The sequence below is a fragment of the Trichoplax adhaerens genome, genomic scaffold (genome assembly GCF_000150275.1).
Source record: "Trichoplax adhaerens TRIADscaffold_3 genomic scaffold, whole genome shotgun sequence".
In the NCBI taxonomy this organism is placed as follows: Eukaryota; Metazoa; Placozoa; class Uniplacotomia; order Trichoplacea; family Trichoplacidae; genus Trichoplax; species Trichoplax adhaerens.
The window spans coordinates 3,683,955-3,756,043 of NW_002060945.1; the positions used below are offsets into that span (position 1 = coordinate 3,683,955).

The following is a 72,089-nucleotide window of genomic DNA, read 5'->3' on the forward strand; positions in this document are numbered from 1 at the left end:
TACAGAAGTACATTTGTTGGTCGTTTGACTGTACTGTGTGCCGATCAACTTTCCAATTTGTAGCACAAGAGAACGATAGTTTCACATCTCTCTCTCTCTTCCTTTTAAGTTGTGCTCTGCATTTTTACTACTCATTTGGATGGCAACATAACTATCTGTATATGTTATTTATATTTATATACAGTATATATACAATATATTGTATCATCGCATATAACATAACGTATAAAGTCATGACCAATTTAAGCCAATCAAGAGTGTTTTTTCGTGAACCCTGTTAAGTGACCCAGTGACCCCGCAGCCGAAATGAGACTGTACAGTGTAGACTGTATACTAGTGTTCTGTACCAGTTCCGTAGAGTACTACAGTATATTTTACAGTATGTTTACTGTAGTGCCATTGTGTACATACTGTGGAGTGACGGAGGCGTAGAGAGTGAAGAGTATATAGCGTGTCACGTCCGAGCAGTTTTACTGACTCAAGGCTAAAGCCTCGCAGTAGCAAAGTGGTAGGTTGAGAATCCCAACAAGCTCTTGGAAAAGTCTGTCCAATTTCGATCAGCTGCTCACCTAACTGTAAAATCGAAAAAGATGTCCAACAACGATACAACGCCTGTGCGCTCACAGCACCGCTTCGAAGAAGCAAGACTGCGTAACTTCATGATGCAACATGTAGATGATTTTCCTCAGCAATCGAACGACTTTACTGTGCGACAATACAGGTTGTCCTCCTATACAATGTTTATTTTCCAGTAATGGACATGCAATAACATAGATAGAATACGGACACAAACGTATCCATAAAGAACCAATTATAATAATATTGCATTTTTGATGCATGCATAAAACGACAGAAAAAGTATCCCATACTATTTATAAGGTTTATATTTATAGAGATATACGGTACAGTGTTTAGTCACTTCAGTGCACGCCTACTGGATGCCTGCATACAGTACGTTGATCTTTATAAATTACGTGAGGGAGGGTATGCAGCATGTTATGTCTATTTAACCAGTATTTTTGAACCACTCTTGAATCCTAAACTTAGAATTTTGAATTCTGTGCTATTGCAATGTAGCATTAACGCAGTGAATTGATTTGTTAATGTACTGTATTATACGTATAGATTATGCTCAACACTGCCTTTTATGACAGATATACTATACCATGTATTGGTCGAACATAAGCGTCATATACGGAGTATTTTCAAGACCAATAGCGTGATTGACTATGATCAGTGATATGTAGTTACTAGGTAGTCCATGATACTTTGGATTAATTAAACTAGCTTTGTTCGGCACGCTTCGCCGTGCTGATGAAGTACATGTATGTGAGGGTAAATATTTTGAAGATATCTCTAAGCTCAGTAAGCAGTGTCTGTAGTGCTGATTCTAATTGTCTGATGCCAACGTTTTTCTTAAACCTATAGCTGGATATAATCATCTTTAAAAATGATACACTACCAGCAGTGAATAGTCCTTTACTGCCACATCGTACTTAGAATCTGTGACGCTGCTACATTTACAGTATATTATAAACCTCAGTACGAATATATAGTAATTTATAAGAGTATAGCTTTGCTAAGTGAGATTTGGTTTGTGAGATGCAACCGAGATTAATTATACATTATTGAAATACAATTAATGCAACGCCATATTTACTGTTACTGTAGTGACTACAGCAGTTGAATCCGTAACATATACAATACACCTGTTTTGGTTGGGCTGCAACTACAGTATATTCTAATACTCTGTACTAGATACAGCACCACATACTGCACGTATCCTCCCTCCCAGGTGGCAAGGAAGATGGTAGTCAATGCGTTAATTAATGATTAATTCTTCATCTTCTAAATAGTAAACTAAGTTACCTTGCATGGTTATTGAGATTAATCAATAAAGGTTGAACTAGTTAGTATACATGAATAGAGCAATTAATACTCCAATAGTTAACCTTTGTATTCTGATATATGTATTGCCCATTGGATATTTGATACAGTTCTGGCCAGTCAAATCCTACATTTTACATCGCTGCTGGAGGAAAAGAGTTTGTTATGCGAAAAAAACCTCCTGGAAAATTATTGCCAAAAGCTCACATGGTATGGAAGGAATCATTTATTCTACATTTACGCCTCTTAGAGATTTTAGCTACGTTATATGTATTCTCTCGCATGAATTGAATTGAATTGAAGCAGATATCAAGAGTTCCATGTAACGCTATAATAAACATATCTCAGTATACAATAATCAACAAAAGTAAACAAGTTTTAGAAATATTAACAATTGAGATATTAAATATGCATGTAATACACTATGAATGTACGTATATACCTCCTTATTGGATTATATCATTGAATAGTAGTGTAGATAATATCTTGACCGTTATTAAAAGTCTTTATTCTGGCACTGTAATGAATTAACAATAATACAGTTGTGATTCAACATAATTTTTTATGTTGATAGGTAAACCGTGAATATCGTATTCTGTCAGCACTATATTCAATTGGATATCCTGTCCCGAAGCCGTTCGCATATTGCCAGGATCCTTCTGTGATTGGGACTGAATTTTATATTATGCAGCATGTCAGGGTAAGACACTTTTATGTTATCACGATTAATTAACTACTTCCTGTAGCAGATATCTTGCATACAGTAATTGATACTCATAGAATCAACTACTGTTATACTTCCAATCGTAAATTTAGGGACGAATATTTCGTGACCCGGAATTACCTGGAATGACCCCAGGTCAACGTCAAGCCATCTATGCTGCTATGATGGGTGCACTCGCTAAATTGCATAGTATTGATTGGAGTAAGATTGGCTTGGGAGACTTCGGGCCAACAACGAATTACTCCAAGCGTCAGGTGAGCAATAATGCGTAACTCCTGTACGTTACAGCCTATCATAACGTGCGTGAATTAAACGATAACGCTTTCACTTTTATTAATGAATAGAATTTAGCAAGCTAAGGAAAATAAATTTTATCTTTTATTCTAAGGTATCTACCTGGAATAAGCAATATATCGCATCAAAGACGAGTGAGGTATCGGAGATGGATTATTTATTCAAATGGTTAAGCAATAATATCCCTGAAAATGAAGGAAAAACTAGTAAGCCATTATGAAATTATTACAGTGATACTGGACTGATATAAAACGTTATTTCGTATATTCTTTTTCTAACAAATTTCTAGCTGCTATTAATTTATATTTTATTAATTATAGCAATCGTACATGGTGATTTTCGGGTGGATAATATGATTTTTCATCCTACTGAGGTATTACTCGTCTATTGTACCAACACTAATTCCATGTTATATACGACTAATGTGATACTGGGTGTTTTATGTAGTGACTGTGACAATAGCCACTCCATATCCAGATGCGGTAACTAACAAATTTGTGTTAAATCTCTATTTATAGCCTCGCGTTATTGCTGTTCTTGACTGGGAATTGTCTACTCTTGGTAATCCTCTAAGTGATGTAGCGTATTGCTGTACTCCCTATCACATGATCGTTGAAGAATTGAAAGGATTGACTCCTTCTTTTGGTAGACTTCTATATTACCATGCGATTTCTTATATAAACGCGAGACTAATTTTTTGTTTGAATTATTTTATAGCTTTCAGCAAAATACCAGGAATTCCAACAGAGAAGGAACTCACTGATACCTATTGCTATTATCGTGGTTTAAAACCGCCTCTGCCAAATTGGAACTTCTACTGTGCACTGTCCATATTCCGTATGGTCGGAATTACTCAGGTGATTTCAATTTTAATTTATGGCAAACTACATATATAACTAGCTTTAAATGGGTTCTTACGAGTTTGTTGTTAATTTAAGGATATAATTTGTTGCAAGCAATTTTATTACTATTACTATTACTATAATCATAATTATAATTGCTGTCAGGGAGTTTACGCAAGATCCATTCAAGGTAATGCTAGCTCTGAAACTGCCCAAACGTATGGTAGAATTGTACCTCTTGCAGCTAAGGCTGGAGTAATTGCTGCGCTTTCAAAATCAAGGTAATTACTATTTCCAGCTTTAAATATATCCTCCTTGCTACAACAGACTATGTAATAATTTTATCTATCGCACTGAAATATTATAACTTGTTACTGTTTAGCGAATTTACAGCTTTCGATGATAATAATGGTTCCTTTGGAATACTGAAGCTATCGTCTAGAACGCGAGAATTACAAAAGCAAATGAAAGAATTTATGAAGAAATATGTTTTCCCAGCCGAGCAAGTATGTCACAAATAAACATCTTCCTGATTTAGCGACTTCTTTTGAATCATTTCATCTAAGATCTGTCATCAATATCTCCTGTTTAGGTAATCCATGAACACTTGCAAAATGCCTCAAATCGATGGACAGTCCTTCCTATGGTTGAAGAACTCAAGGTAACCTTAACTTTACTTTGTGTAATAGTGATTGCCACGACTAAGTATAAAATCTTCTATTAATAGACGAAAGCAAAGCAGGAAGGCCTTTGGAATTTGTTTTTGCCTGGAGCATCAGGACTGTCACAAGTGGAATATGCTACATTAGCAGAAATAACGGGTTGGTCAGATTTCGCTCCTGAAATTTTCAATTGCAACGCTCCAGGTATAGAGTTAGCTCAAGCCCATTCATAATGTGATATTTCCAAAATTTTTAGTAAATATACTAAGATTTGATATAATTTAAATTTCTTGAAAGATACTGGAAATATGGAAGTTTTGCATTTATACGGCTCGGATGAACAAAAACGAGAATGGCTAGAGCCTTTACTTGAAGGAAAAATTAGATCTTGTTACTGTATGACCGGTTGGTATCTGTTCAAATTCGTGATATTCTTGCTTAGATCTGGGATTCAGCACAAATTTAATGCTACATTTTAATAGAACCCTATGTCGCATCATCTGATGCTACTAATATGGCGCTGACAATAACTCGTGACGGCGATTACTATATCGTTAATGGTCGCAAGTGGTGGAGCAGTGGTAAGTTTATTTCGTTAAAGTATTACAGTTTATGCACATGTTAAATATTTAATAATGGATAACTGATAGATTATTCACTTGACACTACATCAGTAGCAAAAAAGAAAACGAATTTAATCGCGTAAAATGATTGCTATGATTTATAATCTTGTAGGTGCTGGAGATCCTAGATGTAAGATTGCTATAGTAATGGGCCGTACAGGTGGAAAAGAAGTTCAAAAGTATGCGTTCTCTTTTAAAATTTTAAACGATGTTATATCAGCATACATTAGCTTCTAACTGATATAATCATTATAGAACGTATCGGATAAATCTGGGCATACGTACTATAGTAAGAGTAGAAAGTTTCGTTTAAATCTCTAAAATTAAGATACGGTAATTTAGGCACAGAAGTCATTCTATGATATTGGTTCCTATGCAAACTCCTGGAGTCAAGAAATTAAGGGCTCTTACAGTTTTTGGCTATGATGGTAAGATCTTTACTTAATCGTCAAAATCTAAAAATCTGTAGTCTGCGAAATATAATTCGCATTCTTACTTGATTATATATCTACAACAACTTTTTAGATGCCCCTCATGGTCATCTAGAAATTGAATTTGACAACGTTCGCGTTCCGGCGTCGAATATTATATTGGGCGAAGGTCGTGGCTTTGAAATTTCCCAAGGGCGTTTAGGTCCCGGTAGAATTCACCACTGCATGCGTCTCATAGGCAGAGCGGAACGTGCTTTGTCATTAATGTGTGACCGTGTTCAGAATCGTGTAGCTTTTAACAAGAAATTAGCGGAAATGGTATTTTTATTACCCTATTGAAAGGTTTTAATGAAAATATTGTACTGATAATGCCCTAATTGATACAGAATACCATTCAACATCACATCGCACGGTCCAGGCAAGAAATTGAACAAGCGAGACTGTTAACACTTAAGGCTGCTCGCCTGATTGACCTCAAAGGAACTAAAGCTGCACGCAAAGAAGTACTGCATTATTGAGTTATAAATTTATTATTATAAAATTATTTATATATCAGATCGGCTTGCATTATGACAAAATCAGATTGTAATCCATTGAATAATCTCTTTTTTAGATTGCTATGATTAAAGTTGTCGCTCCCAACATGTGTAGTGAAGTAGTTGATCGAGCAATCCAAGCATTTGGTGGTGCCGGGGTATGTCAAGATACTATCCTACCATACTACTATGTAGCCGGTCGTACGCTTCGAATCGCTGATGGTCCTGATGAGGTTCACCTCACTTCAGTTGCAAAATTAGAATTACGAGAGCAAACAAAAGCAAAATTATAAACGCCTTATGCAGCATCCCTTTAACTGCGTAAGGATGATATAGCCATCAGTCAATGGTAGTGCAGATTTTTAAATATTCTAGATCTGATACAAATTTTTTGTAATGCCATGCATATTAAAACTAATTATAAGTTTTAAAATTAATTTAAAAATAATGAAAAGCAGCTGTAACGTAAGATTAGAATATTTTCGCTTAAATATTAACTATTTTAGGATTAAATGAATAAAAAGGTAACTTTGACCTTAGTCTGAAAATTTGATGATTGATGGTGAAAATTACAAATGAAGTATCACGCTTTAACTATATATACCCCCGTAGTTATACAGTATGCACGATTCTATCTAGAAGCGTCAACCGAATCTTCTCACTAAGATATTACTACGAGAATAGTTAGTTAAAATCTATATAAAAGTATACGACCAAGGCAGTAATCACGTCCACATTAAAGTATATATGCAATGATTGAAATTTATTAATTTTGATCAAATTGAATACAACTCAAAAATTAAGTAGTTTCCTAATTTTCATAAGGAAAATCCACAATAATAAAAGTATTTACAGTCGATGAAATTTTACATGTCAACGCCATAGCACCGTACATTGTCCAGTACGATTGGATTGTGGAATAGAATATACACTAAAGAAAGCTAACATAGTACTTATAGCATTAAAGTAAAGGCAACAGAATTAAGATTAATTCTCTAAGTAAGTAACATAGTCCGTCAACTTCTTTAATTGTTCATTGGTAATATTCTTAATTTGTGTATCATCGACTACAATAATAAGAAAAGAATGACGAATTGATTACTCGAAAGCTAATTTGTAAACACTGTTATCTTACTGTTAGTAGCAATAAATCCCATACCTATCTTCGTTGGCATTATCATTTGGGAATCTACATCTACCGTCCAGCTTCTTTCTGTTGCAGCTACGATTATAAGTAATCAGAATAAACGTGTAACTACTGTATGCAATCACCGGTGAATTTTAAATAAGTGTATATCTCTACGATAACTATTTTACTAGATAACATTCCACGAGAATTAAATTCACCTTGGATGGCATCTTCAACCGATAAACCAACAATAGCCGCTAAATCTTTCCAACTAATACTGTCATAAGCCCTACTCACCAGCTGAAAAGCCCTATTTCTACAGTTAGCTATATCAACAAACAAAGTCAGCGATCAGTTCAATAATCTATTTCATGAATTGCAGTAAAGATATATAACATAAAATATTGTACGGAAACAACTAATTTCGGAAGTTGTTTTCCTTGAATTTTGATACAAAATTGCATCACGAAAATACATAATAGCATATACAGTGCGTCATTGAAATTTATCGACATGAGATCACTTTTACTTGCACTAAAATGTTTAATGGTTGATGATGTTTGTAAAATTTATTATGATTAAATACCTTTCAATGCGATAATGATTGGCTTGATGGAATCCGACCACCCATAATCAAAGCTTGCATACATCTGAGGATAGTTCCTTTGCCACATACTTTTACCTATTTCCCATACAGCTCTTATTTCTTTACACTCCTAAAGAAAGACAAGACACTATGAAATCATTGCCATCCATCATGTACAAAAACAACACAACATAACGTAACACCACGAACTGCATGGAGTAAATATTTAATTTGAGTAATACTGTAGGTGCATAAACAGACGGTAGCTAATCGCAATTTGTAAACCTTTCAAGGTAGCAAAGACACACTTGTTTACGTATAGTATCATCGTATCATTAAATAGAACATCACCTTGAGGGTATCCTCGGGTATTCGCTTCCATAAAAACTTTGCACTAATTCTATAGTTGTATTTCATTTAGTTTAAGAAATTAATGAATAATACATTTATAGCTGGCTATATTTTAAGTTCACGACGACACATCAATGCAGATAAAAATTTCGCGAGTTAAAAATGTTTATCTACTATACGGAGCACAGCCAGAATCATAACATTCCAAATTTGATAGTAAATATGTTAATTATTGGTATCAAAATTCTTTTGCTTATTGATGGAGCTTCCTATAGGCTATAGGTATATGTATGTAATCGTAGATGTATAGTTTATTGCTGTTGCTTTTATTTCCTTCATGTATTACTGTAGTTTTCCTAGTGAATATTGTACAGAACTATTTCATGAAATACTCGATTGCTAGTAGCAAAGGTGCGATTTTTTTAGGCCAATGCATTTGTATGAGTGCAACTACTACTGTAGAATAAGTGCAGCCTGTAAGGATTATTTCGAATAGTCCATGCATGCTACGACATCACTGATTTAGTGCAGGTTATCATGTATTCCTGTAAAAGTAATATTAGTGTTGGTTAGCACGTATCTAATAGCCCTACATACGTACAAATCGTTCTGTAGAAGATATATGGCTAATAATTTGGCATAAATATCGGCATCTATAATTCCGTTTTCAGCCTGTAAAAATAGATTTAAATTCGTCATCATTAAAGTATATCTGAAAGGTATCATTGACAATCAATCCGTTTGAAATTAATATGCGTCTTTTTATACTATGTCGTAGTATAACAATAAATCAACTGTTCTACAATGTACTACGATATTACATAATACTCTTTAATATTTCAACAAACTATCGCTTTCTAGTCCTATACTCTGCATCTATGATTACTACGACATTATTAAAAGAAGGTTTCAAATGAACGTAAAAGCTGCACCTAGACATAATATCAAGGCAGTATGGCTAGATGTCAAGTACCTGAAGTTCCAGCTCTTCATATTCGAGTGCCATTTGATTAAAAGTATCCATCATCAATGGTCTATTTCACACAGCGATATTTTATCGAATAAGTAATTTTAAGCTGAATAACTTGTAGTCCAGCTTGCAATTCGTACACAGAAGTACAATATAGGCTTCTACTTGAATAAATTGAACAAGCAATTGCTTCCAATTGCCTCTCTGCAGGCGTAGGCTATCTTGCCTTTTCTTGATGCTGAATCCCTTTACGCTTGCTAGCGTTCTCTTTCAGACGGTTTGTATCGATATGCAGTATAGCGACTAGAGTATACTATACAAGTCTAGCATATTACTGTAGTCTAGGGGAGTATTCACCGAGAAGTAGTCTTGACGGCCTATAGTAAGTACTCCTTTGTGCGCTATGGTTCACGTATCGAGTGACGATACGGTCAGAGTTGGATACTAGGCTGCTTTATTGTGCACCTTACACGGTACAATGTACTGTGGGTACAGTCTGTTATACAGTATGAAAAGTACTGTGCACTGTACACCTTGGTCAATTTAATAGTGTCACTCTAGTCCGGTTTGTACGGTGGCCCATAACGGCCACTGATTCTGAGCAAGCGTAGGTTTGCTGTGTGGGTACGATTTTGTATCTACGGTTCCACAAACTTGCAGTTATATTGCGTTACAAGTGTGAACAGCGCACCTATATAAGCCGCCGCTTTTCAATACAATAAAGAATGAGTAAGAGTTAGTAGTTAGTTTTACAATAACTTCAAACTAACGTGTTCCATTTCTTGTCTCCATGCTAATTGAGAGTAGTACCAGCCTTCAATACAGTTGTTAGTTGTTGGTATGAACTGTAAATAGCAATACTGTACACAACAGTAACACAGTAGTGTACTAGCTAGAATTGTTGCATTTTACTTTGTTGTACTGTACTGTGTCGGTATGAGTCATCAAGAAACATCACTGTTGTCAAAATGCTTTCAAACATACTTACAGTTACTTGTATACTCTATTGGGTCGAATAATAAGAAGAAGAATAAATCAATTCTGCAAGTCCTATCCATACATGTTAAAACGTAGTATTTTCCATCAATTGAAAATGGCACTATGGAATGAATACAGTACATCATCCAAGAGTAGGGTAAAAGAAAAAACTTTTCTTGAAAATATTAATAGTACAGTCCAGTCCAGTATAAGCCAGTATAGGCCGTCATACTTACCGTGAAACCACCGGTGGGTGAGTCATCCATTGGTATGGAGGACTTGCTCCTAGGCTGAAACTGCACGTGGTACCATATTAAGCATGCTCACACTGGATTTCTTAATCCTGAATGCGATAGCGCATAGCAAGCCAGCGTCGTCCGATTGTAGCGTTCCATGACAGTCACTGTCGGTAGTAAGACTGTATTGAGATGAGTAATGTGTAAAAATAGTGGTATGACTTGACAAGTTGATTGAAGTACTACCGCTTCAACCAATCATCATGAAGCGTTAACAGTCACTTCACTTCCTTCAATGTCAGTGGTAGAGTACTTCACCTCGCCCATGCATTCAATAGCGGTGAGTGACGTTGACGCCTACCTTCAAGCCTATACTAAAGCCTCTATTTTTCACGAGACTTCAGACGTAACGATCGAACGTACAACACCAGTGACGCTCAACACGGGTGGTAAAATTGACAACCACTTCCAACACTGTAGTTGGTATAGAAACCCATTTGCAGCCATGTTTGCTATGTTGAGGAAGATTTAAAGAGGTGGAAAATCTTGTAGAATCCGATACCAATAACCAAGAAAAAGGCAAATTGTCGAATGTAATACTTGCTTATAGCGTAAGTGATGGGATAATTGAATTCAAATTGGTGAATAACGTATTCTGTTGATATTTTGTGGTAGTAGTAGGCTTGAATGTAGGTTCAATGTAGGGAAAGAAGCATGACAATAATAATGATTATTACGCTAACGAATGAGTAGCCTGTATCCAAGCAGTTAAATAAATAAATCAAATGGACTTAGCCTACAGCAGATTGTTGACTGTAATTATCGATACCTTCAATATTGAGTGTAAAGATATTACTAGCAACCTGGGATAGACTAAAGGAATTGATCAGACTTTTCAGAACGTACGAGTAGACGAGTAGTAATTGAAATGAGTTTACGCCTATTATTGATACTAGCATCCGCGACGATTCTAAACACTATATCGCTCGTTTTCTTTTTTACCAATCGCACTGCCTCATCTTGATACAAGTGTTGCCTGCAATCACTATAGAGGGATACTGTCAAGACTGTTTAGTTTTGAATAAACTTGGACTATACTGTACTGTAATGAACATCATTAACGGAGCAATCTATTATGACTTCAAGTCATTCAAATAAAATGGATATAAATCATTCTTTAATCCAACAACGATCAAAATTTCTTTCATGTTATTGCAATCGATCCAATCTTGACACCAATAAAGGGATTGCACTAGACTATACAAGTGGATATTCAAAATCTCTTTTATGTAAGTAATGAACTTTAAATTGTCATTAGGAGGACATCGTAATACATGCATTTCCTTGAACAACATTGCAATAAACAGTAGAAGTCGCTGTTGATAAACAGCAACACCGTAAATAGACTGAAAATGGACAGCAGTAGTACAGGTTAAAATTTAACCGTTAAATCGACGAATGCTGTAATATCTAGAAAGGGCTGGTGCCATCAACTGCAAAGTACTCATCCGTTCATGCTAAATTGCTGTATTATACGTACTATCTTGAATTTAGCAAAAGATCAATTTTCTTCCTTAATCGTGTTAATAACTATGTGATACTGTACATCGTTGCATGTTACTTTCCTATTACAACGTGATGATAGATCTAGATAAATCGATCATGATTGCAGTAACATCGTCATTTAATCCATCAACACTGGCATGCTTTCTATCCTTAATAAGGGCTGTAGTAATTGAACTGGAAAGAGTCCATCTAATTCATGTTAATTGGATGTTCTTATCAGACTTAAAATGAGCAAAAATTAAAATCATACGTCTTCACCATTGCCAATAACTCTTCCTTGAGATTAAACTACTCGAAGTAAAGCTCTTGACTACCCTCATTTTTTCACTATATACGAGTATTACATGCGGTCTTATACTATATACTGTATACTATAATTTACTAATGAAACAGATACAGACAAAAATTAATAATCAATTTCGATACTCTACGTCATATAGATCACTACTAAACACAAAACAAATCAACATAACTGTCATTCATAAAACAGACAGACTATATAATTTTACCCATACGAGAATATTAGATGGCAAGCTACGTTGCAGGAAGTGCTAGCACTGTTTGTTGTTATTTTTGCTATCACTATTGTACAAGTTTACTTCTGCAATCGACTTCTAAGAAATCCTGAATAAGCTAGATCAGAATAAAATTTGTTTGAGAACACCGCTATAAATCATTTTCAAGAATTTCTTAAACCTAGAGCCTGAAATATTCCATCTACTACTGATTAATTTCTAATCAAGTGAATATTTGAAACCAATTAAATTACATTTCTATAACTTAGTGTGTAGTACATCAGTATGACTAAAACATGGTGAAGGTAGTCGTGAGAAGAAAATATAAAAACTCTATTTTATCTGTTGTACATATAATTTATGCCTTTATGCTTCTGTGGTAAAACATAATTGCGTGCTTAGATACTGTTAATATATACTTACTTATACGTATTGTATACATAACTAACTAATTTTTCTAATGCAGAATTCAGACTTATATACGAAGCGTTGTCACCGAAAGTAAAGAAAATAATCATGCCGAGCGTACAACAACAGCAAAGTAATTATTCATTCAACGTACTAAGACTATGAAGTAGATAAATTATTTCAGCTAGTTAATGCTACACATATAGTTAGATAGTATACTTAGTAACAACAATAGAAATTTAAATTATGCAGTAGTAAGTTAGTTGGAGGATGAGTAATATTGGCTAGCCACTTCATGTCAGAATACTATAATTACTTCATCTTATGGGCTGTAAATTGTATTTCTATGCGTACTACTATCAATAACTGAGTATTAAACTATATTTATTTAGGTATTAATAAGCTGTTAACTATATTGGAGAAATTTCAAGCTAAAGCACCTGGAAGAACTGATGATATAAAACATCTAAAACAATTCTTTTCAAGTCCCGAATTTTTTGGATTAGCTAAGGTTTCATTATGCACATTATATATCACGTTAATTAATTCAACTACATGACTAGTTGATATTATGTTTAGTCAGTAAAACGAGTAGTAATGTTAGCCATTTTATACGTATCACTAACTTACAGATAAATTTATGTAATGAGTGATTATATTTGAAAAATAGAATTCTGTTTACTCCTACTCCTAGCTAAAATTTATTCTAATACGTTTTCATTGATTGCCATTCCGTAGATCAAGCAATCGTTATTAAAATATGATGATAAGTGTCTAAGACCGGTTAACCAGAATGCAAGCGATATATTTCACAAGGTTAGGGAAATAGATTTTATGCAGTTACAGCCTTAGTTACTCTATTCTACTCCTTCGCTATTATGTCAATAACTGTCGTAGGTCTAATTGCACATTACGAAATCTGTTAACTAGGTCAATGATCAACTGACTGCACAATCTAGCCCAATCATAGACGAACTCTTCAAAATCCTTAATGATCCGCACGTAGAGGTACTTACAATAGTTTTAATAAATTAAATGATTAACTTTCTTGTTGTAACCAACTTTTAATGTACTTAAGCCATTGCAGAAACCTGTTCAAAAATACCGCCATAAATTAAGTAACTTATGTTTGTGGACTTCTTTATAACGGTTCTCTAATAATTTTATTTTTAGAATATGCTTTCTGCTCATGATATGATTGCAGCTAAAGAATACTCTCCGGCGAGGGCACCGCCGGTCGTTGTAGATAATACTTCGCCTGGAAGTTCTATGAAGAATATTGAAGTCGCGAAAGGAGATGAACCGCTGGTAATTTATGCTCCATAGATGACATGGAAAAATTTTTATATTTGCTGAATGTGATACGTACAGTGCAGCAGAATGAACAGTTCTTTCATTTCTAAATTTTTAAGGGTGCAACAATTAAAGTCGATGAGAAGAATAGCTCCATCATTGTTGGTAGAGTGATTAGAGGCAGTATTGTGGACTCTTCTGGTAAACTGTTAATTTTATGACATAAGCCGTTGAGAATTTTCTTTTAATAATTAATTATTATGCAATGAACAATGAAACTTTCAGGTTTAGTAAAAGTAGGAGATGAATTACACGAAATTAATGGTCGGTGTGTTGATGGACTGACGCTAGATGAGGTCGCTGACATGGTCGGCAGTCTTCGTGGTAATGTGAAAATTAAATTATACCCAAGTAGTAACCCGAATCCCGAAAAAGTCGAGGTAAAACCGAATTATATTTTATCAAAAACTATAGTTTTTTTATGTAAATTCGTTTGAGACATGTATATCATTCACAACTGTCGTATAATCATTGCGTTTTCTTTATTATGGAAATTGTAGATACACTTAAAAGCCAACTTTTCATATGACTATAGAGATGATAAAGAAATGCCTTGTTCAGATCTTAGAATGAGCTTTCTTAAAGGCGATATTTTACGCATCTTCAGCAAGGACGATGATTGGTGGCAGGTAGATTTTAGACGCACGCACTTCTAAATATTAAATTTAAGTAAATTATATACTAGAGTATAATTCTAAGAACTCGTATTTGCTACATCTAACGTAAACTTGTCAATTATATTAATAAAATTTGATTTTTATAATATCTACTCTATTTACAAAGCTATAAAATTTTTGCAGGCTAGCAAAATCGGCCGCAATAACAATGCCAGCCCAGTAGGATTAATACCCGGAGAAGATTTGCAAAAACGGTATTCGATCTTAATTACATCCCACAAAATACTGTTAATTATTTCTTACTCTCGTTTATTCAATTTGTATCTAGGCGCAAAGTTAAAGAAATAACAATAGCAGGAAATGGTAAAGCAAATAAAAAGAATAAAAGGAATAAAAAGAAAAAAGATAATGTTAGAGTTTTTGAAGCAAATCAAGATCCAGGTATTGCTCTTTATTAATTTTCGGAAATGATAAACAATTATTGGACGTTATCGTTTATGCTTGTAATTGTCCTATAATGGTTGCTCATAACATAATTCAATCACTAATTTATTAGGCCAAAGCATAGATGATATCATTACTTACGAAGAAGTTAAATTGATAGCTCCAATAAGAGATGTATTAAGACCACTGGTTGTAGTAGGTCGGTAATTTTATCAAAAGTAGCTACTGCATCCTATATTTTTTGGCTTCATGTTATGTTAAATTATTTTACAATTGATAAATTAATATAGGACCACCTAAAGTTGGACGTAATGAATTGAAACGTGTTCTGATTGCCGTCGATCCTGCGCTTTTCTGTACTGCAATTCCACGTAAGGCTAAGCAGAATGATATATTCATATTTGTTAATTCTTAAATTCTGTTCGATCGTTGTATAAATTGTGCCCTTATTTGGCATTAATATTAACCTACTAACATTTATAGATACTACAAGACCTAAAGAACCTTCAGAAGTTGACGGAAAAGACTATTATTTTGTGGAAAGGAGGGTTATGGAAACGCAAGTTAGACGTAATAAATTTGTTGAATATGGTGAATTTAATGGCCATTTATATGGAGTAAGCATAGATTCAATAAAAAAGGAAGCTGCATCTGGAAGAGTTTGCATAGTTGACTTAAGAGGAGAGGTAACCATTGTATTTTTTTGGAAGTTTCAGCCTAAATACGGTACAGCATTTTACATTACTAAATCTGACAACTATAGTGATGGATTGATGATAATTGTCCTTATTAAACAATTGTTAGATTTATGATATCAATTTTGTATGTAAACAGAGTTAAGGATATCTTACTGCTTTTTAGTCTTTAAAAGCTGCAAGGATCCCTGAAATTAAACCATTTGTCGCCTACATCAAGCCGCCCCCGATTGAGAAACTTCGTGATACTCGCGCTACTGATAAATCAAAAGTCGATGCGAACACTCAAGTATTCACGGTAAAATCTGAATTAGTTATTATGCGAGTATAATGCAGATTACTTTAAGTCAGTACTAATAATGTCCATCAACTCACTCAATTGATTACTATACATTTCTGGCTTAATAGGAAGCAGACTTTAGGGAAATGTTAGAAATTGGTCAAGAATATGAAACACTGTATGGCCATATGTTCGATGTTGTCATAGTAAACGATAAATTGCAAGATGCCGTTAGCATGCTACAAGAAGCAGTTAACAATATGATAAATAGGCCACAATGGGTTCCAGCTAGCTGGGTTTCATCTTAATTGTTAACTTGTTTCTATCTTCTATTTACATCAAATTAGCGTTAACAGAACATTTTCAGCAGTGCTTAAATCTAGGGATATCATCATGTGTATGTGTACAAGTTTGTCAGATCGTTGGTAATTAAAAATAGCTGTAGAATTTGTTACCTCTTAAAATACAGCTTTCCAGTATAATGTACATTGATGTTAAAGTTACCCTTGTTAATTTTTGTAAACTAGCGATATGTACCAACCACTACCGTACTTCTCTAATGTACGGACGATATTTTAAACTATGGGTGTAAAGTATCCTACTGTAACCGAAAGACTGTCGTATCTCTCTATCATGCGATCCAATGATAGATGCCAATACGACAATAATTAAATTCAAAAATGGCGATCTAATGTTTAATATTAACAACATTAGTATATCTAGCGAACTATTAACCAAAAAATGGGTATATTAATTATGAGCTATTTTATTACCTCAGTAACAGATTACAATATTAGTTAGGATTCGATTTCTAAAATTTAATTTAATCTTTTTGAAAAAAATTCATATTCAATAAAATTTCGATATTTAGGAAATTTATTGTCATTACTTCGATAGGTACGATAGGTATACCCTATTAGCTGATAAATAATATAACCAAAGACTACGAAGTTTCCAATTTGAAGCTCTGTACTATAGTAGTCATTCAAATACATAAAGTAGATAAAAGGACAAATGCAGTACGCAGTTAGTGTTTATTAAATAGATTTTGTAAAATACATGTAAAGTTAGCTGACAACTGTCACCAAATTTTGCAAAATAGCGGGATTCTGAGATGGTAGCTTACTGCGGGGTAATCCATTAAGCTAGTCTAAAGGAAAAATTCGTTTTATAACAAAGCCCCTTTAACACTAGTTGACGCGCACTTTCAATAGCTATGTTATTCGGTATCGTGCATTATAGATAAAATGGCTTTGTGATTTCTTCATTCCTAAAATTCTCTGTAGAAAGATCCACAAATTAAAATAAAATAAACTACTTTATTATTTGGCATAAGGCATTGCTTGATAGCGATTTAAATTTCTCTCATTCAAGTTTCATCTTGCAGTTCATAAAACGAAAAGATATTACTTACTATTTCTATATACTCGTACAGTACCATAACAGCTATAAATAAATTTCCATTTATAATTTCAGGAACTTAATGAACTCTTTAATTATTATATTAAACCGTACCTTCAAGAAAGGATTACAACTTCGAATCAAGTGAATAATATAAATTTTTCAACACTGATAACACATTAATGAGGAATGTGTAGAAGATTGACTATTGGTCGAAGAGCTGAGGAACAAGGTTCGAGGCGATATAAACAAGACGCGGATCATGTTAAAGGGCTCCTATACTGTAGCTGTTACGATATACTATTTTGTATAGGGAAAATTGTGAGTCGATTGTAGTTAATATAGGGAAGTAGTATTACAACCTTATATCAAGAGATATAACCGCAGATAGAAAGTATAAATCTATAATACATCCTACCAGCATTAGAATTAAGGGAAATTAGCGTCATATCGTTTCATGCCATGTAACACATGAATTACAGAACACGTACAGTACACATAGTTGACAAAGTTTCACTTCAATCTATGTATAATTTGCCAATGTTAAACTATTTTAATAACTAAGCACGCTGAATAGAGATTTCTTTTCGAAAATTCGTTAAGTCAGTTCTTGACGGATAAACTACTTTAAGGCTACCTTCTTGATTTCCGACTCGAACTTGTTCCAATAAAATCGATTTTGGTTCGGATTCCAGAACCTTGTCCGAGTTTATAACTAATTCTGCGATATTTTCAATCAACGTATTCATAACTTTCTTACAAGCTGCTAGGCTCTTTGAGGAGGTAACTTCTAATAATATTTCTTTAGAGGCAGGAGAAATCTGAAAGAGATTTCAAAAGAAGTTTGCCAAATGAAGTAGTTGTATAAATTATTATATGAGAGACAATAACATGTATCAGGTAGTTAATTTGCGTAACTTATAAACAGACTTGATATTATTATTACATACATCAATACACGGCATAATCAATAATAAATAAACTTTCTAACATACAAATTCTTGAATTACATTATTTATGACAGGTTTACTTAATCAAACTTTTTAACAACTTAACAGCTTCTATGCAATTATATACTTCTTTACGATTACATTTATTGAAAGTTGGCCGGTATCGAAATTAGTTCTACAACTCGAGAGAGTAAATAGGTAAACTTAAAATAATGTATATAGGGACTTTTATACGTCTCACCTTGGTTTTTTCTGAATTGACTAGAGGTGGTAATGATATAACGTTACTTTTACAATCTATCAGGCAAGCAAGTATTTTACTCTCTTTTACCAGTGTTAGGTACCTATCAACAAGAGCAATTTATGTGAAAATATAGCTACAACAATAACATTACATTAAATGCATCTTTAAAGAAATTACAGTTTACAATGTATTAGACTCGCTCATTTTTTATGCTTTAAATTTGATACAGTCTTATAGTCTATTATACTAAAATACTATAATCTGATGAATTATCTATATATATATATACATATAACATATACATAAATGCAAATCGCATTTGTTAACTGTGGACAAACTTAATAATACGAGTATTATTAACAAGATTACAAATAGCAATCAGAATGATCAAGCTGTAGATATTTACTTTTGCAACCCAGAATTTTTATTCTTTCTCTTTGCTTGCCCTGTGACGTTACTATCCTTTACTAGCTGATCTATAAATTGTTTGGCTGTAACCGCACATTCTTTATCCAATGGTATGATGGAAATTTTTTCCGGTGCTTCAGCTTGGTATGATAAAGGAAATTCAACCTTGCTATAGTCATGAGTAGCTATAGTGGCCAGCATTCTCTTGTCACAGATAGTATCGTGTAGTTTGGTCTAAATTAGAAATTAGAAATTGACTATTTTAAGAATGGATAAAATTCTTGAGTTCTTCTCCTCAATTGTGCAATCTACACAATCATGGCGTAAAGTCGAGTAAATATCAGCAATTAATATAGCATTATCTAAGATTAATAATACCTGCAAGGCAATAAATTTCTTAAATACGTCCTCACGACTAAAATCCACTCCTTTCAATATACAGCAAACTATATATGGTCGAACGTCTAATACATTACCAGCGGAATATATTTTTATATCTGGTGTTGGTAGTATACGTACTTCCAACGCAATCAACTGATCTTCCGAATTTGCAGAAGTATCATTGTCAGCTTGGTCCGGCGATTTACCAGCTGTTAGAAATACAATCAGTTTTTGTTTTGAGATTTTTGTAGTATAACAATATTCCATTTATCCCTACATGCATGAGTGTAAGTATGTTTAAATTTAAACTAATAGCTAGCGAAAAAGTGCGATATCTTCTAACTTATCATACAATTTACCTCCCTTTTTACTGATTTGGCTATCAGCAGTTGCTTTCTTATTACAGTTACGAAGGTATTCAATCAGTAGCTTGCTATTGTTTTGCTTGGTTAATTTAATACACTTCCTATCCTTGATAGGATTATCCATTAAAGTTAACTCTTTCAATTTGCTACATAGCGCAATTTGATGAGGAACTAACTCTATTTTATTACCCGTAAAATCTAAGGTCTTTAATTGATTTAAGGACGCAATAGCATCGGTTACACCATGAATCGTATTATTAGCAGCTCTAAATTCACAAAGATTACTTGCATGATAGAATTGATTGGGCAACTGACTCAACTTATTATTGCTGACATTGATTCTAGTTAAAGCTGCTAATTGACCCATGGATGCTGGTAGATCCATTAATTGATTACAAACTAAATTAAGATCAGTAAGCTGCTCCAGTTGGCCAATTTCATGGGGTAATTTTTCCAAATTATTGTAGGATAAATCCAATAATTTCAACTTGGTAAATTGACCAATACTGCTTGGAATGGACGTCAACTTGTTATGATCCAAGATTAAATTTTTTAAATTGATCAAGTTGCCAATATCCTCAGGTAACTGTGACAAGCAAGTATGGCTAATTCTAAGGAAATTGAGATTGGTTAATTTGCAGATATTCGCATGTAGACCGCCGTGTTTTTCGATTCTTGCATTGATATTGCTACCATGGAGTACAAGTTCATAGCGACGTTCTTGAACAACAGTATCGATTTCCGGCCAATTTTGATCGTCCATTTTAGGTCTCTAGGCTGCAGCACAGTTCTATATGGCCAAGAAGAAACATTGCTACAACGGTATTAACGGCCACTCACTGAATCCTATCGTAGTTCTTAGTGGTTTCGTATAGGACAATCAGGCTCATTCCAACTATCGCCTGTTCTTATACTGTACTATATGCTAGTATGTAGCCCTTGATACCGTAAGCTCAGTATACAGTACATACACAGTAGGTTATTTTCATGATACCTTTAGTTTTGTGCTTGATTGAAATTATTCAACAGTACTATATACAGAAGAATACATGCAAATTACAACGTAAAAAGTCCAAGAATAGTAGCTGTTCAACACAACATTGTCAATATTTTATTCTATTTCCTTCACTCCGTTCACATGAACGGGTATTTTTTATTAGTAAATAGTAATAAGACGATCGCATTAGCAGTAAGTTCTATAACTTAGAACCGTTCCATTGCAAGCCTTCCTTTATTATAGGACAGTGCATATATATACATATGTGCACCGATATTGTGCAACGAATAGTGGCGTACTGAATGGTAGTTCCGCTTACTCACCTAGCTTTAGTTGCAAAGCCTTTCTTAAATACTAATTACAATTGTCGAAACATCTAATCTATATGATGATATGGCTTCGAGTTGATCATGACGTCAATTTTTAATTATATACGAGTATAATGTTCAAAATTGTATATCATTTTGTTTGCATTTTCCATCACGTCAATTGAATTGTCCATCTTTAAACTACCCATCGACACAAAATCCACATTTAGATCATGACGTCATGAAAACTATTCCTACGGCTTAAGCTGCAATTGCCAGCAAATCGATCCATTGATCATATTGTACTAAGTGATCGTGCAGTATTAGAAGGGGAAATCAATGATTTGAGTCCCTATCTGGTTTCTTATTGAATGCCATCATTCTGCAATGAATTTCTCAAGTTCAATTCAAGCGATTTGAACACCTTCTAAAAGAAAAGGATTAGATGGTACAGCACTGACTCTGCGGTCTTTATTATTCCATAGTACTGTATACGCGTATATACAGGGTGTACTGCATAAGACCGGTGTTACGACGTGACTTGTAAAATGGTTGGAGCAACCATATATGTTAGTTACGATGTAACAGCAACTGATAGTTTGTATTAAAAACCTGACAGAAATAGAATTATTTAATACTGCGATAAAAAGTAATTAAAATATCAAGAGCCAATTGCTCAAGGTTGTATTGATCTGTTTGTATAGAATTGGAAGCAAATTGAAAGTAAGACTGCAATAAAAAGTAATCAAAATATCAAGAGCCAATTAAACCTGACAGAAATAGAATTATTTAATACTGTGATAAAAAGTAATCAAAATATCAAGAGCCAATTGCTCAAGGTTGCATTGATCTGTCTGTATAGAATTGGAAGCAAATTGAAAGTAATACTGCAATAAAAAGTAATCAAAATATCAAGAGCCAATTGCTCCAGGCAGTACTAATCTGTCGGTACAGAATTGGAGGCAAATTGAAAGTAATACTGCTATAAAAAGTAATCAAAATATCAAGAGCCAATTACTCAAGGTTGTACTGATCTATCTGCGTGGAATTGGAGCCAAATTGAAGCATATTTCTTCATAATTTAAAGTAGTTTAATGGCAACACTATAGCTGAACAATTAAGTGAGCATCTTTCAACCATTTTAGGGGGCTCGCCACGTCCCTGTAATAATAGTGGTCTTACGGTACGCTACAGTACAGTGTACAGTATACTAAATGTCGTTGACTATGAGTACAGTACAGTACTCTCTAAAACGGATTTGTACTGTACAGTACTGTCGTGTACGGTGCCTACTGTACAGTGTACAGTGTACAGTAGCGTACACTGTACACTGTATCGATAGCGAGAGGAGTACTGTACTAGTAGCACTTAGCACTGACGTCATACTAGTAACGAGTACGAGTTCACGACATTTGTATAACAGTACCGTTGTTCCACGGAAAGTCACAGCTAGTCCAAGACTTTCACTTACCAGTCATTGACTAGGAAAAGCACAAAACATTTTTTTCAACAGCCTCTTTCCAATCCAAGATCAAGATGAGTAAAGTAAGTTTAGTACAGGATTGAATAGTCTTGACTTTGAGACTAGAAATAGGTCTAAGCAATTGTTGAAGCTTTTACAGTATTGACTGCGTGATTATTATGATAATATTGTAATATGCTGAGACAATTAATGTACAAGTGAAGTCAAGATGTAGACGAGACAACAAGTCAATTTCTCTCTTGCTTGTTTCTTAAGAGAGTTTCATTTCTGCTTTTAAAATAATCTTTAGGCAATGCGACGGAAAGCGACGAAAAGTCCTAGTGAAGAATTATCATTGAGCAATTGTGTTATCATACGTCCAGAGGATTTATCGTCAGATAAAACTCCGTAAGTCAAAGGAATAGTCAATGTGAAAAGTCTATCTGACATAGACGACTTTACTCTAGACTAGCCACTTCCAGGATGATAATTATTACCTCTAAGGTATATTATACGGTCTTGACAGTATCAACAAACGTTGCTTAGGTTTCATCATTTTCGCAATGACATTGTATACTACTACATTGCAAGACTTGAACAAAAATCAAAACAAAATATACAACGACTATAGTTTACAATTAAAACAAACTGCCACAGGCATAGCACTACTTTGTAGTTTATATCATTGATGTATTCGAAATGAGAAGTTGATAGACCACTCCCTGATAGACTACATACTTAATTTTGATAAGCTAACAGTGTAAACGAACTTTGTATAACTCTTAATCAACATACAGCCTGAGAAATAACACATGTACCAAATATGAGTTTAGAAGAAAGAGACTTGATATACTCCAGTGATCATGCATACGCGTATACAGCCTATAGGTTGTGTCGACTATTTGCATCATACTCTTACACTATTGTGCACTCTTTGTAACAATAGGTATATCCAATTTTCAAGTGCACCTGGCAACGAATTTATTGTTGCTATAAGAAATTCTACTGCAATTCCTACGGGTACGATTGGTTTTAACTATGCACAGGTACAAAAATAATTAATTTGTAAGATACTACAAATGCTTAACATAATAATATCGACCCTGAACATTTTATAGACATACATAGTACAGTAGAAGATATACGAGAGGTCGATTACTAGGTAATCATACTGTACTTCATACTGTCTCATCGCTTGATAATTAACACTACTTACAGTAGTCCTACTGTACTTAATATGATCATATATTGTTTACTAGGACAAAAATAGATAGATTGAAACTATCACGACCTATGCAATCAACTAATTAATAGACACCTCAAAAATAAATAATTCAATTAAAAGTAATTGCAACCATCTCCAAATCGTTATAAATCATCGGTGCTGTAGAACAGCAAATTTAACTTACTGTACTGCTATATTTATCCCACAATTTTTATAAATGTACAATTGATAAGATGAACGTCCAAGGCCTTTGATACCATTTCTACATATCAAGTTTATAATCACCTTGCATAAACAACTAGTCCTTATGCATACTTTTACCATTATAGTAATAAACTACTCTGTCTATATACACTACAACAAAGCACAGTACTGTACTCATGATGAATTAAACAAGTTTCTGACCTGTATCTAAAAGCTACTTTAGTAATCTTATTTATTTGAATTTGACACCAAGTTGTGGTTTTTAACATGGATTTTTAACTTAATCATATCCTTCCTCCTTAATGTAGAGAGAATGGAGTAGAATATCATTAAATCAAGATATTGAACGTAAGTGTTTATACTTATCGAGCATAGTATGTATGTAGCCCTAGGCTTATTAGTAGCAATCATATCGAATGATAACGGTATTCCTACATTTGACGTATGCTGTCAATGCAATATCATACCACAATTTAGACTCTTACTTTAGTTAGAGCCTTGATATATGGTACATTGGTACAATGTAATTATAGAAGATGTTTTTAAAATTATTCAGTACAACCATATCGATTTAGCAAATCATCCCTATTAGCACAAGTCACCTTTGAGGTCGATTTCTTTATTAAGAAAAAGTAAGTAACGCGACAAACGTTATCCTTTAAAATTTCTTTGAATACTATTCAACGACCTGAAATAACGTTTACATTCTATCGGCCTAATTAGAGCAACTCCTGAATCGTTAAATACTGATGAAATAGCGAAGGAATTTTCTATCAATTATCCTTCTTTCCCTTTGACGAAAAATCAAGTGGTATAACAACAGTAATATTACAAACGCATTTATTTCCTGCTATTAATGTGCAACGGTAATATAATTTACTTTACAGCTCAATATCAGTTTTAAGAAGAAGCTTCTTTCATTAAGAGTCAAGAAACTAATAGGTGCATTCAAAAAACTTAAAATGTTACAGTTTTATCGGTGAAAAAATTTCACTGTAAATTCTTATAATATATTGCAGTCATAATGACTCTATTCACTAAAATAACTTTTAAAATTCCTTAGTTGCTGACGTCTCGGCCTTGAAATCAGACGGAGATCGAAAAAAAAATCCTTCAAGTCTAGAGGTCGTACGATCGAAATATGAAACAGTACTTATTATATACTTAAAATTTACAATCTTAATCTTCGAATTATAGGCCAATATTGGACTTACAATGGCAAATACAGAATTTTCATTTGAAAAAGTTCAGGTACATTAGCAGTAAATATTGTCACATAACAATGGATTGTATATTAAAATCGAACTTTTATCTAATGTTTTGTTACAATCTTATCATCTTGATAAAAGGAATCGGTAATAAATTTGGTTGGTTCTAAGAAAAGGTATACATTTGAATATTCAATAATACTTCAACTTTATTATTGCCTACTGTGATGCTTGATTGCTAGAGTTATCTTTGTTTACAACCATATTCACCTATGCTACATAATAATTATAGTGGAGCAGGCTCGCAGGTCTCTATCATAAATCCTGATTGGAATTTTAAGGAAATGGGCATCGGTGGTTTAAATAAGGTAACTCGTATTACTTTCTGCATCTAGCGAATTAAAATTGTATCTTTTTTCGGCGGCGATAATTGGATTACACACAATATAAATTTACACTACTATACCATAACGAGCTCCTTTAACTTTTGTAGGAATTCTCCAATATTTTCAGGAGAGCATTTGCGTCACGTGTGTTCCCTCCTGATATTGTGGATCAGTTAGGTAAGTTTAGGTTTATATAAAATTTTCGTGCTTAAAAAAAAATCAGATTTCTTATTAAAAACTACGCTTATGATCTCAGGTATTAAACACGTAAGAGGAATTCTGTTATATGGCCCTCCGGGTACGTAATAATATCGGCGTCATGCCGAATTATTGTTTACTATACTTAAACTAGACCAGAATGCCAATATTCTATACTATGATTTAAGGCACCGGTAAAACCTTAATGGCACGACAAATTGGCAAGATGTTAAACGCTCGAGAGCCACAAATTGTTAACGGACCTGGTAAATATTAAAATACGTACATTTTAGTATATAAATACATTATGTATATACATCACTATAATTGTAAGTGTATAGCGGCCTTTCATCTTTACTCTATTAAGCAACTATGCCTAATATATGCTGATTATTATAGAAATATTGAATAAATACGTTGGAGAATCGGAAGCTAACATAAGGTCAAAATTTAAAGTTAGAATATACGTATGTAAAGTCGAGCTTTTATTAATTTGAACAATGACCATTTTATATTCCCTCTGAAACTATTAGAAAACTCTTTGCTGCTGCAGAAGAAGAACAAAAACGAGTAATGTTAAACATTCAGTAATATCATTCAATAAACCTAAATGTTAATTCTACTGTTATTTTGATCTACTCATTATAGCTTGGACTGAATAGCGGTCTACATATAATCATTTTCGATGAAATTGACGCTATTTGCAAACAAAGAGGAACCGCTGTAAGTTTAGAATCGTTATTGTTTCATTTCCATGGGATACAAATTCTTTACAATGAAAATCATTTTGATTTTGATTTAAACACATAAAATTAGAGCGGGAGCACAGGCGTTGGCGACACCGTTGTTAACCAACTATTATCAAAGGTATAGAAATTGCCTTAATTGTTTTAGATACGAAACTATCAACGTATTGACCCTTTGATTCAAGTACTAAACTATACTCTATATGTACCTTCTAAATAGATCGATGGTGTAGAACAACTTAATAACATTCTCATAATTGGTATGAATATTTGCATTTCAATAATTGTAGTCTAATAGCTATGATGTTAATGCTATCTGTATTTTTCAATCATTGTTCTTAGGAATGACTAACAGGAAGGATTTGATGGATGAGGCTTTACTGCGACCAGGACGTCTGGAAGTTCAAATGGAGATTGGTTAGTCAACTCAATGTAAACCTACATAATCAATGTTGTGTAGATAGTAACGTACTCAAACTCTTAATACATCTACTTAATTAAGGATTACCCAATAAAGATGGAAGAGTAGAAATTTTGAAAATTCATACGAACAAACTTACTGAAAATGATAAACTGGATAGTAGTGTGGATATTCTCGAATTAAGTAAAGCCACTAAAAATTTTAGTGGTGCAGAGATTGAAGGTTTAGTTCGCAGTGCTGTATCAATGGCGATGAATCGTTACGTAAAGGTCAGTAAATTATATTAGAATATCATAAGAAATAAAATTTATTCCATGAAACCTTGATATCAACTCAACGCATATCTACATGTAGGCAAAATCAACCGTAGAAATAGATGAGGATGCTCTTAACAAATTAAAAATAAGCATGGATGACTTTCGGAATGCATTGCTTTATGATATCAAACCTGTAAGAAATTAATCATTCTTTCATAGTACTATAGAATACATAATATTATATTATAATGGTAATATAGTTATGAAATTGATTAACAATGATACGTGCTACGTAGGCTTTTGGAGTGAGTGAAGAAGATCTCGGAAGATTTATTGCAAATGGTAAATTTAGATAAGACAAATGTTTAGACGCGTGCGTTTTATTTTCTAACTGTATGCTATATTGTTACTGTAAACTTCTAGTATGGTCAAAGCTGTTATGAAGAACTTCTTATTTCCTATATTTTGCTTACAGGAATCGTAATGTGGGGAGATCCAGTCAAGTACATATTAGATAGCGGAAAGCTGTTTTGTGAACAGGTTGAAAGAGATGTACACTCACGCACTCTCAATGTTTTATTATCAGGTATCTTACATCTTTCTGTAAAACTATTTATGTCGTCTCTTTATTTACAAACTGTTATAACTCGATCTTCAGGATCTACCGGATCTGGTAAAACAGCTCTTGCTGTAAAGATTGCACAACAATCAGGATTCCCATTTGTCAAAATTACTTCTAAGCACAATATCCCAAGACATTCTGATCAAGCAAAGGTCCAAGCTTTGGATAAGGTTAATTGCAATTAAAATCGAGATAAATCCTTTTGCAAATATTAATTATTATTCTAATAGATTATAAACCAAGATAATTTCTATATCTTTGCTATAGCTTTTTGAAGATGCATACAAATCAGAGCTTAGTTGCATTATATTGGATAATTTGGAAGTTCTATTAGGTAGGTTAACTAATAAATATCTAAGCCATTTATAGGAAACATAATAAATATATCATTTCATGTTTGTATCGGCATTTAGATTATGCACCAATCGGCCCTCGTTTCTGTAATCCAGTATTACAGATATTAATCACATTACTAGGAGATACTCCGCCCAAAGTATGTAATATATGTGTGTATATATTTGCATCTTTTAGAATTACTTATATGTCATTAACTTTTGTTATACCTTCATCTAATAATCTATAATAATTACATTACTTAAATTTTTGTAGAACCATCGATTGCTTGTGATTGCTACTACTGGAGAACTTGAGTTTATAGAACTAGTAAGACTGGCGAAGCAATTTCATATTGTTCACGTAGAAAATCTAAGAACTAGTGAGCAGGTCATGGCGGCTGTAAAGGTAAACAAAATCAATGTTACTAAAATATGATCGAATAAGCGAATGGCCAAAAACTGATATTAACAGATATCTACTATAACTTTTGATGACCAGGAGTATGGATGGTTCAATGATAAGGAATTGGATGATTTAAAAAAGTCATTAGATAAGTGTTCTCAGTAAGTATTCTGGTAGCTATAGAATATTGAATGTAAAAGTAACAAGCACTGATGGCGATGACTATCACTAATTAATTAATATAATCATTTACAGCATTGATATACCAATAAAGATATTGATATCCCTGAGCGCAATCGCTAATAGGGTAAGATTTTGAGTTTTTTGTTGATATTTGATAATATGCATACAAAATGGGGGCTATTTGTATGATATTGTAGGGAGCTGAAGATATTAAAATCAAGACATTAATAAGTTTACTAGAGCAAAAGAAACTGTGAGTGCATTACGAGTAAAGCTATTTTGTTATCAGGACATGGTACTAATTAGTTCATGTTTTATCTTGTAGAATTCTACGATTTTAAGGAAATCTCGATGATCCGAAATAATACAGGCGTTAAAAATAGTGAAAGCTAGTTTAACTTAGTCAGTGTATTATACTCAATTATCATCTATTTCTATACAATGAGTAGCTACGTATCCTAAATACATGCAATACCTTGATATAAAGTATGATACAGTAAATAAGATGGCACATATAGTTTATATATAAATAATGCAATGAAGTCAACATTCAGACTGTAATACATGGTTTATGAATGATCAAACAATTCATTACAGTATCATCGACGTTCTTAAAGCCATTCCACATGCTATATTGTGATCAAATAACTAAAAAATGAATAAAATCAAATTAGGTACCGTATGGGTATAGAAATCATTTGTTTCAAAGTTCAAACTAAATCAGACCTGAGCAGACTTTGACTAGATCTAACTATTGACTGACATTTATAGTGGCAAAGCAGCAATAGCACCTTAACATATTAAATGATATTTTATTAAATTGTCGCACAACGATTATGTGTTGTTGAGACCAATCGCAGTTATAACATTCGTGAACCAGTTAACATTTGCAACTGATAAAAAATTCAAATACGTCCTGTATGTCCAAAGTTCAGCATTAACTAAAATTTACAAGTGATAGCTGGTTGGACTGCTATTGTACAGCAGCTATATAATGATTTGCATATGTATACGTACATATATGTATTCTATATGCATCGTTATTACGCTACAGAGGCAAAACGCACAGATCAGTACGTAATAAATGATATTATAATTTGCTGCTAAAATTAGGAGGCTCATTTTTCCTCTTTTAACTTGTAACTATTTTCTTAGATAATCCAGCAATTTAAAGACTTTTTAACATTACATCAAGCTCTGAAATTAAAAACTAACTGTACTGTATTATTTACTATAATAGCTGACTGGATACAAGGGTTTACAAAATATTATTATACAGTCTATCGAGTATTTACCGTGTAGATAGTGAGCAAGCGAAATTATTTCTCTCAACAAGCTAACTTTAATATACTGTATCGTTCAAGATATTACAACTTATACACTGATGTATGCAATATCGTTGTTAGGTGTTCTCGGTTGATATTGCTAACAGGCTGTCACAATACATACCATTTCTTTAGTACTGTGAAATAGCTCCAGAATTACAGTCACTATACCGTAGTCAATTTCGATATTGCATCCGACATACAAACTGCATACAGTCGTAAAAGGCCATCGCAAATAGTTTCGCTGTGCTCCACGCTTTTTGTCAATTCAAAGCCTTACTGCAATTTTTCAACTGCTTAGGCCAGCTAATAAACGGCTTATTAGAGATACATCGATAGCGCATAGTAGTCTTCTGCTGTAAAATGGTACAGGTGCTTACTGGCTTGCAATAGAACAAAGATTGAATCGCTGTAAAAACGACGTTATTTACATCAAGCAACGTACCAAGAGAATGGATAAATTCGACATTTCTCTATTTAGGACCCCAATGCATCGCTTTGAAGCCAAAGTTAAAGCTATCTGTGATGATTTTATCGTTCATGAGATTGATCTAAATGGCAATATCATACAGTTATCGGATCAGCCTGAAACTGTCAATGTATCAATGTTAGCACAAACCACCGATACTAGCATTGCAAGTGATCATCAGCAATATTGGAATGTTGACGTGGAGAACTTTGAAGAAATAAATACTAATTTAGCGAATGTTATAACCGAGCAACAATTACAAAGTTTACAACAATTAGCTCATCAGCATCATCAGGCTGATAGTGAGGATAGCCATCACCAAATTATCATCGGTTTAGTGCAAGATAAAAGTAAGAGAACGATCATTCGACAATCCATTAGTCTGCTTTATCCTAATTTACAAACGGTTTTGCAATGTCAAAATGGTGACAAAATAATAATAGTCGAGCCCAACCCAAATTATAACCAGTTAAAAATTTTATTACCTGAACATCAAGTTGACGGCCTGCTACGTTTTATAAGCAAAGTTCATATTACTAAATGTGGCCATTATACGATTGATGTTCATGAATTAGATAAAGATCAAAGAAGACAATTACATCATCGCATCTCCCATTTATTTGGTAAATTTATAGAAAGTAAAACTATAGCAAAAGTGAATAAAAACGACAAAACATCCAAGAATTGTATTATTGTTCGCTATAAAAGTCGAATTAGAAATCGCTATTATAAGGATAAGGATAATAATGACAATCCCTTGTACTTAAAATTTATTCTCCGAAAGCGTAATGTAGAAACACTAGATGCTATTCATAAAATAGCCAAAGCATTAGGCTGTCATCTATCTGACTTCAGCTATGCAGGTATTAAAGACTGTAGGGCAATAACTTACCAACAAGTTACTGTCAAGAACGTGAAACCGCAGCAAATGATAAATGCACTTCAGAAAATAAAATCTCAAGAACATATCCAATATGGCAATTACCAATTTATTCACACCCCAATCAGGTTAGGACAACTAAAAGGTAATCGATTTCGTATTCTTTTACGAGACATAAGACTGCAAGACCATGATTCAAGCCTGATAGATATTGCTGATTTACATAGCCAAATCATTCAATCAATGGAAGAAGTTAAAAAACAAGGATTTATCAATTACTTTGGAAATCAAAGATTTGGTAAAACAATATCAACAGTAAACAGTTATGACATAGGATTAGCCATGCTAAGAAGAGATGAAAAAATGGCTGTTGAATTGATACTGTCAACAGTTGACGAAGATATAAGTGATAATGCAACAATGCAAGCCCTAAAATATTATCACACCAGTGGAGATTTAGTTAGTACTCTTAAAAAAATACCATCTTATAAATCAAGAGTGTACTTGATCTTGAAAGCACTGCATCGCTATGGTCAAAATATTGAAGGTTATAGAAAAGCATTACTAAATATCCCTCATAATATGAGAAAGATTTATATTCACAGTTATTGCAGCCTATTATGGAATCGTCTAGTAAATTATCGAATAGAAAAGTATGGATACAATGTTGTAGAAGGTGATTTAGTCTTGCTTGGGAATGTGGATAATAAGCCTGATAGTACTGATACCGATGCAATTAATCAAGATCAATTGGTGAAATTAGTAACAAAAACTGATCTTGCACTAAACAAATACAATATTTATGATGTTGTACTACCTTTATTGGGCAGCAAGACAATCTATCCAAGTAATACATCCGGCTCAGTTTACAAGGATATGCTAGCAAACGATGGTATTAATGATAGTAGCTTTGTTAATCCAATGCTAAATATTAAAATTAAAGGAGCTTATAGAAAAATTCTATCTGTACCCAAAGATGTAAATTTTTCGTTACATATCCTAAATTGTCAGCATTTACACGACGATTGTCATGACTGTTGTTCCAATATCTTAAAAAATCAAACTTGTAATTCACGTTTCCATTTTAAATTGGAAATGACTCTTAATCCAGGTAGTTATGCAACAGTATGTCTAAGGGAAATAACTAATAACGATGCAATTATATAACATTCACTGAATAGAATCAAAAGTATGATTACGGTTTCGAATAAATCGAAGTAAAGAGTCTATTCTATTTAATAAGATGTCGACGGAATTTATTTATTTATAACTAGATGTTAAATTATAATTACTGTTCATATTTGCATACTCAAGTTTTAAATTAACCGATGATTAAATTTGAATATAGTATGCTAATTTATTTTTATTGAACATTTTTCGTGTATTATATGTATTTAATGCCGATGCAACCTAACTAGTAATTAATACTATTTAATATAATTCGATCATATAGTTTTTATTTATACTATCTTCTTCGATATTTTTGATGGCATTGAAAGGCCTAGAAATTATCGCCTGCACTATAATTGTTTACTACCAAAATCTGAAGAAAATCCATAGTACTGCTAATTATGCCCAACTACAGTAGATTTATTTATGAATTCTATTTGACAGATCGTAGGTTACTGGAGAATTGCTACGAAGCTTTACATTATTTGTCTGAAAGATTACAAAGATATACGAAATTACGCCATAGAGCAGCTATATATAGAAGTTGTACAGTATGCATCATTGAAATAATAGTCTATTTATGATCTCTCACAATTAGTTTTTCTCACTTTATAGTCAAGCAGATATAGAACAATCGAAGTAAAGAGTTAGAATATACTGCATCAGTAGTAAATGTTGTATATTATCCTACAAGGGTTTATTGTTGTTGTAGCCAAAATATATTTCGGAAGAAACTTGTTACGGTTTCCTTCCACTTAATCAACCCGTAGTACAGCATGTTGTAATTTATCGAATAATAATGTACCCATAAATTTATAAATTGAACGACGCGATAAAGTAGATCCGAGCGAGATACTTGGAGAGTTTATTAGCAATGGCAATAGAACGTAATAATTGTGATGCAATTTTTATTTACTTCTTATTTCAGTAACTAAACTTCCTTTACCTTAAAGTAAGTGAATTCAGAAGATAGTACCCAAACATCGAATTGGATCATAACTAAATGCTTTGCTAGGACTCCTATTGAATTTGTTACGATATTAATTAATAGTAAAAAAGAAGGAAGGAATAGCAAGATCTACAACAGAAAGAGGCGAAATGTAGTAAAACTGCATTAGTGAAGGAATTTTCAAAAACCATAGTACCAATGTTGTAAATTTAGTTATACCCTTCCGCTTTATTCCACAACAACTACGGTACTAATATTGAACTTCTGAATTAGTTAAGGTATAAAAAAATAATTAAGCGAAGCTGCATAATTTATGATAGTAATGCCAAGATTGTAGTTCGACTAGTTTCTCGTGCAGGAAGTTCTAGGAAAACGTAAAATCTTGCATTTGGGGCCATACGATCCAGTACCAAATAGCGCTACCGAAATACCTGACAAATGTCGATATAATATTTTCTTACAGAGCATACTTATACTTAATGATATTAAGAATCTATTCGCTATTGTATGCTAATCACTAAAGAAAGTAAATCTTCCTAAGATATTACCATCACCAATATAAATGTCTTTTCAAGTTATGCAAGATCATTTACTGACTATCTGATAAGAGTAATTTCATTTTCATGGTTAATTTCTTTAATGTCCGAATAGAAATCTGATAAACTCATCATCTGAAATAGACAGAAACCCATCACATGAAAAATTAATGTTAACTAAATTTTAATTAATGTTAAATAGGGAAATATACTTCTCTAAGTGCAAAATATATCGTAGCTATTAGATAATAGAATAATTTGCTAATTAAATAATCTTTTACTTATCCATTAGTTATGCTTTCAAGTTACAGACTATAACTGTTCATTCTATGAAAAATGGAGATAATTGCTTCAAACAGATGCTATCAAAAATTGAATTTCATTAAAATTTATTTAAATCTCAATAGAATATGATCGTTATGGCTACGAAAACAATTCACTGTTAGCCTTTCGATATCATGTAAGATATAATTTTAATTTGCATGATGCTGTAAATACATCATTAAAAATTCCTACAGTCAAAGTAGATGGGCTAACACATGCGCCTATTCATGAAGATCTTTTAGTTTAGAATAAATAGGCTGTATAAGGCCGTTTATTTTCCGCGTATCATAAAATTTTCAATATCTAAATACTATGAAAAATATTCTTGGTATAAGATCCAAGCTATCAGCATAGAATAAACAACATACATTGGATAATAGAAAATTGGAGACACATACTCATAAGCAGCGTAGAAAGTAACTCCATCAACTAACATAGCATAAAGCAGAGAGAAATAACTCTTCTTAGCACTATATCAAAAGAATTGCTCATATCATCTGTCGGGAATGAAAATGTTAATCATTATTTCTATGAGATAGGAGAAAATATAACACACTTACACTTGATTCGAATTCCAAGTGAATCAAATGAAGAGTTACTACTGCTATCAAACAGTCATAAAATAAGACGGATATTAATAGTCCGTATACCCTTTATGTAATCAGTCTAGACTATTACAACTGACTAAAGTATGATTCATCTTGCATAATGTAACAATTTCGAATCGTACTTTCTTCCTTATCTTATCTCTTGACGATCAAAGTATAAGTAAAATAACGATAAAGAATATAAACCATAGCTCTTTATTAATAGTACCATGAACATTTTATTTTTTATTACTGTTAACAATATATTCCTTTAAGGGATGAAATATACTATATATCGTTTATTCAATACGATAAAATAGCAGAGACAAGCAAAGGAGGAAATTTATTACAAAAGTTTCAATATTGACTGACAGAAATTCATATAGCAAATATTTTCTAGTTGCCTTATAATCACGACTAATTGATTGATACAATAAGTAATTAATTTAACAGCATTTAAATAAAAGAATAGATTCTATTTCTTCACTCTCCCCTCTAGCTATCCATACACCGTAAAAAAAACTCAAGATCAGTAAACAAAAGCATAGACCGCTAGAGTTATGACTCTGTGATGATTTTATAGATAGGTAATGTTATGATACTGTAATCGCTTTTATTGGATTAAAATTCTGAAAGACTACCGCTGTACAAACGACCCTCACAGATAATAAGTAACTTTGCTATTTGATCATCCTTCTTTATTTTTTATTTGGATTCTATTACCTCTATAATCAACCAATTGGAATACGTTGATCATTAACATAATATGAGATGGTCATTTTATTGTGTAAATTTCTTATTATTATTGTATTCAATTACTTCAAAAATCAAAGAATCAAGACACCCTGAGAATACGATAAAATATAATAGTAGTATTTAATTTTCATTTTAGATTTAAAATTATCATTGTCCTCTATCTTTCATGTTATTATTATCTCACTGACATCGACGATGATATTTGAGCTTTATTTTCAACCATTATTTATATAGACAGTCGAAATTAGCCATAGTTTTATTCTAAGGCTGATCAATTTATTCACAATTCATGGTAGCAAATTCTTAATATTTAGCATGGGATCAGTTTGGATAGCACTTTTAACTATAAACTAAGAAGCACAAAATCAATCTTTACATATACAAACTATCTCAATCAATTTCATCATTGGTAACAAAATAAAGCTATACCTTTATTCAACTTTTGGCTTATCTATATCATTTTTACTTAGGTAAGTTGATTGGTATTAAATGTTTGCATTACTCACATTTTATATAGACTGTTATTGAGTTCGTGTCTAAGGTCTTTATCGAATTATATTACGAGGTCAAAAGTCACATTAAATGCCTTATCTTGTGCTAAATCAAATCATTTAAGGCTATGCCGATTTACTTGCGCTATTTCATGATAAATAACCGATCAAATAAATACTATATCATATCAAATTTTTTATCAACTACCATCAGTCGATATGAAAACGTTAAAACTCTTTTCTGTCAGCAGTATTCTGACTAAAGGAATCGCATCATGTTGAGTTTATCTTCGACGACTTTTTTTCTACTTAAATAAGTTTAATAATTTATTCCCCTCTGTTCTCTATTCACATTTTACTTGTCCAAGAAGTAAATTGAATATTACAGTGTTGATATTTTGTTAATAGGTGTTCAATTTATTCTACTTGCTGTTATTCTCAATGATTCTGTTATACCAACGGGCAGTACTAGCCTTCTAATGTTTTCACTAATCAAAAAGGTGTCCATCTTAAATATACTGCCTCTTAATCAGAAATTAAAAGTAGATAGCTGCCAGGTTATATATCAGTCTATCATATTTATACTTTACTACTTGAAGTGATTTCAATTAACCATAATCTCTAATCTAGTGATTCATCATACAATCAAATATCGATCGATTCAATAGATGACTTTTAGGTGTGAGGCTTGGCTCCTGTAGTTTATTTCACGACGTCAAGTGATACTTATGTCATAAGCGCATTGGATACAATTTATAAGATTTATGTACAGTATAAACAGGAAGAAATCCATCGGAGTCGTAACTTGCATACCTAAAGAAACCTTTAAGGAACTTTATTTTTATCTTTCGGATGAATATTTTAATTTTAAATTGTAAAATATATTAAGTTTCATTTAGGCTCTACATCATTCACGATCTAGTAAGAAACCTGTTATTATGCAAGTTTACTGATTCTCTGTAACAACTTTGCATAAGGCAAACTTTCTTATGTCATTTTTATTTTATTTTGGTTGATTCTTTAAAACTGATAATCAAAAAGACTCGAAATTAAATCTTTCATTTTATCTTTTCGCTCCTAATAATAAAGTTATTTTTATACACGTATCGTTAAGCTCCAATCTTAATCATATTTAGTTAATTTTAGCTGTAGTTTTTAATTCGCGATCTAACCTAGATAAACTTGAAGGTGAATTTAGATGAATTAAAATTACTATGCTCAAACAAATATCTATTCAATGTATGGTAACCCATACGATTTAAAATCGAGGTGTCCAATTTTGCTATGCCTTAGATTCTATTCTTTGACTACGATTTCAAAGCCATCTGCAAATGATGTCTAAAATCTTACACAATCGCAACATAAAGTGTGAGCTTATCATACTGTAATACAACGTACTAGCGGTGAAAATGCATAGTTAACTGCCATGAAAAAATGTGTGTGATGCCAACCGAAAATTGTGTTCTGTTCATTTTAACAACAACTTTCAAGTTTTAACCATAGCTGCCTTGAAGTATTACCTGTATACCATTAAGACACAAATTTATTTAATATTTTGGATAATGCTATGCTTAAACTTTAGTCATACTGAGATGTAGCGTAAACTATAGTTTCAGTAAATCCGGTCAAAGTCACAACTGTCTATTTCAAGGTATTCAAATCTCAACAATAAGTTTGAGTCTACTTTGAAAGAGAAGTTTATTAACAGTTTTAGTTGTTAAATAATCTGCGTTATTATTTTAACTTATTACCTGTACGAAAGAAGTCTGTACAATCAATTAGGTGATAGAAACCTACCCTTAAGCCTTGAACCTAAGCTAGCAGTTAAATTCCATTTAAGAATAAGACGCGGAGTTTATTCTCCTCACCTATTCACTCACCCTATAGTCCCGATAGCCATTCTATCCATTATGACAAGGAATACTATTGTACGCTGATATTTTATTGATACCTCTAGTAAGATAATTAATTCTGAAAGGGAATTAATTTCGTCAAGAGTTGAGAAATAGCCAATTATAAATTACCGCCTTGTCATACTACCTAAGCTAGCTTATATGATAACTAGATCAGTTAGCGTATTTGTCTTAATTGCATCAACTACGAATAGAAATTATTATGGCAATACTACGTAATAACGTAACAAAAAATATTGCCGTTGTGGCATAACTTGTATGTTGATAAATTGTCTTCAAGATGAAGTCAATGCATCGAAAAAGACCTATATTCTTACCAGTCAGCCAAGCCATATAGAGAGAGACAAGCTTGTGGAAATAGAATAGATCTACACGAAATGCTATGTGTCATAAGACTTTCAATACAGGTATACGGCGAGTTATTACGACAGATTTGCAACGCTGCATGATTTTTAACTTTTAACGTAAAAGGGCTATACCCTTATGCGCTATTGTACATCACATTGAAAGTTTCTGCAAACAAGTATTTCATCTTCTCAGACTCTCATATTGATGCTTTTTATATGTCACTAATAAATGATTCCAAGCAATTTATTTCATTATTATATATATATAACCTGAATGCATATGAGAAATATCAACCATTAGAAGATGCCCTGCCTGAAATTTATCTGGCCCATTCCATTTCCTTTCCCAAATGTTATTTCTATCTCGGCCAAGGGCTTTATAAACAATATGAATTCATATAAATTGCTGATTTTTCATAGTATCAGAAAAAAATCACACTATAAGCGATATCTTTTTGAAGTCTTAATCATTCAGTCAAAGCAAATATTCTTCCTTTGAAAAATATTTACATTACTTTTTGCACATTTGCAACTTCTGATCTTGTTTAGTCTGCCAATTATCATTAAATAAATTGAGCATATATTTAAAGATTATTTTGCATATACAGCAATGTTGAACAGAGGACGGTACATTTTCTTTACTAATAATGACTTTTAAAAGTTATGATAGTAAAACTTTGACATTTTTTTTCAAGAAAAAGGCTATCATCCCACCTTGCAGATGGTAATGTCGATAGCCAATAACTAAGATTGATCGAAAAATCAAAATGATCTTACTATCAATTAAATTTTATTCTATTATATCATGCCTGATTGTAAATAGTTTTTATTTTTTCATATAGTTCTATTGAATAGGTAATTTTTAAAACGAATTCCTTTTATATTCAATTACGATATAGCAGATTTAATAAGTATCGGAAAAGAGATATTATAAACAAAAGTATGTAAATGATGTCCTGGAAGTATTTTCTTGAATTGCTTTTAATCTAGTTTGAACAATAGCCGAGGATATGCTATAGAGCAATGATTAATTGATGTTTACCCTAAATTCTAGAAAAGCATTTTCCATAAGTTATAATCTTAGCTATAGGCTGTCTAGCCTTTCAGAAATTTAATGACGTTTTTTAAAAACAGAGAACATACATCTGTGCCGATCATGACAACAAAAAGCCTCTTTTCACCTTGAAAATTTTTTCAATAATAGCTCAATTATCGACTAAATAAAAATTTTATACTACAGTTATGATCTTCCACTGAGTAAACCCAAATAATGACGAAAATAATTTTAAAATATCCTCAGCCTACCTTATCATGGATTCTACTAGAATTATTCTTGTCATGGAAAAAAAAGGCTACTCCATCATAATCTATTCATGGATCACTTCTATTTTCAGAATATATTGCTGGGCTCAATATTCTAACGCTGCTTTTTAGCTGAGATAGACTGTACAAGCAATTATCTTCATTCAATTTTATGATAGAAAATCTCTTTATTATCTGAAAATTTTCAAACAAACAACGACTAGTCTATCAATCAATTAAAAATTATCATACTCTAAGTGTGATTCAGAATATATAATGACGGAACTAACAAAAAATATCGATACTATATTTTGTCCAACATTTAAAAATTAAACCCTCTTTAATTTTTAATTTTTTTAACTTCATACGTGACAAAATATAAGAAATAGGAAGAATAAGAAGAATGCCGAGAACTGTACTGTAAAGATAGCAATCATGAATCATCGGGATGGCCTATTGTTTCTCTCAACTGCTCGTTTCCTATTTATATTCCTATACTACCGGTACTGAATTTTTAAATATACTTGTCAAAGAATTTCGACTGACGAGGAGATTACGCGCCTGATAGAATTACTTGTACTGTATACTACAGTTACACATCATTGTTCTAATGATTTCATCTTAGTTGGCGCAAAGCTACCCGTGAATCTAGTAAAATTTATCACTGACATAGTCCGGCTAAAAATGGAAACATGAATCCTTGCGGTACTTCTCATCAGTGTTCATACAATCCTATTGTTGATTAGTCTATCAATCCACTATTAAGCGCTGATCTGTGATAGTTGGTGGATTCTATGTTAGAACCGCAGTACACTTGCTGCTGAGGTTTATTGGATACCATCCCTTTAAAGCATCGTAAAATGTTTTATTTGACGTGATAAAATGCTTCTGTTCTATTGTGCCATTAAAGCTATAATTACGTTTAAAGTACAAAAAAACTTCATCAATTTAGAATTTTTCGGTTCTATAGTGATAGCAGTTATGATTAAGGTTAGTGGTTAGGGTTTTGTTTCTGTTAGTAGAGTTTACAAGTCTTAGCGTCTAAAATACGACTTAACCCATCATATTATAATTATGCTTGATGGTATTACTGCGCTAGGACATTGGCACAATCTCGAATTTACGCCATTTAATAGAGAAGAGATTTTAAATTGAAATTTGCACCATTCCAATGACTCCATCTAATATTGGGTGATAATAGCAAGATAAGCCAATTTACATAATAGCACTGTATCGCTGTAGCAGCTTAGGTAATAATGCCTAATATTGCGTGCATAATCAATCCAGTCTCTCCCGTGCAGTAAAATTGTAATACCGTTACAGCAGCGCTCTGCTACATTATCGCTGATGCGAATGTTAATATAGCTTGAAACATTAAAAACGTATTTTAATGTGATAGTAAAATATTGTTGACGAAAGCCATATCAATATATATGATGACATCGAGACTAACCTTCAATGTGCAAAAATTTTTTAAACAGCGAATTTTACAAACGTCACGATCTATATACGTCGTATACCTTATTGATTAAGGCTAAATCTATTAAGGTGCAGGAAATTCGTAGTTGACCTATAGTTACGGTACTATGTTACCTTTTATTAGTAAAATTTGTAGAAATAAAAACATATTGAATTACCATTTATTACTAAAATTTGTGGAATATAATGTATAAATATAAATGTATAAATATAATGTACGTTATGAATCAATATGACAACATAACAACATCTTGTAGATCAATTTAAATTTTCAACCATTTGATTGGGGATGGATTAGTAAAGATTGGGTTATAGTCATTTTATTACGAATAACGTCAATCTTATATGAAAACAATCGCAGCGGGACTACTGATTGTGAGCACTTCCAACAGTAGAAATACTGTACTACGTATTCTTCTTCTAGTTCAGATTGCAGATTGTGTTGATTTCATGGATATTTTGTAGGTCTCTATTTATTGCTTTAATCAATTGATAAGGAAAGAAATAGTGAAGAGTGAGTAATGGCTATTTTATGAACAACGTCAATGGTAAAGGAAATCAAGCATAGTGGAGTCTTGATTATACAGTATAGATGTTATACTGTTTATCTACGCTATATTATAATTAATTATCAACACTTCAAAAGTGTAGTACAGTAATACGAGTAATGTACGCGTATATAATATATATTCTTCTAGGCCAGACTGGAGATTAAGGTCAGGTACAGCCGTATAGATCTCCATTTATTACTTCAGTTAGTTGATTGGGGAAAGAATAGTAAAGAGTGGGTTATGGCTATTTTATAAATAACGTCAATCGTGAAGGAAAGCAAGCGCATTGGGACTACTGATTGTGACTATTTATTAAAACGATAGTAATATTCTTCTAGGCAAGACGGCAGATTACGTTCGTTGTGGACATTTTGTACGTAGGTAACGTTAGATCTGTCTTATACACACTGCTATGTCCAGCTGATAGGGAAGGAAGAGTGAAGAGTGAGTCGTGGCTATTTATGAAAAGAGTTCATCGTAAAGGAAACTAGCGCAGCGGGACTACTGATTAATTAATTATATATAGCACTTAAGACGGTACTACAGCAATACAATATGTCTATTCTCCCAAGCCTCAATTTAGTAATGTACTGTAGTTGCGGAACTAGAAAGGTGGAAATGGTGGCTCTCATGAATAAATAAATTACCGTAAATTAACCTGGAACCATGACAAATGGGAGGGCAAGTGTAAATATGTGATGGCTTTCCTTATGGGCGAGACTGTGTTTTAAATGTAAATACGTGAGACTTGAATACTGTATAGTACAGTACAGTACTGCACTGGGTACTGTAGACTTGAATACTGTACACTGTACAGTACTGTATACAGTACAGTATAAGAAAAATTCTCGTTTACAGTACGTTACGTATCGCGCATCCATGCTGTATCCTGTTACCACGGTAGCATTTATTCCACCCACGACGATCCCTATCGGCTAGACTTGGCGTTAATTTTGACGATCAAATTTACAGTTTATCCTAATTTTGAATGTTATTTCATCATTCATCGATTATGGCTACGGTTGTTAGGTGAGAATACAACGGAATAGCACTACGCATAAATCAGTTATTTTCTGACCAGTTTGTTTCGATGTTTATTAGTAATTATTATAATCGAAGTTCCACAACAATATTTTATTCTCTATCCAACTATCATGTTTATTGGTTAACAATAACTTTTAGATCAGAATAAGCAAAGTCCAATATATTTTATCATCACTCCTACTTATAGTATCAGCATCCTATACTAGTATTGCCTAACAATTCTACTCCATGCTAAAAATATTTTCCATCTCCATTTCTTAATTTTTCCCCCTTTCATGAAAATTCAACACTAATTGACTCTGTATCCTATTACTTATTCAAATTTTTATCATTACTTCAACTAGTCAAAAAATGATATTTTCACACTACTTATATATTATACCACTTTCGTACAATCACAGGCTTCGTAGCTAAAGCTGGACAATAAAATGAATTTTTTACTATATCATTTTTTAACCATTCCTACCCAAGAAAAATTTTAACATTGCTTTTTAGACTTTTACTTTTTTAATCCTGGTGTGATCGTTATGTAGTGTGTATGATACAATACAGAGTGTAGTGTATTTAGAATATACTGTAACTATATTCTACTCTTAAATATAGACATGTTGTATTGCTCTTATATTTAGACAGATCTACAGTCCTCTTACTCTACATTCATATATAGACTACTGTATTTAGTTATTACGGTACTCGCTGTTTTCTACAATCATCTGCTATTTTGTAACCTGTTATGGTATATGTTGTATCTAATTCCACAATCCTATTCTCTGCATGTGCTCTATCTTCAAAACTATAAATACCGGCGATTTCTACCTCAGAGTTCATTAGCCTCTCAGTTAGTCTTCTAGTTAGTCTCTCACAGTCTAATACTTCTACTCGTTACTCACGACAGCTTACACGCTGATCTACCGTAACTACCTCACTGTACTTCACGTTACTAACCTACAATAAAGCATAACTTTTATAAACCCTTTGTTGTAATAATTGTAAATGGCGACTAAATCTCAATCCTCTGAGATATCAAACCCTCCATCACACAGAGTATGCTCTCTTAACAATGCCCATTATAAAGTAATTACGATAACACGGCTTAACTATATTATAACTCGACTTCCACCTAATACAAACGTTATTATTGACCACTAGATACGGTTAAAGTTCGATAGTCCATCCGATATAAGGAGTTATTAAATAGATTGATCAATAAGAATAAGATCTTGTATTTTGGTTAAAATGCGTCCATTTTATTGTAGATATCTTGAAGATAAAACGACTTTGTCCAATAAGCTCAATTACATTCAAGTAGACGACGAGTATACCATTCATACACGGTTTACTCCTACTCCTACTGATGTTCGCATGTTTTATGCTAATCTAATATATCAACCATCTCTATCTATACATGTATTTTTCCAACTACTAAATGCTACCCGACATCAAGATATGCGCATAAATTTATTCGAAATTGATTGTGATGAAGGGAAATGAAATTATAAACTGGATCAATATTGATCTCCTTTTATCATGGTAACGCCAAGCGATCAGGAATCTCATTCTTTTATTACACGTATATTCCAACTATATCGTGCTAGGTCTAGTCGTTGTCGCCTAAAACTCTAATAGATAGGATATTTAAAGCAGTGGTTGATTAAAGGAGAGAATTCATTACGTTTTTATTATATCTTCCTATCTTACGTATCTTATAAACGGGCACTTAAATTCTATCGGCTTGGATCATTCTCATACTACCATAAAAATATAATTAGATAGCGATCTTTAAAATGAGAATACAATACATATGACAACGTGTGATATATACCAATCACGAAATTCCAAATTTTAGAAAAATAAGGGCTTTATTGAATCTTATACAAAGATTAGCTACACACAGCTCTACTTTAGCCGAATACTACTACTAAAGACTTCTAGAACGAACTAACAGAATAATCTAAAGTTGCATGCTTTTATACTTTCCGTAGCATTCGCAGCTACAATCCGCATGGCAACCTTTTACCTTATTTTACACATAGTTAAATTATTCTTAGTAAGACTATTCTACTGCGGACCATCATTAATCCAATATGGATACGACTACAGTACTTACATAGACATTATTCACACCAGCCAAAGTACAATGAATTAACCATATCCTAATATATGATTTACAGTTCTATTTTTACCTATAGCCATATTAGTAACTTAACAGCTTACTGTAGTATATAGTCATCTGTACTCTAGCATAGAGTCTCTACCACTACAATCTACAGTTACAGCTACCAAATATCTCTTAGGATAAATATCTACCGTACATTATACTACACATGGCTAACAGTCTATAATCATAATACTAAGTTACATTACACATCGAAATATAATTAATTGTATAAAGGATATTGCTAACTGTTACTGCGAAAACTATCCTGTCCATCGTATTATTATTGAATTAAACGATAACGTAATGCATCCAGTTGGAGTAAATTCTAATACTGACTACTGCGTATGCTATCAGTTCCATAATTAATCGTGTTACTTAAATATCGTTGATGGTCGTTCATTCATTTGACACATAGAATAGCTCACATTGATGACCGAACGACGAGAACTATGATCCTCGAATAAATAAAAAATTAGTTAATTAAACGACTGGGTTATGCATAATTATCAATACTACCCCTATAAACTAGGTTGAGTCTACTATGTATAAGGTATATGTATATTCTTTATATAGCATCTAATATGGGTAAAATTTCAAATATTATTTTATGGTATCCATAAAGAACCAAATATTAGAAAATTGTAATTCTTTTTCCTAAATGATGACGTCTTCGTTTTTTTTCTCATGCTATCATTTACAAATACTATTATCAAATGTATCGTTAATAATGGTTAACATCATTGTCTATCATTATCTAGTATCTGTAGGCCATTTAAATGTTGTAATACCAAGTAAAAAAATACGGTGAAAGATCCATTCTTTGATTAAAAAATTATAACCTTTCAACGACGACATCAACATCGAGTTGATACAACGATAGCCAACCTAATCTATCGTTATCATTGGAGTCGTCGATAACCTATCATCTTCAACGTAAGTAAATCGCCTAATGAAGTACAATATCTCTAGCAGCCTTGACCGAAATGTCATACCATTATCTGTTGGCATTATTCAAGCTATATTATTAATAATTATTTTCATTATTGGCCTTGTCGGTAATATTTTAGTCATAGTCGTGATCAAAAGGTACGAAATTAGTAGTTCACCGATAAATATACTCCTACTTAATTTTGTATCCTGCGATATCTTATCATTATTTATTTTATATCCAATAACGATCATTGTCAAATTTGGCTTACCAGTCTATCCATTTGATAGTAGTTTCTGTAGTTTTGAAGGTTTCTTACGGCAGACTTGCAGCATTGTTACTATATTAACATTAACTGTAATTAGTGTTGGACGTTATGACGCTATCGTACCACCGGTTCATAAGCGTGATCATGTTATAACCCAACTTCGAGCTAAAATGTTTGTCGTATGGACATGGATTATTGCTTTTATATTCAGCTTTCCACCTATAGTTGGCTGGAATCATTACATATATGCAAGTGAATTTTCTTACTGCCTACCTCAATGCTTGCATTCAGATCGAAATCAATCCAATCAATCAACCATTCAATCTTCTCTCTTGTATGGTTATCTACTATATCCTCTCGTCTACAATTTACCATTACTTGTTATGATTCATAACTATTGTAATATATTTCGTGCTATACAAACTAAAACCGATCGATTACAGCAACGTCAAGGTTTTATTATACGCAAGCAGTCGAAATTTCTCTTCGAACTACGAACATGTAGGATTATGTTTACAATAACTGCATTTATTATGGTACTAATGTATCCATACATCTTGTCACGTCAAGCTTGTTTTATTTCAGTTGGTGTTAATGATACCTTTGCATCAGGTGATGCCTATAGCATTATTATGTCATTTCTGGGTGTTTTAACGATGGCTGCACCAGCAGTGACACCTGCGATTCTACCATTAATGCATCGACGATTTAAACGAGAATTTTACGGTATTTTATGTAGTTGGACCCGTTCACATAAAATCCAGCCCTTAATTTATTATGTTAAGGCTGAAACTGACGAACATTTAATACGTAGTATCGATGGCTATATAAAACGCAATGAACAGAGAGATAATAAGCATCGTATACCGCAAGATCTGCAAGAAAAGCCAGCTAATGTGCAAGCATGGTCGGGTTTTAGCTTTAGTGATGTTGTAACTAGAGATGTTCGACAACATAACATAGAAAATCATGGCTCTTAATCCAGCTAGGTTACTCACCTATAGAACAAAATTGTGAACAGGCTACAATAGAAAGGTTTGTACTTCCTTCATTGTACCAGTACACGGATACACGGTAAAAAAGTTACTGAACCTCTGACAGGTCTATCAAATGGTAATACTATCTGTTAAATGAGCACATTATTGTAAACCGTCAGCAAAGCGACGGGAGTTTGCACTAGTGTATATGAATTAAGATTAAAATGCCAATTAAGGAGGTTGATCAATTTGATGACCTTATTATAGGTCTAATTTCATCAATGAATTTGTATCAGGAATTGAATATCTTTAAAGTATAGCGATAATTTAGAAAACAATATTGAAGAAAAGTTATCTATGTGGAATGTTATAAAAAAGATGAGATAAATTGATTTATAGTATGATGTAGCTAGCAATCGAACTTTGTAATTAGTTATTACTTAATTGTTATAGCATGTAATAATTGAATTCTGAAACTCTGTAGATGTAGAATTATCTAAACAAGTTGTATACTTTATAGCATCGTTTCCTGTACAAAATTAATAAGCGTTCGTGGATGACATTTAAAGAGCTAATAGAATTAAATATGAATGTAAGGAAGATATAGAAAAATGTTGTCAGATTAGCTTACTGCTCTATTCAGAAAGATATAAGAGTTAGCTAAGTCGAAATGGTGGTCGTAGTATAAAGTTTCAAGCACTTACAACTAAAAATTAAAAATTACAAAATATTTAGATTATTTTTTTATCACATCCATCTACTTGAGCAACTGTATAGTATATGAATTTTATATTCTATCTCTTTTGTAACATAAACAATTATTTAATCCTAACCTTGTTAATGTTTAAAATCTGCTACGATAACCTTTACAAATATTTTTAATTGCTTGTTATTGAAAAAATATTTCAGCTTCAAAAAATCAAATTTGATTGCACGCTTATACTAGTGTATATAAACACAAAATTCTTCACTAATGCCTGTGTATTTCATTGACTTGCAACAGTAATCAAAGCGTTAATCATAGAATCAAGACCATCGGTATGACACCGGTACTTCGTTTCATTTAAGTTATTGTGAGTTAGCTATAGTCGTACTTTGAATCAGAGTCCTGTATATCAGTCAGACGATGACCCATAACCTGACCCGTTTAAAGCAGAATTACTTGTCGTTGCTAACGACATTAATTTTACTTCTTGATCGAAAGATTATTAGCTAACTTTTAGATTAAGATAGTCAATGAGATTGTACGAGTACATAAGTTATTAAGTTCAATCAAATGTGATTATTCAGAATGAAATGAAACTAATGTCTGCAACTATGTCGCTATAGGAGTTGTTAGATCGACAATACCGTACAATATGCATATTTACTATCTCGAACAAACAAATATAGTTTACTTGCGAACCTGACCAAGATCTAAAGCTTAGTCAAGCCATATACAATCTCATGTAGTAAAATGTTTATATGATAACGATAGACATCGTACCATGATAAATTAATGTGTCCATTCTTAGTATGCGAGTATTATACAAATATATTTATAATAGGTAGACTATTCGTTGCAAAAATACCCTTATGGAGAGTTACATTATATTTTCGTTATATTTCATAATTACATTCATAAACAAATATATTAATTAGATATGATTGTACTATCTATATGTTATAACTATATTACTAACGTTAAAATAAAATTGTAATTACACCTTAATTCTACTGTAGAAATAGCTCAGTAAAATTACTTTGTACGGGATAAAAGTTATACTGACAATGCAAAATTTCGGTAATTCTCGTTTCTAGAATAGGATGACATTAAATCAATTAATTATTGAAATTGCTTATTCTATTAACAATTTTATAGCACAGACCTTGCTCGTTGAAAGATTTTTTATTCTTTATAGAAATATAGAGGATGCAGATGTAACTACTTAGCATTCATCTTATACATCGAATTAATTTTAGATTGCTTGTTCTCTTTAACGTTCTATAATCACTTTATATTCGTAATACATGAATACAGAGGCCAGAGTTACAATCAAGTATTATTATTTCCATGAATTATCTTTAACATCTTGTCTTAGACCTATTCAATTAATTGAATTTGTTCCAATTTATTCTACGATGTGCATTGATATCCATCACTGGATAGCTTGTAGTCTCTACTTTGTTCCAATTAATTATATTAACTAATCGTGGCAGTTAGCTCAAATCTTATTTCTGAATTATTTCTTCTATTTTCCTTATAAAGTCCAGTCCTAAAACATATCAACCGTGATAATATTTAATCTGACTGTCCCTTGCGGTAATGGTATGGTCCTTGATATTAAAGATTTGCTGAAGGGTAGATACTCCGAAAGGACGAGGAAACTTGTTAGTATTCATGCCTCCATAGTTGAACACTTAAACTAGGAAAGTTTAAAATTTAATTACAGCCATAAGGTTACAATTTAAGAAATATTATCGATTAAATTAGTATATAGTCAATCTGAAGACCAGACTTATTAAATAACAAACAAGGATTAAGATATGACGCTAAGTGACGAAATTCAAAGGACATCTGCTTGAATTAATCAACGCATATTAGAATTAAGGTGAATACGACAAGTATGCAGTAGCATACTCTGCATAAGTAAAAATCAATTCAGAATACGGTCAATAAAAGGTTGTTAAATATTGTCTAGCAATTATTACAACCGCTAACGAAACATACGGCTAAAGATATTAGTAAAGATTCAAAAACTTTTTATAGAAATTTAAAAATTGATGATTGAAACCCCTTCTGCCTGACTGACAGTTTAAGTTATTAAAAGTAATAATTTTACTAATTTATTAAAGTACTACGAGTTCAATCGAATTCAGGTCTTCTTCAATTCTGAATTACAATTAAAATACTGCTAGCCAAATTGGTTTGCTCTCATGTGAATAATCAAGGAAATGTCTTTTACGACGCATATATGTCTCCTTATTAATGCCAATTGTAAAATAAAACGTGTCTTTGTCGCAGAATTTTGAACACCAAGCCGACTCAATTGCGGTGTTAAATTACAGCTTTCAGCTTTTATTGTACTAATTATGATTATAGCTTACAACTCATTTTACGATTTCCGGAATATCGTATCGATTATGAAATTTCATTTAATATAGGAAAATAAAAAAATATGTTGAAACTAAACGATTTTAATCATTATCGACCGGCAAAAACCTGTCATTTCTTTCACCATAACTAAAATGTTCTACAGACAGCTATCGCCATTGTCACGACCATAATCTAATTTTCTCTCCCTCCAACCATAATATTAGTAGGAACTATAATCTGAAAATAATTTGATTAATTTTCTAGTTAATCACATATGTAATTTCGATTTCACTGGAAGAGCATGGGAAATCAGCTTTCTTAGGTTTGATATTCATTATAAATGCTAATTGTATAGTTTTCTCTAGACTTATCCAATTTGCTTTCATTTATGTATTGAAGTGTGTAGTGAATCTACTCAGTTATAAGACAAAAGTAGATTACAGATTTAATTACACTATGATTACATGATGATAACATCGATAAATGTTTTCAATAAATGGAATTTTTAATAGCCCCAAGTATACCATTAATAAATGGCAGGATATCTATTTCACATTCTTCTCGCTCCAGTTTATCATCGCATTATCGATTCAATAAGTAAATTTTTTATTTAAAAATAAATCTAATAAATAAAATTAGTCTCTAGTAGACAACGGGTATTAGTTAGGTTTATTATTCTGTACATGAAGTTATGCAATCAAATAGTTTGTATAGGTTGTATTGTCACATCAATAATGTCGTCTTCGTTTGACTGATTGAGGATAATTAGGTATAAATTCGAATTACTAGTTAAATTACATTTTTCATTTCTATAACAGAAGATAGATCTTTAGGCAATTCAAAGATAGGAGACAAAAGTAACAAATTTTATTTGATCATTAAATTGAATAAAAACGTACGGTATATCAATAGGAGACGTCTAATAGGTACAAGAAGTACACCAACTATGTCGCCAGGACAGATCAATTTTTTATTATTGACACTACAGTCTAATAAAATATGGAGTACGTGGCTATTTAATATTTCAATTGAGATGAAAGAATTACCGCTGCAGTAGATCAAAAACGCCGATACCAATAAATGCAAATGATGTATATGCTGTTATTTACATTCAAGACTATTGAAAGCCGACTTTAATTTGAACCGACATTATTAAGTAACAATAGAAGTGTTCCTAACACGGTAATAATTCCCTTTCATCTTACATATGATCTACATAATTGCATGATGTGCGATATACTAATCAAAATGAATACTTATTCCGATTATAGAGTTCCTATACTGTCTAAGGATCAACTAACAAATAGCCGGTTTCGTAACTATTTTAATAATCGATACAAAATTGAGATTGAATATTAAACATGCATTCCTCTCGATAATACTTCCACCTCGAGTTCTTAATTGCGTTTAGTCGTATTTATTCAATATTGCTTTATCTTTAATTTGCTTAATCTGATGCCTAAACCTAATTATAGTTTGAGGTGATAGGTGAAATAGATTCAAATAACCCATAACATCATTCGAATAATGAAGAACAATGAATAATTGTCTCAATAAAATGATACCGCTATGATCATAACAGGATGAATAGTTTATTGTTTCTTATAGCATAAGGGCAACAAACGCATGCCATGACTACAGTTAGTGTAGTTTTACTTACGAATCGTGATACATGTACAAAAAGTTTGCAGGGATCATGATCGAAGGGAAGCAAATTTCATTAATAATTAGTTGATTATATTGATGATTAACTCGTAAAGTATTTATTTCAAGCCATATACCATAGCAAGACTTAATACAATCATATCATGATCAATGCTACTTGGTCCTAACAATTCCATACAACTCTTTTTAAATTCATAGAAATCATTTTCATGTTGTCTTGTAGAAGAGAGATCGGAGGGAGAGGGAAATTTATTTGAGGCGTTAACTGAATAAATAGAGCGTATAAATAGATTTCTCTTCAAAGGTTTTTTTTAACATTATTTGAAATGTCTCAAGTTGTACGTACTATTTCATTCCATCTATCTTTTTGAAACATGAAATATCATACTTGATTCATAGATGTAATAAATTATAATAATAGCTCGAGAAACTAGTTGAAATTTTAACTATTAAATTAATGGTTAGTTCTTGCATTAGTATTATGCAAAAATGATGATAATATCCAACTTGAAAACGTATCATGTTTGATACTACAAGAAATCATATAATTCTGTTCATTTATCCAAGTTAACACCTCCCAGACAATGATTATAAACATGACCGATTAGACATAAAAGATGCCGCTCGAGCCCATCATATCAATACTTGATAATGTGATTTCAATAGAAACTCTACCCTCAGTTCACAGGTAATCGCTATTCCTTGATGTTTTATAGCGTCCATCGTATAAATTAAAGTTAAAATTTCAAGATTTCCACTTCTGGGCGATGATGTCATGATAATCAAGCCATCCAATCGATTTAAATGCATTAATTTGTTTTCTTTACTTCTGAATAACTACTTTATTAATGTAAACAGGATTAGACTATTTTTATCCACTATACTCAGTGACAACCCTATTACTGTAAATGATGCATAAGCAATAAGATTTAGTTTTATCATCTAAACAGGATTAGACTATTTTTATCCACTATACTCAGTGACAACCCTATTACTGTAAATGATGCATAAGCAATAAGATTTAGTTTTTATCATCATGATCCAAATTGATGTGTAGTCATATCATTTCTTTCGTAAACATCTACAGTGGATCGATGAAAAATTTCACGTAGGGTATGGATTATTTTTGTACGCGCTGTCCTGTTGATTGTTGTGTATTGAAATGAGTGAACTTATTATGTTTTAATGTCAATCAAACAAGAAAATGACCAAAAAAATGAATTAAATAATAATGTTAATTCGATGTCTTTGTTTATATTTATTATCTTCCCCCTTGATCATTCAATCAGCTCGTTGAAACTTAAGTAAAGAATTAATTCCAGGGGCATGATATAAAAGTCCCGATATCGAATTCGTTGCATCACTTTACATTACATCGATTATAGCGCAAGCAAGTCACTACATATTTTTTTACTCGAAGTGTTTCACTTTTTCAAGCTGATAAGATAATTATCAAGTCCGATCGATACTATTCATACCGATTTCCTGATTGCATCTGAACTGAATAAGGAAGTTAATCATTTAACTTAGAAAAATTAATACCATCGTCAATTTTTCAATTATCCAATCTAGCGGCTCACAAGCTAAAGACAGGCAAAATGATGAAATGTTTTGCAGTTGAATTGCAAGCTAACGAATATCTTGGCAATAAACTGGTTGTGGAAAGAGTTAGATGTGAATGCCAATTGTTGGGTACAGTTTGTAGAGTTCGATTGGTACAAACTTTTATTAACAAGGGGCAAGCACCCATCCAAACGGCTTACATAAGTTGCTTACGAAATGATATTTCAATTTGCGAATTTTCTTCGTATAATTCCTCAACACGGCAATACTTATCATCCAGAGCATTGGAAAAAAATACTTTCGATCGAGGTAAGCTGCATACTGCTTTATCCAGATTTAATAAACTCCACAAGAAATGTATGCATCTACAGAAAAATGTAATTATTACAGTATTAGATGATGCATAGTACACATTGGTAAATTGTTGCACTAAATGTTAGGAGTCTTCTACACAGTCTGGTAATTTAAGGCTAAATTGAAGTGATGTTGAAAATTATAGAAAAGTTCCTTCAAAATCTTTGAAACAGCTCAAAATTAAATATAAATTGAACCGTTGCATTTTAGACATAAACCACATCATTTTCGATTTGATTAATATCGTAATATCTCGGCTACTGCCATATTGACCAGATCATATGTGAATAAGTCTTGCTACTTCCATTTATGGATTAGTTTATCAAATATCTTAATCATTGATAATTGTATTAAGAATTGATCACTTTATCACACTATGTACCGGTATTTCAAGTAGTTAATCATCTTGATACGTGGATCAAATTCAAAATTACTTACCGTGCGTTACATTTCATATAATCACTACCTCTAATAGCAAATATATACAGTTATATTTACAAATAATCCTATTAAATCTGCACATTTGAAAGCATTTACTTTGCCTTCCTATGTCAAATTTATTTAATCGGCTCTTTTTATTCGTCATTCCTTTCCTATAGACTTTGATTAGTATAGTAAAATAGCAATGTGTGTGTTGACTTCCGCATTGACAAGGGGCAACTGTTATACTACATATTTGCATAATTCTGCGGTACAAAACAACAGCAGCCATTTACATACATCAACATATATACTGCATATTAATGGATAGTAAGTCTACAATAGCTGCTTCTCCTTCATGATTGTCAATATATAATGTAATTTAGCTTTTCATTATAAAATTTCATATTATCTCCTCCTGATTGACTTCATTCAAATGATAGTCTATTATATGATAATTATTGTTCACGTTGATTAAAGCATGTATTGTCTATATAGGATTCTCCTGGCTACATAACGATGAACAGTTAATAAAAAAATTGGAAAAAGTGTTCGATTGTTCTTCCTTCGGTCAGCTTTTTACGGCCCAAGTAAGTTCCAACTAAATTGTTATCATACTCTCTATATGCTAGTGTATGCATTCAATAAGTATGAAATCCTTTCTAGTCAATTAGCTATATAGTATGACTAGTTATACAGTAGATTCAAGCCTTTTCGAGCTATTTTTAATTCGTCCTTTCTTAACGATCCACTAATAATATCGAACTGACATATTTAAGTACTTGCTTCAATTTATTATAATGTCTTGATCCATGCGATATAAATCTAATTATACGTGTGTATTATTATTTCTTATTGTGGTCGAAGGCTTCCACTATTCAGTCCTTAATTTGTTGCTTCAAAATTGCAGCTACTGCATTGTTTAATAATATGAAATATAGCCAGTAACTTAATATACTGTAGAGCAAACTTAATCAAGATTAATATCATAAGCAAGAGGGCAGTGCATAGTTTGTAACCTTACTCTGGCTTAATGTGAGTCACCACGTCGCCTTATGCAAAATAGAATCACGAATTGGTTAGAAAATAACCTCAAATCTCTGACCTTAATGAAATCACCTCTTAATATATTTTTAATTACTCTTCAATAAAAAAAGATCTTAATTTGTGCTAAAATCAAGGCATAGGCTTCAACGTTTAATCGAGTTTTGAAGATTACTTTCAAATACCTATAATCATCATTTGTAGTAATGTTAATTTTATATTCCCTTACATGCTCGGTAGTTAGCGGATAAGATTTATAAATTTGTAATAATGAATCATCCAATTCGAATTTTCAATGTCTTATTGATGAGTTGGAATATAGTTAAATGATTAATTGTTAAAACTTAAAGGTAATAAAGTTGTTATTTAAGAGCTGTCAAGGTGAATTAATATTATTCTTCTTCGTCATGTTTATATTAGACTGGCAGCGTAAATGGTGGAGAATGCATTGATGTTAGCTTAACTTACGTCACCGAATGCCGTGTTAAAAATAACGAGATTAAATTTACTCCACCTAAAATTGTTAATAATTATTGCGATGAAGATCCCTTCCACTATGACATTGATATTGACCTGTTACAACCCTTAAGAATATCTAATATTGCCTCACCTACTCATGATATTGCAGTAAGTAATATACACATGCGTATTGCACTGCATCATAGTAATGACGATATTATCTCTACCTTTAGCTTGTGTTTATTCAGGAGATTACTGTTTACACTATTTATGCGGTAGTGAAATCATTTTTCTTATCCATACTGATAGAAATGTGGAAGTGATCAGACACACTGTCTCGATAAAATGAGATAAATCTTCTACTAGATTATTTTATAGAGTAAATAATTTTCGATATCACGTATGCACGTTTGCCTGTGCAATTGATGCTGACAGTATCATTAGGCTCATAGATGTCTACGGTATAAGATTGATTTATCAGCGGCTAATTTTAGAATAAATTAATAATCTCAACAGACAAAATTTTACAATGGAGTAACTCGGATCGTTGTTGACTATCAGCAGCCGAAAAATTGTGGCCAAGACATCCTACTCCAATACGAAGAGGAAGAATTGCCTAATAGTGGACATTATCCCAACGTTCTACTATGCGCTAATGGTGGCGAAGAGTCCAATAATGTCAGCAATAAAGTCGCTATTATGGCTGTTTTCCCGCCTCTAAAACCTAATAATGCAATGGTAATAAAACTATTTTATATGTTTTTTATTTATCTATTTACTATAAAGTAACCGAATCATCTACTGCATTAGAATTTGTCTCGCCTATTTACAGTATAATAATGAAATATTGCTATTTTTAATTGTTTTTTAGATTGCCAGAGACCTGTTCATAGAATGGGGCAACTTAAATGTTAAAACCCAATGTAAGATATAGTTGAAGTAAATAAAATCAGATTCACAAGCATTTATGACTAATTGACGAAAAGAATGCAGTTTGTACTTTACTGCTCATTAATATAATAACACTATTTTTACATTTATTTTCTCAGGTCCATCCCCGAAGCACCTATTAAGTGCTATACATGCTACTAATTACACCAGTATCTATGCGCTCCTTGACGATGATAATTTTCCAGATGGAGATATCTACCTCAAAGGCTATTGCAATAATGAAGAGGTAGAAAAAGATATAGCATACGTAAATTGGCGTTTACAGCAGTATTCTTTATAAAATATAGATATTCTTGGCTATTCAGGTAATAATTTAAAAATTCTTACACTATAACCTAAAAATCTAGGTTGTCATTAGGCCTTCGTACTGTGTCTGTACAACTCTTTCATTGGCAGAAGATGCTATTCACGTTATGATTTGTAACTGGTTGTATCGCGAAATGGACGCTATGAATAATACGGACGTCGATGAACTCTATCAACTAATGACTGAGTCAGTTGATAATTTTAATCACTAAGTAACATCTAATCAAATTTGATACTAACGTAAAGTGCATTATTAGTATTGGCGAAAGTTGGAAAGGATTGCTTTTCGTTAATTCTTGCATTAACTAACAAGCTACTATATATCTACTTTCTCTTTACCATAGCAATAATGTCTTGAGTTCAGTTACAAAATATGTGGTAGAAGAGAATAACTATCAAATGTGTGTTGCTAACTTACAAAATATCGCTTCTAATGCTGTCCGACAGTCTATTGGACAAAATATGAAGGTAATGGATTAATCACAGTTTCTATGCATACATTTAGCTTATTACCAAGAAAATTCGTTCAAAATTTTTACTTTGAGTGTACCGATATTAATTCCAAATTATTTGGTATAGGAAAATAACATGCAACAAAAGAAGCGCAAATTAACTCCAACAGCAGGATCATCAGGAAAGACCAAAGGTAATCTGTCATTATAAGAGAATAAGTAGGATCATATCATTCGTAGACCTAGATTACTGGACGCCGTTATTCGAAAAATTTGGAGCTAGCCAAATTTGATAACATTGAATCGATTAAAATTTATAGACTTTATACTCAATAATTTAGTAATAAAGGTCTTTGTTGTAACTGAGCCAATTTAGCGATTGTAAATTGATCCAAAAAATCTATTTTACTTCCTTTCAGTTTCCTCCATTCCATCGTTCGATCGAGCTAGCTTTGAAAATGATGATATGATCATAGAAGAAGAAGAGTCGGAAGAATTAGAACAAGAAGATGTCTTTAAATATAAAAACGGCACGGAAGAAATCACTGTCCAGATAAATAATGTACGTTTAATACTCTTCAGATTAATAGATATCGAAATAACTGATATATATTATGAAGTAGCATTTTGGGGTTAATTGAGACCGTGATAATTGATAAAGATATTATTCCTTCTGATAATTATCTTGTTATGCTATTAGATCGAAAATAAAGCAGTCGAATCCAACACTAAAGCTAGAAAGAGAAGGCCTACGCCTGTTCCACGATATCAACAATTTTCCGGTATGAATAGTAACGTTTATTTACTGACATTACCCTTTGAATTTATTATGATATTATGGGTATTAATATCCAATAAAAGTTGTCTTACCTTAAATTATTATTCTTAACTATAGCTGATTATCAACGAATGACAATCATCAGGATGCCTTCCCTAAGCGAAGATTAAAAAATGGAACCTGTATAGTCCAAATATCAGACTTTTATACTGTAATTATTGCAATTTCCATTGAAATCATCTTATCTATGATAAATTATGAAATTACTCTTTTAAACGAAAATATAAGAATACAGATTTAAAAATTAACATATATCTTTATTTGATAGCAGTCAAAAGATTAATATAACAAAATTTTAATTCGTTTGTCATATCGATTTTCTTCAAAAATTGCCCTAATTAACAGATTACAATAAAATCTAATGACTGCTTTTAGTTATAGTATAAAATCTATTTTTTTCACTAAAGTCATTTGTAACTATTTTATTGAAGATGTAGATAATTACTGTAGGTACTCTCCGTAATGTGAGCTTTCAGACTTAAAAACATTTTTAATAATTTGCTTATCTTATTGTAATGTAGAATAACTTATTGCTGCTAATATACTCTGATATTTAGGAGTCTATTAAAATATATAACATCTTCTTATACTTCTTCATCTACATCTATAATGCATATGTACGGTATTTTCCTCAACTTCGATATATTTTTAGCTTTTTTGAATACTATTCGTAATCAGCTTGAACTATTATCCGTAAATTACACGATCATTATCTGTAATATTTATTACAATACAGGCTAGCCTAACGAGTAAATTCAATTTCAAGATTCAAATTTTGGTGTTATTATCTTTATTACCGGGTATAATGCAGTATGTGATGTGCACCGATAAAGCAAATGATCTTAGCTGATAGTATGATATAACTACTATTATGGTAATAGAATTAGATAATTAAGATATAAACAGACGTAAGACAGCTACTCATTAGAAATTGGGCGAATATTTAGATATAATACTTTCAACTTAAGAGTTTGTAGATAGATACAAATAGGCTTATAAACCTACAGACTATTAACACTTTCTAGCTATGAAAATCTACCGTACAAAATGTTTTGATTGTAAGTAAATGTAGTTGATGATAGAAGAATGGAGTATCAGTTCCCTCACGAAGATTGCTCTGCTAGTAATTCAGAAGCAGGAAGTTGTTTCTCTAGCATAAGTTTAGGTATCAGGTGAAGATCGATTAACGATTCATAGTATCGTTTCAAATCGGTTATGGTATTATTACCAATTTTTATGGCGGGAACACTAGTTGTTTGGGATAAATGTTATGCATACGCACTGTATAACCATTAAATAAATGTTCAGAATTGGTATCAAAGCGATCTCACAAATAGATAAACTAATTATAATTATTAGACTTGGGTTTTTTCAACAGACTTTCATAATTATTAACGACTTTACCACTATTGGAATTCTGTGCTGTGATTGCTACCCCCGAGGTATTTTATGATATCATAAGCTACTGATATTGGTAGTATGCAATTATTCTGTCATTACAGTAATGTTAATTTACCGAATACATTCTAATTTTGCACACTATGTACTGGTATATCTGACAGATAAAGATGCTAGTTGTTCAAGAAATTTCCGTATTAATGATACAAAAACTAACAGCTACTCTCCATACATTTTATCAAATCTTATAATAACGTACACCTATTTCGAAGTATCATAAAGATTTAAATTTCTGGATACTTTCTCCGTAATCTCCTCAATGATACAGTATCAAATTATCAACGATGAAGATTAAAGATTATAAAGCATTTATTGGTATTAATTGAAGGATTACTTATTACTAGCTGCTAATACTAGCGGTATTTAAGCAAGCCTGACAAAGTATTACGAGATTGGTCCCTCATAAAAGAGGCCTTCCATATCAGTTCAGTTAATATATGTTATACTCGTATGATGACATTAATAGCGAGATTAAGCTTAGGATATTATTTATACACATAAATCCTATTGAAATATATTCTTTGTAGATATTTGAGCTGATATTTTATGTGAACTTTTTTCTAGATGCTGAATGTTTAAAATTCTAACACATTAGTAGTTTAGCTACTAATGATTTGCATGCTGATATGCTATGACTATCTACTGACTATAGAATCTAATCATGATTGGAGTAATTCACTTATTTAATATTGAATTAGTTTATCAATAAATTATTTCAAGATTTTTCTCTAATAGCATATAACTCAACAACATCGATATCACAATAAAGTTACGCAATATATCAATGCGTATCTTATAGATTATAGTTCACGATCACTTTATAGATCTTTATCAGAAGAGGATATTTATTTATCGAGATCGTAAATCATTATTATAAAAATACACCAAAATACATAAAGGATGTGCATTATTAGTAATGCTGAAAATGATTATTATTGGGATGTGCAACGGAGCGTCGTAGTATCTACGAATCTTTTCAGAATTGGAATTTTGAGATCAGCTTTAAGTTGCTATATGTTTTAATATACCTTTCATATACTTTATAGGATTCTAATTTCTTTATAGCATTCATCTATTTAGGATATCATAACATATGAGATATTGGACTAGCTCCATCGCTTAAAGACAGAATAGCAATAATAGGTTGTGATAAAAAGTAACGAACGATTAAGCTGTAAATGATAAAGTAGCTCAATTGCGATTGAGGAATATTTTTTTTCGATGTATGTAATGAATAAATCAAATAAGATGAATATGGTCAACAGCTTTACATATTTGAATCAAATTAGGATCCGAAGTAAAAGATTTAAATGTACATTATTTTTTTATTGAATGGTCAGTTATATTTCAGGTATTTTAAACTTCTTTGTAGTCTCTCGATATCCGCATCAAGAATGGCTAATTCTTTTCTGAATTCAACTTCATCTTTAGAGGATACGGCAGACGTAGCATCATCGTCCATTTGATCGAGAACAGCATCATGACTTTGCTGATAATTTCTATCTTTTAATTCGGCATAATCATTATTTTCCTGATTTAATAAAACATTTTCGGTGCTTTCCGACTGATAGCGATGATTGTTATTGTCTAATGCGTCATAGATAGGCTTCTTCTTTTCAGGTGTTTTATTTGTAGCAACGATGATTTCAGAATGTTGATCAGGATTCATGCCATTATTTTGCATTATATATTCCTGGCCACCTTGATCTCTCTTTGGCGAATTATGTTGCAATGTTCGGTAAGGGTTAAATTTCGAACCGGGTGATGTTGATTTGGTGCTAACGGTATCACTACAGAGAGGAAGAAATGAAATTAGTTACTATAATATATAAAATCAATCTAATGTTGGTTACATATTTGTATTGACGTAACTTATATGAACCTAAGCCTCTATTTTATCAAAAATGTTTGATTTTAACCTGACTTGCAGTCCGGATGTTGTCGGTAAATATGATTCAAGACTGTAATTATGATTTACTCCCGATATTGGTTCTTGTTTTTTAATTTCTGCATCGTAACTATAGCTGTTCAGTTGGTTTTTGTTTTGGGTCTTTTCCATTGTGGTTACCAAACCAGTCATCATTTCTTTCGTTCTCCTATGGAAATAATAGATTTTCACTCCTTCAAGCACTACTAATCTTGTAAATATCGAAACAATGTCTAAATTATAACAATAATTAACATGATCATGACGTACAACCTTGAAATATCTTCATGTCTATTTATTTCAGCTTCTTTCTGTTGAACAGCAATTGATAAAATTTGTTGTTCTTTCTTTGCCGCTTCTAAAGACATCTGAGTTACTTCTAAGCGTGCCGTTAGTTCTGCTCTTTCTGCTTCCATCTGCAGTACCTTCTTTTCCAATCTTTCTTCCTTTTGCCTGTATTGGTTTTCCTACGATATTGTAAATATTTTCATTCAACAAGGTTAATTATTCAAGAATATACTACTATTGTCTATACTTATGAGATAACTATTCGCTAAGTTAGTAACCCTTTTATTAATCTAAAATATCTGCACTAAGTATAGATTAATTATTGTTACCTGAATCACTAATTGATTTTTCAGTTTTTCAATATCATCACGAAACTCTTCTGCTGTCTATTGCAATTATTTTGGTTCAGAGATACGAACATGAAATTAATTATTTCAATTTAGTGATAAGATCTCGGAACTGCTATCTAGCAATCATTTAGTCATGATGATAACTTTAATAAATAATAAAGTATATAACGAAAAGCAATAAAAAAATCCGAACTATAAACGCAATAAATCTGTTTGTTCTATCGTAATGATTATGATTTCAGTTGTCCAGGATTTAATTACGCATAGGAAAGTTAGCATATGAGTGAGCTTCTCTTACCCTTGACAACTGACTGATTGTTTCCTTATGATGTAATACAGACTGTCTCTCATTCAGTAACCCTTCCTGGCTTTTTTTCACCTGTTCCTCTAGAAGGTTATTCATCGTTTGCAACGATTTAACTGTTTATTACGAATACAGATAAAACCATAACCTAATTAATCACTTATTCAATTATGCAAGCAACTGTTGCTAAGCTAGCATAGATGATTTCTACCTTAGACTACTAGAAGAAGACCTTCTAGTAATCCATGATTCTACTTATATACGATGTGCAATTACGTGGATTTATTATTATAGTGAAATATTAATTTTCGAAAGCATAATTCCCCTTATTGAGTTTATAATCTTGGCATGCATGTATTGGAAAAATATGAATCTTGCTTCTTACTTTGATATTCCTGATCTTGTCTTTTTTCATTTTCCTTGACAGTTTCTTCGAATTCTTTTAATGTATTTTGAGACAGTCTCAGTTGCCTAAGATAATATTAATAGTTCATAATTTTAGTCCTTCAACAATTCGTCCGTTCTTTCCTTATAATTATGATTTGGATATATCATTGGTCTAGCTTGATCTTGTATGAATCTCGCTATAAGTATTACTTTACTTTATTGACGTTTAATAGTTGAGTATTCATTAAAAACAGTCTTTTTATTAAGTTAAGGATTATTAACCAGTTGAAAAGTTTCATAATTAAATAGAATGGGAATAAGGATAGTAATATCTCTCTGTAATAAGAATGTGATTTACAGTACCACTAGAAATTTAGAATAGTACCATATTCCACAACTGTAACTGTCTGTTACCTCCTTAATCGGCTATTATCGCAGTAGACAGATTGTAAATATTGATCAGCTTTATCGTAATCCTTTAATTCCGATTGAATCTTGATTATGTATTTATCAATTTCATTAATGTTGTTTTTCGCTTTGGTCATGCCTTAAAAAATATTTAAAATATAAATGGTGATGGCTATTACTGATTAATTTGAGTAAATTATGATCTACAATTTTTAGATGGAAATGTGGCATTAATTTAGATTATAGCGAATGTTTTGAATTTTGTAATGATATATTCTAATCCTTAGTCTATCTGCCGCGGCTGAACTGAACAGTTTTGTTAGTAGCTGATAATAATTAATACGAGCATATCAGAACATTAAATACTTACTATAAGATCGAATATTATTGCGAAGATAGTTAAGCTGTTTCTGCAGACTTTTAACATGGCCAGTGCATGCTTTGCTATCAAGACGTTGAGGTGGAGGAGATGGTGGAGGGTTATATGGTGATATAGCTGCAATGCTATTGTTAAATCCATTTCTATCATCATTGATTGGATCTTGATTAGCTTGAAGAATGTCTAGATTGTAATAGGTAGGAAAATTTTATTAGGCAAATAGCTATCGTGTCGAGTACGTATCTTGTAAACTAACCTTTTTTTGTCCTATGTGCTGGTGTAGCGTGCTCATTAGGATATGAAACGGGATGTGATTGAGTATTTGAGCGGTCTTCGAATTGTTTTTGCTCATTTTCTATTCGAGACTGCTTACGTTGTAGGTCAGCCAGTTGCTTCCTTAGAATTGCCTCCTTCCGTAATTGTTTATTTAATAACTCTTGTTGTCGTTGTAATAGTTCGAATGATATAAGCGGTTTAGGATCTTCCACGTCAGTAGAATGGATATTGTCACGAATTTTGCCTGCGTATATTGGTAAAGAAGATTTTTAACAGTTACAACCTTTTACAGTACAAAGTTGTGTGCACTTGAATCACGTTTTTATTTATAACCGTTAGATAATCTTGAAGCATGATATCGCATTATTCATTCAGATTAATTGATAATTGATATGATGCTTATATATTAGTGAATTAGTGTTACTGTTAGATATACATAGATGCCCGTATAGTCAATTTTTAACCTGATGGCACACGGCTCTCTTGAGCTAGTATGGCAGATAATAAAGACTCGCGTGTCTCTGATTCTTTTTCGCTATGTTTCATCTAGAAATGAATTAAAAGAATTCTTTGCAATAGCAAGATATTCATCATCTTGGAAATCAGTATTGTAAGTAGTTAGGAATGATATTGTAAGTGTACTGTGTGCTGATTATATATAGTTATAATTAGCTAATACTCTATTCCTAAATCAACCACAGAATACAACTGATAGGTTGAGTAAGTTGCGCAGCTGAACCACAATATCGTTGGTATCCATCTAACGGTTTATGGCGAATAATAAATTTGTGTACCTGATCATCAGTGTCCGTCGAATATAAAGAGTAAGAATCTTCCGCTATCAAATCTTTGGGGTTTTTAGTAGGAAATCTATTAATCGATGTAAAAATGATAGTAAAACATTTAATTTGTGATCAATGCGAAGTTTATAGTCAAGAATTAGACTTATCCCGAGCATACTTTGCTTTATTCGTACTGGAAATTTCTCTGTCATTTTGTGCTGCCTATTTTGCATATCAGAAGGACATACATTTAAGATAGTTAGCATGATACTACGTTGTTAGCTACGTATCATGTACAAGTACTGTATTAGTCACTTTCAAAATTTAGAAATGAAAAGTTTCAGCTTTCGAATACAAATTATTGGGTATAAAGTTTTAACGTCAGTTGATTAGATTGCAAATAAATTCTGATAGTAATCTATTGTGTAGTAGTATCGGTTATAATTTGTGATTCAGTATTTATTTGATACTGTTACTATTGACAATCTCGTCTGATATAGGTTCATCAGCGAAGTAATTTACGTCAGGGCAAACTCACAAAATTTCTGCAGCTATTCCAATGGTATTAATTTTTTGTATAAAAGTATTATAACGGATTGTCTTTTAAAACATACTGTACAGGAATGGCTATTAAATATAATTTATCACAGTAGAGGTGACGATATTAATATTTGTATTTTGCAATTGGGACGTGATATGAAAGATAACGATTATACAGTATAATACCAATATAGTGAGAATTTAAAATAGGATTGTAACTCTATGTCTAGATTATAATTAATTTATAAGAGTAATATTAAATAACTTATAGATAGTTATAGTTATGAATACTAGCTACAATATTATAACAAACGACATTTTGAATGATGACGATTATTCGTATGTACTACGGGAGTATAGGTACTGTATTTCTAGCTATGACTAGGTACTTAGACGTGCAAATTCATTCCAACTACTTAAAATGGAAAAGAATATTTTTATTTATAAATTTTTTTTGATTATTTAAAATCATTGCCACGGTACCTTCCTCTTATTCCTGTAGCGCCTTAATGACATCATTAATTTACTTCCATTGAATGTTATTTTAGTTAATAAGTGTCAGTGACCAAGATATTTCACTATAAACATGCATAGAAAATAACTCCAGCCTTTGACTGTTGGATGTCGGTAGAAGTTGCGCGCCAACTTTTTCTCGCGATTTTCGGATGTACTTTAAATGCTAACTAATGCTAATGAGTGATACTATCTATTGTCTAGCGATGTTTCCTCAATAGAATCTAATAGAAAACAAAGACATTAAGTCTAATGAATAGGTACAGTAACCATTTATGAATGGTTCAAACTTGATCCATTGTGAATTATTGATTTTTAATAAATGCTACACAAATAGGATTATTATCTTGCGTTGGTATCATTGTTATTTATGAGAAAACAGAGCCGTAGATTAGGTGCTATTGAGAAAAGTAGATGGTGCAGTGTCTTAGTTAATAATAATATGCTGTAGCTTATAGTTTACTGTATAGTGTTTAATATTAGCAAATTTATTTATGTTGGAATCCGTTTATTTTAATGCTATCGAACATTTTTTAAACCATGGCATTAATTGCATTGCAATGTTGATTTGATAACTTATTTCAGTCCTATGATTATATGCCAAGATCAGGCAAGATACGTGCATATACGCTACAATTTGGCAATTATGACGAACAATTTAGCGATAACTAAAAATTATTGTACATTATACACTGTAGCTATAAATTGTGGATCATTGATTACTGGTATATTCTTATAGCAAAATATCTTCGATCTATGCATACTGTCTGTAGCTTGCCGTAATTTAAATTTCAAATAACTATTTTATGAACTAATCACCACACTCTTAAACGATTACTAAAGATACATTAGACAGATTCGTTAATCTTAAAATCGAATTAATTGTGATTAGATTTAGAGTTATTACCAGGTCAATAGATATTTTGTTGGGCTTTATAATATTTATTGGTGAATTAACAAAAATCTTACTATTACCGTAGTAACATCCAAATATACTTAATTAGCCTGAAATGTATTGATGGAATTTCGAAGAGTGTATATATACTTTTGGATATAGCTATACACGTAGGTATGGGTGTAGGTATTATTAATAGTAGAGACGATGATACAATCTAGTAGATATTATGACCCTCGTTGTAAACGTAAAATATTTTTAATTTAAATCAATTGATTTTACAATGTAATAAGTCAGTCAGATAGCTCGCGTGACTTTTATTAATGACAAGCTTGCACAGTATGCAACAGAGTTTATTTGTTTGATATTTCTATAATTAAATTATAGAAGATATAGCAATGTAGCTGCTACATAACAGTATGTTGTTCATCATTATGATAGGCTTTTTGTAAATACATATTTGCGGGGATTGGTGGTAACTGTCTACATGTAAATGTATGTATTAGTTGATACTAGTATACATATAATAAGTATAATTTTTGGCAGCAGCTGTTTGGTAGTTAATTAGAAGAAGGACTCGGTGATATTTGGTGTTTACACTTCTGTTTGTTTCTTCAGAAAATAGAACAACGCATTGTATCCTGTGTGTAGTCTTAAACTAATGCATCCGTATTTTACGAAGGCTGAAGAACTAGCTAATTATGTATCACATTCAATTATGGTGCTATTCTACATTAGTGTTAAAGCCTGACGAAAATATTATAATTCGTCAGTGGTAACTGCGGGGAAGTCCCTTGTGACTACCATGCTCTGCGTGCGATATTCACACGCTATGGTATACTACGTGCAATGCACCATCATCATTCGCTCGATCATCTCATCGTAATGTTAATTTTGCATCAGCATAAGGTACATTATCATTCGATGAACCATCTCATCGCATAGTGTACTTGTACTGTATCGTAACGTTGAATTCAATTCACTTTTGGGCATCTCATGGTTGGATACATGTATTCCTAAGGGATATAGCAGTTTCTTGAAATATGCTAAGAAAGGATGGCGAGAAATAACCGTACAGTACAGTACAGTACTGTGTGTTCGCGTTAAAACTCCACTTATAGGTGTGCTAGTCTACTAGATACTGTTTAAGTTTACGATTTCCTATCGCTTTCTGATGTAATATGCATGTATTAACATTTTCTGCATGTGTTAATTACTGCTCCGTTTCACATGTGTTTTCAGTTTCAAAATGTGGTGTGATATATACCAGGTGGATGGATAGATATACCAGTCAATTAGTACGTGGGTGGTTGTATGCTTATTTTTTAGTTGATTATCATTGATTACCTAAGTCAATTTACCATATTCTAAATAACGTAGGAATTCATCATACGAGCATCCAAATACAGTACTGTACTACAGCGACTTCTATTTCATAGTTACCTGCTATACTATGATATAGCTAAATACTTCCATAGAGCAATAAAATCTGTAATATGATTAACATTATACTTCAAGCACCCTATACAGTACAGTAGATGTTTTTACCTGAAAAATAACCAACTACCCCAGATGACGGTACAGTGCATGGTAGCGAGTTAGCGATATTATTTGTAACTATACACTGTACACTGTGTACAGTACGTCAATCTTCCGTTTAAAGAAGTGTTATAATGCAGATTGCAGAGCTTTGGCTTATTTTAACTACATTACAACACACGATCGGAGATGGTTAGTGAGAGAACCATGTATAGCGATTTTAAAATTTATTTGTGTACATTTCCAATAAATAGTTTGTACGTAAATTCCGTAATCATCAAGAAAGGTTTAACTGAAAGCTAAATATAGTATCATGTCATAAATGATGTAATGGTGATAAAGCTCGTGACTAGCGACCGCGCATATGGTAGGAATCAGCGTTGCGACTCAAAATAGAGTCACTGTGTAGTTCTTGAACTGCAGGACGAGTGACACCAGTAGACTCGTAGTCCATTACGTGATGAAGTACTTTACTGTACTGTACTGTACAGTACGGTGATGGTACGCCATACAGTATAAAGTACTGTAAAAGGGCACGGATGGATTGTTTTTTCCATTTTTGTACTGTACACTGTACTGCACAGCCTGACGTCATGCTAACCCGTAGTACACTACAGTATGTACTGTACTGTACAGTACACTAGTGGTCTACAGTGCATTACACAGACAATTAAAGACAATACAGTACTTCATTATGTTCTCGGGGAGCCTGCAGCGACTTTATAAATCGTTACACACAATCTTTTTATTGTATGTTGATGCGCAGAGGCATTCAGTAAAGTAACTTACTAAAAAACAATAGTTCTCGTTGAAAGACGTTTTCTACAATCGACTTTTCTCGCCATTTTAGTGCCGCAAGTTTCACCCCTTCAGTATTTTTCTTCCTTTTAGTTTGCTTTTAAATTTTGCTCTTATAATCTGAAACAAAATGGCTCTAGACGGTAGCGCTAAATGTATCAAACTTCTTCTTTTCGCTTTCAACGTCGTATTTTTTGTAAGTATAAAAATTTTAAGCTTGTTTTGCGGTCATTTTATGTTAGTTCAGGAAAGTTTTGCTTTCGACTTGATGGGTGCGTTCTCGAAGAAATTCAGGGCGTCCAATTTGATAAATTATCTTCGTAATTATTGTTATTAACTGAAATACACTTCGTATTCATGTTTAATCTTGTAATTGTTAAATGGCTTAACCTCAAGGATCACAATTGTAGTGCGTTGTCTTGATTTACCTGCACGTTGATTCACCAGTTAATTTGCTTTTACTGCAGTTGATTATTACTATTTTATAACGGATATACTGCACATTTGCGTCGGTAGTAAATTGCATACGAGTCCCCTCTACAGTAGTAACGTAAGAAATTGACTTTTTTTTACGCTTTGGTAAGGCTTCCGACAATTTGAAACGATTGGGTAGATGTTTCTATACGCTTGGATAGAATCATCCTTTAGATTTATTAAGAGTAGAAATTGATCGTTCTCCCGTGTGCAGTGAAGTAGTTATCGATTGTGTGCATCAGTTCCAAGCTACTAAGCCATTTCCGATTTTCGATGCTACTGATTACTGTAAATTAATATTAGTTCCTTAATTTTTAAAATCTAAAATCTATTAGTGTTTAATATTACAGTAAAGTCGAGTTTACTTCTACCGCGAATGATTCAGAGACAGCCTTGATCAATGAAAAGCAAGCCTGCATGTCTACGACCTTTTTTTGTAGCTTGTACAGTGCGTAGATTCAACATTCAACATATCGTAAATGATTAATTGGTTGTAATTTTTTTAGTTTTTATCACATTTAACTGGGAGACAACCGTTACTGTAGTCTGTAGCTCTTCTATTAGATTAGAAATATGCGAATACCAGAATTTTGAAAATGCAGACGATGCATTAGTATGGGTGCCGTCTGTCGACCATTTATGAGATTTTTTATCCGCTTTGTATCATCTCGTACGTTGTACCAGATAACGTTATGATCAATTAATTCTTGATCCTAGTTCTTTTAAGTTAATTCGTAGTAATTACAGGTTAAGGTCTAGTGCATAGATTTAGAGAGTTCATGAAATACTTGTAGCTATGTATGTAGAATTAAAACGGATTATTTTAACAGTCAACCCTACAGTTTAAAAAAGCTATCGAGAACAGATGGGGGAGTGTGTACGAATTCGTTAGAAATTCTCCTAAGCAAAAAGAAAACTCGTGTAGCTCCAGTAACTGTACTGTATTAATATACAGTCATGCGCTGTACAGTATTGTATGTAACACAATTTAACACTACATAATAACACTGAACTGTATACAGTAGGTCTACTGTGACTGTACCTACAGTGTAGTGTACAGAGCATTGTACTGTACGGTAAGCGGTAACTTACGCTACTCTTTTTGTATCATACAACATACTGTACGTACGGTAAATCGGTAAGGTTGTGTCTTTGCCACACCTCTTTTTAAGCCGGTTTAGTTCATTTACGTTAACAGTAATAAGAGAAAATTCAGAAAAGTCCTGACAAGTAATGCGATAATGAACAGCAAACTGACTCATACTTGAGTTGTGGTCACTTTATACAGTTTACGTTTTTACTTACTTTTTGAGCTAATTTATAGTTGAACGTCTTCTCTATTAGCCCCTATTATTGAGAGTAACTTACTTGATTTTAAGTACGATTAATTTGATGTGGCTGCCTGTTGCTCGTAGATAGTTTCTTTATCAATTTCTGGTTGACTTTATAGTTTTATTTAGTAGATATATCAACTTTTATTTGATCTAATTGATTCCATGTGTGTGGTACTATAAAACTAGAAAATTTTAAATAAAGCGTTTCAGCAAGTAATTATGCTCACGATTTTATCTGATGTATTTAAAGATTATGGGCATTGCATTGATCGTTCTGGGAGCTGTCGTTAAGAGTACATATGGAAGTGTTTTCACCATAACGAATAATGCGTTGACAAGTGCTCCAGTTATTGTAATCATAATTGGATGTATCATCTTCCTCATTGCTTTCTTTGGCTGCTTTGGAGCTATCCGAGAGAGCTACTGCATGATTACTACTGTAAGCAGTAACTTACACTTTATTCTTTTTCGATATTGCGTCTATTGATTGTAAAAGTGCTAATGGATTGTAAATTAATTTTTAAAGTTCTCCATTTTCATGGGAATAATCCTTATCATGGAAATTGTTGCCGCTATCTTAGGCTATGTCTATCGCGCGGATGTAAATATATTTATGAGCCTTCTGTAGCAATTTTCATTTCTAATACTACATGCATTATATTGTGTTGTATTTACATCAATTTATATTATTTTTAGGTCAAGAAAGTACTGGGTAGCTCTTTTGATAAGGCGTTACACAATTATAACAATCACAATACTTCGGCAACCGCCAAGGCTTTCGACTTTTTGCAGAGAACCGTAAGTTACTAGCTGCATTTTTATAGGATGACTTTGGTAGAATTTATGGCTAATAGTTTTGTAATCTTATGATTATAGGTCAAATGTTGTGGATCTAATAACTATACTGACTGGTTCGATGCGCGTTTTGACGGTAATGCGATCAGCGTTCCAGATAGTTGTTGTAAGACAATGTCCGCAGGCTGTGGATATGATATTGGACAAAATCCCAACTTAAACAATATCA

At 32.3% G+C, this 72,089-nt stretch overlaps 10 protein-coding genes across 10 annotated transcripts in view; 7 read left to right on the forward strand and 3 right to left on the reverse strand.

Annotated features, from left to right (window-relative positions):
* Positions 1-590: 590 nt before the first annotated feature.
* On the forward strand, positions 591-6,292 carry TRIADDRAFT_22230 (uncharacterized protein; the record flags this gene model as incomplete). Its single annotated transcript, XM_002110389.1, has 19 exons — positions 591-724; positions 1,998-2,097; positions 2,462-2,587; positions 2,704-2,865; positions 3,000-3,111; positions 3,226-3,278; positions 3,424-3,488; positions 3,555-3,762; positions 3,913-4,028; positions 4,130-4,253; positions 4,340-4,408; positions 4,475-4,613; positions 4,707-4,814; positions 4,892-4,990; positions 5,145-5,211; positions 5,375-5,460; positions 5,558-5,781; positions 5,850-5,966; positions 6,077-6,292. 19 exons carry the CDS (start codon positions 591-593, stop codon positions 6,290-6,292), a joined length of 2,325 nt encoding a protein of 774 aa, XP_002110425.1.
* Positions 6,293-6,757: 465 nt separating this feature from the next.
* On the reverse strand, positions 6,758-9,071 carry TRIADDRAFT_63749 (expressed hypothetical protein; the record flags this gene model as incomplete). The annotated part of the gene is made up of 7 exons (XM_002110915.1): positions 6,758-7,066; positions 7,159-7,221; positions 7,347-7,454; positions 7,811-7,844; positions 8,066-8,114; positions 8,667-8,737; positions 9,039-9,071. The coding sequence occupies 7 exons, from the start codon at positions 9,069-9,071 to the stop codon at positions 6,987-6,989; spliced, it is 438 nt and encodes a 145-aa protein (XP_002110951.1). The 3' UTR covers positions 6,758-6,986.
* Positions 9,072-12,846: 3,775 nt separating this feature from the next.
* On the forward strand, positions 12,847-16,435 carry TRIADDRAFT_54413 (uncharacterized protein; the record flags this gene model as incomplete). The annotated part of the gene is made up of 15 exons (XM_002110390.1): positions 12,847-12,871; positions 13,131-13,249; positions 13,477-13,554; positions 13,669-13,746; positions 13,912-14,046; positions 14,151-14,232; positions 14,317-14,471; positions 14,592-14,720; positions 14,892-14,962; positions 15,037-15,149; positions 15,265-15,351; positions 15,443-15,523; positions 15,636-15,838; positions 16,014-16,145; positions 16,256-16,435. 15 exons carry the CDS (start codon positions 12,847-12,849, stop codon positions 16,433-16,435), a joined length of 1,668 nt encoding a protein of 555 aa, XP_002110426.1.
* A 1,653-nt stretch (positions 16,436-18,088) lies between these two features.
* Positions 18,089-20,639, reverse strand: TRIADDRAFT_54414 (uncharacterized protein; the record flags this gene model as incomplete). The annotated part of the gene is made up of 5 exons (XM_002110916.1): positions 18,089-18,349; positions 18,720-18,822; positions 19,129-19,364; positions 19,509-19,720; positions 19,871-20,639. The coding sequence occupies 5 exons, from the start codon at positions 20,637-20,639 to the stop codon at positions 18,089-18,091; spliced, it is 1,581 nt and encodes a 526-aa protein (XP_002110952.1).
* A 2,317-nt stretch (positions 20,640-22,956) lies between these two features.
* On the forward strand, positions 22,957-28,681 carry TRIADDRAFT_22168 (uncharacterized protein; the record flags this gene model as incomplete). Its single annotated transcript, XM_002110391.1, has 26 exons — positions 22,957-23,051; positions 23,590-23,689; positions 24,381-24,420; positions 24,629-24,704; positions 24,796-24,883; positions 24,960-25,014; positions 25,136-25,197; positions 25,270-25,323; positions 25,422-25,456; positions 25,573-25,648; positions 25,774-25,843; positions 25,923-25,964; positions 26,053-26,130; positions 26,264-26,306; positions 26,398-26,434; positions 26,513-26,587; positions 26,681-26,731; positions 26,831-26,870; positions 26,953-27,027; positions 27,113-27,300; positions 27,386-27,481; positions 27,712-27,874; positions 27,947-28,080; positions 28,178-28,244; positions 28,324-28,403; positions 28,520-28,681. The coding sequence occupies 26 exons, from the start codon at positions 22,957-22,959 to the stop codon at positions 28,679-28,681; spliced, it is 2,082 nt and encodes a 693-aa protein (XP_002110427.1).
* A 2,080-nt stretch (positions 28,682-30,761) lies between these two features.
* Positions 30,762-32,672, forward strand: TRIADDRAFT_22091 (uncharacterized protein; the record flags this gene model as incomplete). Its single annotated transcript, XM_002110392.1, has 1 exon — positions 30,762-32,672. The coding sequence occupies one exon, from the start codon at positions 30,762-30,764 to the stop codon at positions 32,670-32,672; it is 1,911 nt and encodes a 636-aa protein (XP_002110428.1).
* Positions 32,673-46,061: 13,389 nt separating this feature from the next.
* Positions 46,062-47,288, forward strand: TRIADDRAFT_54417 (uncharacterized protein; the record flags this gene model as incomplete). The annotated part of the gene is made up of 1 exon (XM_002110393.1): positions 46,062-47,288. One exon carries the CDS (start codon positions 46,062-46,064, stop codon positions 47,286-47,288), a length of 1,227 nt encoding a protein of 408 aa, XP_002110429.1.
* Positions 47,289-53,624: 6,336 nt separating this feature from the next.
* On the forward strand, positions 53,625-58,523 carry TRIADDRAFT_54418 (uncharacterized protein; the record flags this gene model as incomplete). The annotated part of the gene is made up of 12 exons (XM_002110394.1): positions 53,625-53,898; positions 54,862-54,953; positions 55,828-56,034; positions 56,383-56,604; positions 56,738-56,789; positions 56,916-57,043; positions 57,165-57,310; positions 57,468-57,591; positions 57,703-57,769; positions 57,995-58,137; positions 58,276-58,357; positions 58,471-58,523. The coding sequence occupies 12 exons, from the start codon at positions 53,625-53,627 to the stop codon at positions 58,521-58,523; spliced, it is 1,590 nt and encodes a 529-aa protein (XP_002110430.1).
* Positions 58,524-61,207: 2,684 nt separating this feature from the next.
* On the reverse strand, positions 61,208-65,238 carry TRIADDRAFT_54419 (uncharacterized protein; the record flags this gene model as incomplete). The annotated part of the gene is made up of 11 exons (XM_002110917.1): positions 61,208-61,661; positions 61,791-61,967; positions 62,069-62,265; positions 62,416-62,472; positions 62,735-62,856; positions 63,126-63,211; positions 63,542-63,674; positions 63,906-64,097; positions 64,171-64,434; positions 64,655-64,736; positions 65,221-65,238. The coding sequence occupies 11 exons, from the start codon at positions 65,236-65,238 to the stop codon at positions 61,208-61,210; spliced, it is 1,782 nt and encodes a 593-aa protein (XP_002110953.1).
* Positions 65,239-69,198: 3,960 nt separating this feature from the next.
* Positions 69,199-72,089, forward strand: part of TRIADDRAFT_63102 (expressed hypothetical protein) — a 3,680-nt gene continuing 789 nt past the window's right edge. The window contains exons 1-5 of the mRNA XM_002110395.1: positions 69,199-69,453; positions 71,316-71,504; positions 71,592-71,666; positions 71,762-71,863; positions 71,942-72,089. The exon at positions 71,942-72,089 is cut by the window's right edge and continues 11 nt beyond it. Of these exons, the coding sequence (XP_002110431.1) occupies positions 69,388-69,453; positions 71,316-71,504; positions 71,592-71,666; positions 71,762-71,863; positions 71,942-72,089 (580 nt within the window). The 5' untranslated portion in view covers positions 69,199-69,387. The remainder of the gene's footprint in view (positions 69,454-71,315; positions 71,505-71,591; positions 71,667-71,761; positions 71,864-71,941) is intronic.